The sequence below is a fragment of the Trifolium pratense genome, linkage group LG4 (assembly GCF_020283565.1).
Source record: "Trifolium pratense cultivar HEN17-A07 linkage group LG4, ARS_RC_1.1, whole genome shotgun sequence".
In the NCBI taxonomy this organism is placed as follows: Eukaryota; Viridiplantae; Streptophyta; class Magnoliopsida; order Fabales; family Fabaceae; genus Trifolium; species Trifolium pratense.
In genome coordinates, this window is record NC_060062.1 from 24,420,376 (window position 1) to 24,491,596 (window position 71,221).

The window sequence follows — 71,221 nt, forward strand, 5'->3', positions numbered from 1 at the left end:
CAAAATGACAAAGAGATATGGGATTTTAATGGTGGATATAAGCACCGCCCTCTCTCAAACTAGATTTCCACCGGAGGGAAACCTTTCCCAAATCTAGTAGCTTCAATTTCTCATTTTTTTTTATTAGTATTATCTTCTAAGTAGTATTATTTTAAAAACCCGCCTATTTATACTTTTAGTCGAGGGAATTACATTTGAAATTAATGTGATTAAAATAATGTAAAAGACAGTTGGATTTAGGCCTGAGCATCGGTCGGTTTCGGTCGGGTTCGGGCCGAAAATCACTAAATCGATAAAAACCGCAACCATTTAATTTAGACCCAGTTCCAACCGTCTATATCTTCGGTTTGTTCGGGTTCGGGTCATACGAGTGGCGGGTTGAACGGGTCGGTTATTACGGGTTATATTGAAACTTTGTTTACATCTAAAACTCATCCATTCTCCAAAAATTCCTAATTTTCGAATTGTTTAATACCTCGTACACAATGCAACAAAAGATAGACGAAGTAAATTAAAAAACAAAGAGGGTTTGATGCAGTTACTTTCTTTCAATATGTAGGTCTAAAGACAATAAAATATCAAGTAAAAGAGACGTAGAAATTAAAATAGATCTAGAATATATATATTAGAATATTTTTCCCACCTTCTTCATCACCATATTATTAATTATAAGTTTTGTAAAATATAACATTTTATCTTATATCAAAGATGGATAAAAAATAACAAAGAGAAGAGTATATGAGATTGAGAGGAAGAGAAGGAAAAAAATTAATTTGCATCTAATGGTTGTTCGGTCGGTTTCGGTTATGGAGAGATAGAATTTTAGAGACCCGTATGCAACCGTTCATGCCCGATTTTTCGCAATTTGTTGACCCGAGACCCGACCCGCATCCGACCGAATGCTTCAATATGTTGTCGGTTATATCGATTTCGAGTCGGGTCTCGGGTTCATGCTCACCCCTAGTTGGATTAACAAAAGTCAATTTCTCATTTGTTATTGAAAGATATCTTTTGGTAATAAATTCTACTAGAACTTAGATATCTTTATAATACATTGTTCTGTCAATTGAGATAAACTCACGGGAGGAGCTATCTATATTATCTATTAATGATGTAGAAATTTAATTTTGTATTAAATATTAAAAAAATTCTTTATCTCATTCAACAAACACGTCCCAATTTACCTCTCAAATCTCAATGGCTCCTTCGAAAGCACAATCACCTTGCTAGAAATATAAAAAAATCTTACCTCATTTGTAAATCATGTCCCAATTTACCTCTCAATGGGTATTGAATATTGATGGCCTATTATTCTGACAATCAGCCAAATTGTTACTATAAAAATATAATGTATATTCAAGCTCTTTTGTTCTTATATTTATTTTATTTTATTATCACTATAAATAGTTGTTGATTGAATTTATATTCGACTACAATTAAACTTTGAGTATATCAAGGATGAAAATCAAATCTTTTATCTTCGTGTTATATTTTTGTGCACTAATTCTTATCTCTGTTAGAGCAATTGAGCTATCCAATGATGGGAAACAAAGTATAGCTATATACATATAAATACTCACACAATTGCTTTCTTTTAATATATTTAATAAACGTGTTTTGTTTGATTTGTAGTTGGTGCAACCGAAGAATCCAACACAAAAATTGTGGTAGACGGGGATGCAGGTTTGCAAAAAGGCGGTCACATTGAAGATCATAGACGAGGACATGTTGATGGAGGTTGGGGATTTTGGGGAAGTTGGGGAGGTTGGAAAGGTTGGATAGAATGGACAGGATTTGGAGGAGGACCTAAAGGAAAAGGCGGATCGGTAGGAAATGAAGGAGGAGGAGGAGGAGGAGGAGGAGGAGGAAAGAAAGGCGAACAAAAACCAGGTTGGGAACGAGTACAAAATGAAAGACCTAAATGGGGAGGAGAAGAAGGCCAAAATGGCGAAAATCGAGGGACTAAAGAGCGTCCATGGATACCAAGCACATGGATACCAAACAAATAAATGTGTGTCAATGTATACGAAAGAAAAATTTGTTAAATTTATGAAAATTAAAATAAAAGATGATCAATGAGAAAGATCATCACTTGAGAATGATTCTTACCTTATATACTAAGTCATCCCTTCCCACAATTATTATCATTCTTGTGGTTACATAAAATCCAACATTTCATTATCTTTACCTACAAATACTTTCATTTTGAATAAATAAACTATTTTACATGCACCACAAAAAAAAAATTTGAACCTAACAATCCTTCACTAGAATGAAACTATACTATTTTTTCACAAGGCTCATTAAGAACATATCTTAGTGATCTAATTAAGTCATGTAAACCAAAGAATATCAAATATTTTACCCGCATAAAAGACAATAAATCATAAATATTATTACATTCATCCATAATTATAAGACTATGTTTGATCACACGTACGCCAATGCACAATTTTGATCACTAATATATTTAATTGTCTATTAGTAAAAATTTAATATTTTGAAAATACTCATCAAAACAAATTGAACAAGATCTTATATGCTAATATTTATATTTATATATTATTAAAAAAATACGGTTAAAACAAGGTAAATGAATAGTACATTTTTGTCAAATAAAGTTTTATAATTAGGGACGAATATAGTAATATGGTAGTAGAAAAAAATAATCCAAAGTATAGACATACACCACATGAACTTCATCGATGGTAAATAAATGCAACAACACTTGACGGTAAAAGGTTAAAATAAAAATACACTCATGTTTCGATCCAAGTTTTAATTTGGTTTAACTAAACTCGATGGTTATAATAATTAAAAAATATTCCTTCTCAGTGCTTAATAAAATTGAAATTTTCTAATTGAAAGTTTGATATTTGATCCAAGTTTGATATTTTGTAATTCATTGATTATCAAAGACCCAAAATCATAAATATCTACCTCCATGGCTCCATACTATCAAGAATATCTAAAATCCAACAAATTAATAAAATAAAGAACTACGTACAAAAATAATAGTTGTAACATTTAAAATTCGAACAAATGAAAGCAATGAATTATGTTTTTCCCTATTAATTGGTTTTTTGCACAAATTACTATAGTTGCACGATTCCTATGAGTTTAGCTCGGTTGGTAGAGACACCACACATATATGCTGAAACCGGGGTTCAAACCTCGGACGTTCCACTTATTCATCTTTAAGACGAAATTTCTAGCAACTAAACTACTTGACAAACAAAAGAAGTATAGTTGCACAACTACCACATTTGTTTCTTTCACAATATTCATTAAATCTAGCAACACAATGTAAACATGGTTAAATCATTCGTTTTTTTTTAAAGAGATTATGTAAAAGAAACAAATATTGTGAAGTTATTATCAACAATTTTTATTTTATTTTTGAACGGAAAATATATCATTAATAATTACCAGTCTCTACACAAGACAAACAAAGACAGGGAAAAACAGAATTACAATAATAAATTAAGTTAGAGATCCAATTTCACATTGTAAAAGTAAACATATGTATCGAAACAATATATAATTTTTTGAAGAGATCAAGTAGGAAAGAGAATAATTGAAGTGAAATCTTTACTTTGTATTATATAGTAGATAGTAGAAGATTGAATTAGAAACTAGAAATTAAGAGATAATTCAATCTTGTTTGATGTAATGTCTTTGGGGTGGGGGAAGGGTATTAGCATGTTTTTTTGTTAGTGATTTGGGCTTTGTAATAAGCCCATATACAATGTGAACATGGTGTATAAAAGCGGTTATTGTTTTGAATTTCGTTTGGAGCGCTGCAAAATTATCAAAATATCTCTATTCGCTACTTAAGTAGAGGATATAGTTTGTTACTTTTTTTTTTTTGAATCGCCTAAATTTTATTAATGATCAATTCCTTAAACAAGAAGTATAAGGAATTGCCGGATTAAACAAAGAGAAGCAAAGTGATGAAAACACTTTAACCAATCAAAAAGTACAACAAACACCACCCCAATCCATCCCTTACAATACATCATTTAAAATTCAACAATGACTCATATCGTCCTACTTTAATTTCAACCTAAAACCAGAACAGAATACCGAAACTGAAGATGAGCATAAAAGAAACTCTCCCACCGAAAACACCATTGACGAACCAAACTCTTCCCAACAAAAAGAAAACGCCGACAACTAAACAGACTCCACTTAAGTAACAGACATTTAAAATCTAAATTTTTTTTATGTTAAAAGAGTGTTTTTTCCTCAAATTTCAAGTTGGTAGGATGAAAAAAAAACTTTAGTGAATAAAGTGTTGTGTGCAAAACTCAATTCTCATCTCTTCAACCGTTTTTCTCTTTTTCCTGAATGGCGACCGTTTTTCAGTTAATATTGTTTATCTTTCCCCAGCAACTAATACATGCAAATAATACTATATGTTTTTTATATATTCCTTTTGAATTTAATTTATATGCACCGTCGGTGTAAAGTTATTTTGCACATTCTTCCAATAATATACCGACACATCATGTATGGTAATTAAAAACACATGATGTGTCACATTCATTAAATGATGTGGCAACATGTCATTGGATGAATGTGCAAAATAACTTTACACCGACGGTGCGCAACAATTAAACTCATTTCTTTTTGTGTGAAAGATACAATATTTTTATTTTTTTATTAATATTATGCGAATAGCACAAATGTAAGTTTTGAGCATGGTGCAAGCCAACACTCACCACGCATTATCGTTAAGGGGATATAACATCCAAGGCTCACAAGGAAAGTGCACAACAATCCTATTTTTTTAGCTCTCTCTTTTCTTTTTAGTATTTTGATTTGATTGATAATTCCAACATCTCGATTATTATATTAAAAAAATAATTTTGTGTAACTCAAATGTAATATTTTTTCAGTTAATATATTCTAATTTTTTGTTAAATATAAAATGCAATTTCTATACCAATTAAGTTAAACTCATCGGATAATATATTATACTTTTATTCTAATAGAGATTGACTAAAAACTATATTAGCATGCTAGTAATAGATATTAAGTTATGATTTTTTTTCCTATGTATTATCGAGCGGAAACATATTTTCTACCCTATTTTCTCACACAATTTTGACACTGTTATACATTACGGTCGTCCGATTTAAAATGTATGGTTAAGATTGTTTTAAGTGATTTTATGATTTGCATTGTTTTGGACAGTTCAAATTTTTTTTGGTTACAAGGAGTTGAACCCATGACCTCCTAGTTCCGAAAGCAGTTAGTAACCGCTGGAGCAAAGCAAGTGTTTTAATTCTGAACTGTTCAATTTACAATCAACAATTAAAATTTAAAATTGTATGAAAACAGTGTGAAACGCTACAACAACAAATCTACATCTTTATCAAGCGCAATTGTAAAAGCGAATCTCTTATGGCAATTAAGATTTATGTATGGAATTGATTTCACAACATATGTTTTTTCTAATTATGTACGAAATTGTTACGAGACAAACCAGAATATAAAACTCAAGTGGTTAATGTGTTCCTTCTGGAATGAATCGTTCATTAGAACCCAAGTTTGATTCCTAGTAAAAACAATTTTTTGCCACACTTTACTTATCTTGCGGTCAAACTCTATATTATCATAATCTAATCTTTCTCTGAGAACTAGAGGGTAAACACCAAAAAATTTGTTAAGAGACTTAATTATCTACCACTTTTTGTTGTTGTTGGTGTCAGTGGCGTTGTCAGGAATCTGAACTAGGGGGTTCAAACTTTTTTTTCAGCCCCAGTATCCGATCTACTAAACCGCCTAATTTGCAGGTTCAAACTTTTAAAATTTAATTAATAATTATAATTATAATATATATATTTAAAAAATTACATAGCACTAAAAAACTTACAATATATATATATATATATATATATATATATATATATATATATATAATTCACTGTTTGATTGAAAGTTTATGTCATATAGATTATCTATATTCGATTTCACAAAATTCTATAATCGTTTCATATGTTATTGAGACCAATCAAGATTAATGATATTTAATAAAAACGCATAAATCGTTAATCTTGATTGGTCTCAATAACATATGAAAAGCATAAACTGATAATCTTGATCGGTTTCAATAACATATGAAACACATAAAATGTTCAACGGTTGATGTAACAACGGGCAAAATCATTGCTAACGTCAAAAGTTGGTAAACTAATGGATAAAAAATATGTCTTTTAGTTTCAACCAATTTTTTTTGAAAGATCACTTACTCTCTTTAAAGATGCAAATTCAATACTCCTACGCATATAAACGATGTAAGTTTCAAGTTAATTATCAAGCATCACAAATCTAGTTGAACAAAATTCACTTGAATAAAACTTTACAAATTCAATCAACTTTGTCTTGTCAATGGGTTAGTTAAAACTTGTTTGAGTTTAATTGGGCCAGTGGTGCAATAAATAAAAATGTGGGGGTTCAAACTATAAATTATATAGGATTATATGTCTATCTTTATGTATAACTGCATAGACTAATCCCTCAAGTCTTGTAGGAAATTATACCACTTTAGCCACCACCACATTTGTATGATGTTATTTATTTTTATTTTTTTGTTTTGTTTTATAGATGAAGTGACAAATATAACTAAAATTCACACATAACTGTGAGATTACAAATTCAATCCGGTTGAAGATGTACAATCTAAAAATATCAACATTTATTTTTTCTAAATGCAAATTAAACATTTATCTTATTTTATGAAAATAAGTAAAAACAATTCTTGGAATTATTTTTTGAAGAAATATGATTAAATGTATTTGTCAAAATATAAAAGAAACATGATTAAATAAGGTTGATATTGATAATTCTTTTCAATAATTAGAATTTTTTCTTATAATTTGAGGTATAGGAAGTATTTTTTGTTACCATGATATATGAATGACACAAACGTCATAAGTGATGACTAATCTTCATCGAATAATATGTGAGATACAAGATGACTTCTTCCTTTCCAACCAAATATTTTTCATATGCGAGTCAGAAATCGAACCCATAACTATCTGTTTAAGGTTCTAAAATTCTTACTATTTGGATAAATTTATTTTTGGTTTTAGAGGGAGTATAACATCTCTTAAAATAATATTATTTGCTTAAATATCTATATAAATATCTAAATTATTATAATACAGGAGTATGATGATTAACTGTATATTAACAATTAAATTTTAAATTATTGACGACTAAATTTTAAAATTATAAACTAGTTTAGAGACTCGTGCATTTGCACCGGTCCATTGACTTTATTATAATTATATTAAGTTAACAAATTTATTTAGAATAAAATATTTAAAATATTGTTAAAATATAAGTGCAACTATCATTTCCTTTCCTGTAAAATTTATTAAATCAATAAATTTGTTTTAGTAAAACTATTGCCCGTGTATATTTTTAAATAAATTATATTTAATCTATTCTAATTATTCGATTTTTTTTTTGTTTTTTTTATAAAATAATTTATTTGATGTTATCGTATTTGATAGATTATTAGTAGATGTTAAAATCTTATATTTCATAGAAAAAAATGTTAGAATCTTATAATTACTTTTAATATATTTTTTACAAGAACTTTTAATATATAGTTGGTAGCTTAGTAGTAGATGCTCCTATTTATATGCCTATTAATATTGATTTTACTCTTTCTATAACTTTTTTTATAGACTAAAGTATAATCTTTTTATTGATTTGTTCCTATTTTTATGCATAGATTCATAATTTTTTAAATTTTTTTTTTGAACATATCTATAATTTATTTTATTTCTATTTTTAAGCATATCATCTTTTTATTGTATTATCTTTATATTCTTTTTTTTTTGTTGTTGTTATCTTATATTCTTTCAATATTTTTTTATATATATTTTTTTAGTAGAATTACAATAAATGATACCAAATTTGCAATCTGATTAATCATATTAAGGATAAATCAGTAAATTTGGTGGTAATCAATTTTATTATATTAAAGATATATTATATTAAATTAGAAGTATATTAGTAAAATGCTAATCTATAATTTGAACATATCTATAATTTATTTTATTTCTATTTTTAAGCATATCATCTTTTTATTGTATTATCTTTATATTCTTTTTGTTGTTGTTGTTGTCATCTTATATTATTTCAATATTTTTTTATATATATTTTTTTAGTAAAATTACAATAAATGATACAAAATTTGCAATATGATTAATCATATTTTATTTTTCATGTTAACTGTGATTTTGTAAATGCATTACTTTTTCTTGTCAAAAGAAAATCATTACTTTTTATTAATTTATTTATAGAAGAACTTTTATTAAATTTTATAGTCATGATTGTTGAGGCAAAATCCTAATTTGATATTTTAAAGATAACAAACATCTTAATTATATTTTAAGTGAATTCTGATCTTTTTGTGATCTAACAAATGCTCTTGAGTGATTAATATAGACAGGAACAAAGGCTCATTCATTATAATCACTACACTTAAATTGATTGAAAACTGCAAGTTTATGAGAATGATCAGAGAACATTCTTCAGTCTGCACTTTTTCTCACGTAAGCACTTAATTGATATCATCTGAACAAGAGACAAATAAGCACTTTTGCAAAGGACTTCATTGAAGAGAATCTCTACATGATATAAGTCATTTAAGGCAAGGATTAAATGATAGCAAAAGAAAGCTTCCTATTTGGTCATGTTTAAGGAATAAACATGAACATGTCTTTGACAATTTATTTCTCAAGCTCACGTGCTTTATTCAGAGATTATTTGAAGACATTTATGGACCAATGAAAAGGAGACAACAAGTTTGAAATGGTACTTCTCAAAGGACTTCATAAAATATATTTCACTATGATCTTGATCTACAATGGAAAAGCTACTTGTACTTTTACAAGTACACATGAAAAGTAAAAGGATAAGAAGACCAGCTATCATCATATGATCATCATGAATATCTTGAGGCCCACGAAATCAAAACAAGCAATGCACATCTCTCTATTTGATCTAGGCCAAGAAACATAAAATACTCTGGGAGAACGATCTAAGAACGTTCCAGAATCAAGCAGACTTTCTGCTCTTGATCGAAAGATTCTCTCCAGCTGTATCCAGCTGTTGCTGTATCTAGCTGTTGTAATTGATCTTCCAAGGCTTCAACGGTGCTTGTTCTTGGAGAACAAGTTCATACAGCTCAAAAATGCTCAACCTCACGCTCCTCATGACATCATCATTCTAAGAATGTTCTCAAGAAGCATCTTCTCTCTCATCAAATATTATTTGAATAATATTTGATCTGATCTTTTAAAGGACTAACGGCTAGTCGTTGGCAACACTCCAACCTGCTTGGAGACCACGAAACAAAGGACAAACAACATCTATAAATAGCACACTTGGGTGCTTTGAAGATTCAAGAGTTTCAACTACAAAAATCAACATCTACACTTGTCTTTTTCGCCCAAGTCATTAAACTCTTTCACTCTCACTCCATCTCTCTAACATCACATACTTGGATCAGTATATCATTGAGTGAACTGAGTGTACTCTTCTATTAGCTTCTCAACTTGATTTTCTCTTCATTGAAAGCTTATGATCCGAACAATTCATTGTAAAAGATTGGCTCAAGTCAATACGTAACTATTGATTGAGTGACACCTTAGTTTGTAGGACTGAGGTAGATATTAAGCTTGCAGGGCTTAAGGTTATTGATCTTGGTTTAGATCAAGGAGGTTTGTAATTTGAGATTACTAGTATCTCAAGATTATAGTGGATACTCACGGAGCGTGAGGGACTGGACGTAACCCATACTATTAGGGGGTGAACCAGTATAATTGTTGTGTGTTGATTCTCTCTTCTCTTATCTTTTATTTTCTACAAACACTAAGCACACAATTCACTTTGAATTTGTTTTACTGCTAACCAAATCGTTCTGAGATCATTCTAACGCTTTCTGTTGAGTTATATTTTTAAAAGGTAAATTTTAATAGGTTCACAATTCAATCCCCCTTTCTTGTGAAAAACTTTGCTACTTCAATGATTATTTTTTTTTTCAAAAGTTTATAGATTGGGTTAGTAGTTATGCAGTCTGACCAATAACCCACTGATCCGACCAATGACCCAGTGACCCGGTACCTTGACCGGGTCAATCACCGGTCCGGATTTTAAAACCATCATTCTGTCACCTAACCCTATTCCAAATTAACTGATATTTATGCAGTTTTTAATTAATTTCCCTTATTCCAATTTGACAGATATTTATGCCGTTTTAAATTAATTTCCCCTATTCCAATTTGACTGATATATATGCCATTATTTTTAATTAAATTCTTTATATGTTCCTCTCCAAAAAAATCCTTCCTAGTTCAATGTTTCCCTCACAAAAAAATGCATGAACAAGTTCTCAAATCCAAACCAAAAGGGGTAAGAACACTTTTCATTAGACAACAGAACAAAACCTGTTCCCTTTAAAATCAGTTTCAAGTTTCAAATTATTTTCATCTTTCTCTTATTTTCTCTCTTTGCTGCGAAATTTTCCTTCAACTTTTCAATCTCGCTATACCCTTTTCAATGGAATCCTTGATTTCTCTCAAGGGTCACTTTCATGTCTTCCCTTCATTCTCTTCCAAACCCAGAACCACAATTCCTCCGACCCAAGTGAATACTTATAGAAAAAACTCTTTTTTCACTTTTTCTGTTCGAGCTCAGGTGAATTTTTTGTTTCAAATTTTCTATCTTTTTGTGCTTTTTTTATTGTTTCTTGTTGTACATTTATCTGGGTCTGTCTTTTTTTCTTTTGGGGGTGTTTGGTTTAGTTAATTTTTAACTGACATGTGCTCAATCGGATTGTTGTAGATGATTTTGTTTATCATGTTTTTGTGATTATTTAGTGTTTTGATTAAGGTAAACCCTTATTGAGGTTTAGCGGCAATTGTTACATCCAGTGAATTTATTTGATTTTTAACTGATATATGTGTTCATTTGTTCTATTGGAGTCTGTTCTGATGTGTTTGTTTTGTTTAGTTATGATGAACTCTTTTGATTTTTAACATGTTTTTGAGATTATTTGGTGTTTTGATTAAGGTGGAGCATAATTAAGGTTCATCTGCAATAACCATATCTAGTTAGTTTAGTTGAATTTTAACTGATATATGTTTTCAATTGGAGTGTGTGTTGATGCATATTATTTTTGTGGTTTATATTCGGCGAGCCCTTTTCGATTTTTATCATGTTTTTTATGATTATTTGGTGGTTTGATTAAGGTGGAACGTAGTGAAAGTTCAGCTACAATAGTCGTGTCTAGTGAATTTAGTTGATTTTTAACTGATATATCATATATGTTTTCAATCGGAGTGTATGTTGATGCAATTATAAGAAGCACTTTTCGATCTTTATCATGTTTTGGTATTATATGTGTGTTGATGCATTTTTTGTGTGTGTGTGTAATTATGACGAACCCTTTTAAATTTTCATCATGTTTTTTGTGATAATTGTGTGTTTTTGATTAGGTGGAGCCTAATGAAGGTTCAGCTTCAATTGCCACGTCTAGCGAATCCGTGGTTGATGCTCTCAAAGTTAAGGAATGGGAAGTAGGAATGTTTCATAATGAGGTTGCTGCTACGCAAGGTATAAGAATAAGGAGAAGACCACCAACTGGACCACCTATTCATTACGTAGGACCTTTTGAATTCCGGTTGGAGAATGAAGGCAATACGCCTCGTAATATCTTGGAAGAGATTGTATGGAACAAGGACATAGAAGTCAGACATGTATTATACTTGATTTGCTTTGTGCTTCTATTAAGTTTTTCTCGATGTGATTATTATAATGTTTTTCATCAAATTCATAGCTTTTTATAATGTGAACTATTTGGTTTTCAGCTTAAAGAAAGAAAACCCATTGGTATGATTAGGAAGGACCTTGAAAAGGCACCTCCCGTTAGGGACTTTATTGGGGCTCTTAGAGCTGCTAATGAACGAACTGGTTTGCCGGGATTGATTGCTGAAGTGAAGAAGGCTTCACCAAGTAGAGGCATCTTGAGAGAAAATTTTGATCCGGTAAGTTTGTTTTGTTTTCCACAATGATTGTTAAGGATAGAACTGTTATCTTTCTACTTTATTTGTTATAACTTATAATTCTGATGTTATTGCTGATATCATGTGGAAAATGTTTGTGTCGTCTCCAACTGACTGTGTTCCATTTAACGGATTCTCTCTTACAGGTTGAAATTGCTCAATCTTATGAGAAAGGTGGAGCAGCATGTCTAAGTGTTCTGACAGATGAAAAATATTTTAAGGTAAACTAAACTAAAACAATAAATTCGTCAATAGCACCTTACAAATTGAGTGCTGCTAAACGATAACTAAGTATAACTTGATTTCGGTCTTGGTTTTCTTTTCCAGGGAAGCTTTGAAAATCTTGAGTTAATAAGAAATTCTGGAGTGAAGGTTTGTTTAGTGAATTTTATTAATCCTTGATATAAGATTTATTCTACTGTCGTATGCTTTATGCAAGACATGCTGATGACACTAGGAAAAAATATGCAGTGTCCTTTGTTGTGCAAAGAATTCATCGTTGATGCTTGGCAACTATACTATGCTCGAAGTAAAGGCGCAGATGCAGTCCTTCTAATTGCCGCTGTTTTACCTGATCTTGACATTAAATACATGACCAAGATCTGCAAATTACTTGGACTGACCGCTCTTGTTGAGGTAAAGATCATTGCTTCTTGATTTGTTTTCTAAAATGTGAATGACATCCGGCATGAAGATAACATTTTAAAGGTTTCTGATACTCGAAGTTAAAATTTTTTTTTTTTTTATTTCTGAACCTAGTTGAGTTTATTCTATTTTACTGTTTTAGTGTAAACTATACTAAATTAACTTCAATTTAAACCTTGAATTGTTATAACTGATTTGGCCATTGCGATACCTGCATGGTAGCAACTAGCAAGTACTCATTTAAGATATAAAATTGTATGGCATGTTTCTTATCTTTGCTGAATCTTTACTTGATGATGGCTAAGTGATTTATTTATATCTTTTCTTTTGGAAATTTTATGTTGTTTTAACCTAGGTGCACGATGAGAGGGAATTTGACCGTGTTCTTGGAATAGAGGGGGTTGAGCTTATTGGCATCAACAACCGTAATCTCGGTATGCTTTATTACTCTTCTGTTTCCTCATTGTAGTTATCTATTAGTATTGTGAATATGGAAAATAAAACTCACATAGAATACATATTTTCTACTTTTTTGTGGCGATGTTTGAATATTAGACTTAAGGAACTGAGTCGTCAATTGTGGCTTTTCATTTTTTGGGTTTGCAGAAACATTTGAGTTAGATATCAGCACCACAAAGAAACTTCTTGAAGGAGAGCGAGGCAAAATAATCCGTGAGAGAAACATAGTTGTACGTGTTTAAAGAAATGTTGTACCGTTTTTAACTTGAATGAAATTTTACTTTAAACTGACGATTATTTATATGGTTTCGTTTAGATGGTTGGGGAATCTGGTTTGTTCACTCCTGAAGATATTGCTTATGTACAAGAAGCCGGAGTTAAAGCTGTAAGTATTGAAAATTTCATCAAATTTGAATTTATTTCATATAGTACTTGTTAGTATAAAGATTTTTTATGCTGTGAATCAATCATAATCGTCAGATCTTTTAAAAGGTTTGACTGTAATCATAATTACTTCTAAAGTCATACGTATAATTGATTCTGAGTTGTCGATAGCGTACAACTATTATGTTTTAACATCGATTGTGTATTGAAACTAAACTATTTTTAAATTTTCCGCAGGTTTTGGTGGGAGAGTCTATTGTGAAACAAAGTGATCCAGGAAAGGGAATTAGCAATCTCTTTGGCAAAGATATATCTGTTTAAGTTGACAGATTAATTAAATAATAGATAAAATCAAGGTTCTTCATTTTGTGCCTTTTGTATTTTCTTGTACTACTTTATCAAAATCTTGGCAGCAGAAAACATGTACCAACATATATTTTTCTTTTGACAGTTTTTTGTTAAAGATTATAATAAGATTCTTCATTTGATGCCTTTTGCAATTGCTTGTACTAAATTATCAAAATTTTGTCAGCAGCAAAATATATACAATAATATATTATGCATGTTTTGTATATACTTTACAATAAAATTATATCATTTTGAGAAATGGATTATTTAGCTACAGCTTTTCTGTATCGGCTAACTTTGTATTGAATCTCATTGATTCGTTTTATTTTGTCGATGATGCATTCTGATAAACTTGTCTCTATTTACCAAAATGGTCCTTTTGCTCAGTTGCGGATATTTTGTTTAAGTTATGCCAAAATGTTCGTCATACCTCGATTCTTTGGCAACCTAAAAAAATGAGTAGCATTCTCTTCGAGTGTTCCGGCAACAATGCAGTGACCAAGATTCAATGCATGTTTTGCTTACCTGTTTTTCTCACAGTATCATTTATTCGGTTACTGATAAACTTTTTTGAACCTAAAAAAGAACACCAGGATTCACATCACCCTAAACTACTACAATTGGTCTTAACCTCCTCCTACCGCCGACCATATTAACCGTCCAATCCAAGCTAACTACATCCATGCTTGTTGAGTTTATCTAATGATGTAAGCACGTGTGAGGCTATTTGATAGAATTTATAGAAACAACCTATATATTTTCAGAAGTTGTTTTTAACTTATTTCTATAAGTTCTCTAGAATATCTTATGAAAACAACTAATCACTTATACAAAACCACTTTTAATTTCTCTTATCTTTTATTATTAAAATATACACAAGCACTTATAAGAGAAGTGTTTATGCTATTAGCACTTAATTAAATTATTTATCCAACAAACATGTGAGACTTAGACCTAACTAGTTGATCATATCTCACAACAAATACTAAGATAGAGAAGTTTCAAAGCCAAAAGTGCATAAGATGCATCTACAAAATGGCAATACATATCATAAGTCATGTTTCTTTTTCATAAAAATAGCAAAATGTCCTTAAACTTGAGAAATTGAGCAAATACATATTGCATGAGATATATTGCACACATGAATTAATGCTTCTAGGTACTTTTTTTTTCTACTCCAAATCATTTAATTTTCTCTTTCTATCCATCAGCCTACCTGACTTCCTCCGCCGGTTCCTCCGATTCCTTCATCTCCTTGTCCTCCAGGTCTTCCGTCTTCTCCTCCACGCAGTCCATATCCATCACCATGTCTTCCTTCCTGGTCTTCATCGTGTGCACCTCTTCCCCGGCCACCGTCCGTCTCTACCCAAATTTTTGTTTTGGATTCTTCATTTGCACCAGCTACAAATCAAACAAAAACATGTTTAATGAATATAATAAACGAAGAATGCAATTGTGAGAACAATTTATATATATACATTGTTTTTCATCTTTGAACGGCTCAATTGCCACAACTGAGATAAGAATTAATGTACAAAAAAAGAACAAGAAGATAAAAAGAACAGTTTTCATAATTGATCTATTAAGTGTTTAATTGTAGTCAAATATGAATTCAATAAGGAGCTATATTTTTATAGTGATCACGGGACAAGATAAATACAATATAATATATATTGTATAGTAACAATTTTAACCCTTAATATAACACTCACTCTCATATTAGATGGAATCAATAGATCCCCTAACTTTAAAAATAGATCCCAAACAAGGTTTTAAATTGCGGACCGCATCACCTGATGCGGCCGCAATATTGCGGATGCGGTAGGCACTGCAACCGCATCGGACCGCAATTGCGGTGTGAACTCAAATCACACGTGATGCCGCAACGCAACCGCAACGCAACAACATTTCACCGCAACACAACGGAGTTTTGACTGCAACGGCCGCAACGGTTCAATCCAATATTCTTTTTCGTAAAAATTCAGAGAATCTCACCTTTATTTTTTCCTTTATGTCCTTTCATTTTAGAGTTTCTGTCTTCTTATGTCTCGATGACTTAAAAATGAATTAAAATTTATATAGAATTATAAGTAAAAGATATATAAGGAATTACAATAATTATAGTATTTTTTCTGTGTTTGTGCGGATAAAAAATTATTTCACGTCGCAACGGCCGCAATTGCATCGCAGTGTCCGCATTAGCCGCAATCGCAATACCTGCAACCGCATCCACGACCGCAATCGCAATACCTGCAACCGCATCCACGACCGCAACCGCAATTTAAAACCTTGATCCCAAATAATGTTAGAGAGAGTGTTCCCAACATTTGTCTTTGGTACTGCAACAACTATCCATTGATAAGGTTTTGCACAACAACTCATTAATCACCTCAATACATTTTTTATTTTTGAACAACAAAAACAATATCTTAGGACTTTCATATATGCATTTACTTGGAATTTGTTAGAACTTTCGTATTTCCATTTAAATATGATAATATAAGTGCTACTCCCTCCGTCCCAAAACTTTAGTCATTTTGGAGTTTTGCACGGAGATTAAGAAAAGATAAAAAATGATAAGTAAGGTCATTCTTACCCTTACTTTATTAAGAAAGAAAAAATATATTTGATTAATATTTTAACTTTAGTAAGGGTACAAATGGTAAAGTATCACTAAATGTGCATTGGTTTCATAAAAGGACTAAAGTTTTGGGACAAAACTAAAATGGTAAAAAAACTAAAGATTTGAGACGGAGGAGTATAATCTAAGGATATTGGTTAAAGACACTTTAACTTCAGGAAAACAATAGCCGATTGAGATTAGTTGAGAGATGAGAACACAAAGTGTGTCTCATAAATTCTTTGATTAAGATTAGTTACCGTTAAATGGCGAAGAAATTTTATACCTATTACATAGTAAAAAAAATTCACTATTGTATAATTATTATCAAAATGAATCTTAAGTGTGCTACCAATGATGTTAACATTGCATAATTCGGCTATGAAATTCAGTAACGTGAATCATGATTTTATACCTGAACTTCTTAAACCCTTAGTGATCCAACCAGTTGAATTATCCACTCCATTCTTCACTCTGTGAATCGTGATACCATAGCTAGAAGTACAATTTATAATATCATTTAATGCCGTATATGATATTTTTAATATGCATATGACTTTGAGTAGCTTGAAACAAAGTTTACCGATTGAATCACATGAACTTAATATGCATATACCCTTTGAACTCATTGATACATTGTCAACCATAAACTTAATCACATAATGAAATCAATGTCATTCTCATGTTGCTCTAGAAATATACAAGATACAGTACTCTTGTAAAATTCACTACACAGTTTTTTTTTTTTTTTTTTTTTTTTTTTTTTTTTTTTTAAATAGTCTAGTGGCTAAAATTTCACATTTTAAAATTTAAAGTGAGTTAGTGGGAACACAGGTTCCGAACTCTGATCCCTGCATATATAACATGAATCATGCAATATCTTTGTGAGAATTGAATCCAAGATCATCCTTATCATTTCTTTCTATAACTCTGCCAATCTTATATCCCCTTCCTTGCATGCTCTTATATATGGGTTTTTGGAGTTGATCGGCATGTTTATGGAGATATCGGGCCTGTTTGTTTTAATTTTTTTTTTTAAAATGATTTTTGTAGTGTATTTTTGTTAAAAGAATAATGACAAAGAATATTTTTATAGAAGTTTTAAATGAAAAATTGATTTAAATAACTTATCTTAAAATATGGTTTTTTCTCAAGAAATTACCAAACTTATGTACAGTTCCATATACACAGTTTTTACTGTGCTAGATACATGAGGGAAGTTATTTTTATTTAAAAACAATTTTCTTTTTCTTTTTTTAATTAAAAAATATAAATAACTACTTGTTTGTGAGAGGAACATGAAAAATAACATCTAAAGAAATGTATATAAGTTTTGTCCTAGATTCATCATTTTGTTACAAATTTTTTTAAATCATAATTGTTTGTCGCATATAGTTCTGTCACTTATTTTAGTTGTATTGGTAGTATTTTGTTTTGGTGTATTTCTTGTAGTTATCGGTGACGTTGGCATATTTCTTTTGCTTTTTAACTTTTTGTGTAATGAACATAATATATTTTTCAATAGCATATTTTTTAATGTTTCTTTATTTGCATTAAAAACAATAGCATGAACATACTTATTGCATTTTCAAGTACCGTAATTTAATCACTGTGGAGTAATATAACAAAATTAATGATTTAAATTAAAAAAGCAAGATGAACAAAAGAATATGACATAAAAACCGGGGTACATTTTATCCATTTATAAAGGATAATTTAAGCAATTCGATCTAATTAAATCAGTGAAAGACAATGTTTCATCCTATATTAAAGACTATGCTTAAAGTTAAAGATAGAATTCAAGATTTTCTCATACATACTTCATCATGAGATACAATACACACATGAATGCATTTGATTTTCATGGAAGTTCCCTAGACCCTCTCTTTTCGCCACCATCTCCTCCGAGTAATTTTTTCCCTAGTCCTTCTTCTCCTCCAATTCCTCCATTTTTCCCATTTGTCCAATACCTACATCTCCTCCTCGACCAGATCCTCCGTTTTCTCCTTTTCCCCAACCTCCTTCGGTTCCTCCTTCACCGTTTTCTCCATCGTCTTTCCTGCCACGTAGTTCATTTTGTCTTTCTCCTCCAGTTCCTCTTTTTCCGGTCCAACCTTGCCGATATCCATCACCATGTCTTCCTTCTTGGTTCTCACTATGTGGACGTCCTCCCCAACCAACGTCCCTCTTTACCCCAATTTTTGTATTGGATTCTTCGGTTGTACCAACTGCAAATCAAACAAACATGTTTATTAAATATAATAAAAGAAAAACTTAATTATAGTTTTAGTCTCTATATTTTCACTCGTTCACGAAATTGGATATTAAATTAACAAAAGTCATGAAATTACAAGTAAACTCATTAAAAACTTCAGTTTCAATTTTCGATAAGTAAAAAAACATCAGTTTCAATTTTAGAAAATATTTATTTTTGAAATTTAATTAACAAAATGTAAATAATTAATCTATTTGGATGAATCTACATCATCAAGTTGTATGTAATTTTAAAATATTAAATCACCATTTTTAAGTATAAAAATCGGATGGATATGGACTAAAACTTGGTGATTTTAAAATGGAGGGACCAATTTCGTGAGTGAAAATAGAGGGACCATACTGTAATTAAACCTAAAGAAGAAAACAATGGTGAAAACAATTTATATATTACTCTGTTTTCCATTTTTGGATGGTTCAATGGCCACAATTGAGATAAGAATTAGTGCACAAAGAAAGAACACAAAGATAAAAGTCTTGATTTTCATAATTGATATACTAAGTGTTTAACTGTCGACTATGAATCAATTAGGAGCTATTTATATTGATCATGGGACAATATAAATATAAGAAGCACACAAAGAACTTGATTAGAAGACATATGTATAGTAACAATTTTGTCTAATTGTGAGAACAATGGGCCATCAACACCTATTGAGCGGCAAATTGGGACTTGTACGTTTGTCAACCGAGGTTAGCAAATTTTTTAGATTATTACTAGCAAGGTAATTGTGTTTTCGCAAAAGTTACTTTTGTTTTTGTGTATATTTATTTAAGTGTTAATCACTTTGTTTTTGCATAATACACACGAGAGATAGAAACATGTGTCATTTGAAGAGAAAGAGCGACTATTAAAATGTACTATGTGTTGTTGTATATACTGAAAAGCTACCGAAAATGCTTTGACATATATGATTATAGAAACCTTCGTGAAAAATTAAGAAATGACTTTTCCATATTCTTAGGTACCGTTTATAGTCTTATTAAATATATTAATTTTTATTTTTGCATCAAAAAAAATATACTAATTTTTATTTTTAGTTCGTTTGAAAAAATTCTTTAAATTTTAGTCCTCTAAATTTTCTATTTAATTTTTTTGATTAATTAAAAAAATAATTATAACATTAAGTTTTATTCTTATCTATATATATAATTCCTAAATAGTTGTGGAACCACTAATCTAACCATAATCCACGTCATCCACTTACATCTAATTAAATAACTCAATAATGTCACATCACTTTCTTATATTATATCATTTTAATCTCTATGTACTCTTCATATACCAATAACATTTATATAGATGACTTTTCAAGTTTTTTTTTTTGTAAATAACCTTCTTCACATTGTCTACTAAAATTTGATTAAGATTTTAGGTGGACATTTTTTTTTCTATTTTCTTTACAGTGCAACATAGTAACATTGTTTTTTTTTTTGGTACAAAGTAACATTGTTTTTTACTGTGCAACATAGTGACATAGTTACATTTAGGTCCATTCTTTAATCAATAATCGTTTATTTTTATTTAGCTAAACAAAGTATAGTATATAATTATTTAAAGCAATGATGATGAAGAAAATACTAATGTAACTTCAAATGTGGTGCATAGAGAAGTTTTTCGAAATGTATAAACACATATTTTATATCAATATATTATATTTAGATTATAATAATAATAATTATTTTTATTGTTGTTTTTATTATTTTGATAATACTTATTGTTTTAACTTATACAAATAACTTTTTCACATTATAATATAAAATAATGATCAATATTTTTTATTATATTTAATGGTTACAAATTTATCCGTTTTTTTAATATATTAATCAATGGCAAATATTATTCACGTATTTTTTATATATCAATGATAATTGTGTTTGTGTTACATGTTTTTATTTATTTCACTACTACAAAAATGAGTTTTAATAGCGCCCTTTTAATAGCGCTCGTTTAAAAAACGCTATAAAAACTTAAACTGTAGCATTTATAATAGCAGTTTTATGAAACACGCTATTAAAACCTTCAATTAGCGAACACTATAATAACGTTTTGTAAAAAACCGCTATTAAAGCCTAACACACAAAGCATTATGACAGCGCTTTTTTAAAACACGCTATTAAAGCATAAAACGCGCGCTTGAAATTAATTAAAAAGGATGGTGGGTGAGTATCGAACCCTTGACCCCTTGAACCTTTTATTTTTATTTTTTAATAAAAAAAATTAAAAATAGAAACAGAAGTTATCAAAAAAACAAAATAAAAACTAAGAAATTAAACATTGAAGTATTGAACCCACGATGCAAACATTCTGAATTCATAGTTTCTTCAAACCCAATCTCGCAATCATAATTTCTTCAAACCCAATCGATTCCCAGCAAATCAAACAACCCTAGAAACGAAATTGTTCCTCTTCTCCCATCAAACTCAAAGCAATCGAACTCAGTGCAACCGTTTCCCAGAGAAATTCAACTCAGAACAATCGTTTTCCATAAATCGTTCCTCTCCTCCGATTGATTTTCTGCGATCAGTTTCCTTCTCACATCGTTACGAACCCTAATATCCAAGAACCCATAAATCACTGTGAACCCTACCCCATAAATCCTGTTTTCTCCACCATATTGTGAACCCAGAACCCAGCAATTTAACCGTCCGAAGTGGTACTCGAGCTCGTTCCTTGCCTTGCTCATCACAACTCGTTCGGTCGCCCTTATCACAGCTCGTTCATTGACGGTGCTCATCACAACTCAAACCTCCGTCATGAAGGTAGGCTTAGGAATGGTTGAGAAAAATTAATTTACAAAATTGATTTAAGTTAGAAGACAAAGTTGTTTTGGGTGTTGTTCAAAATGTTTTTGTCTGTTAGCTTATGGTTTTTGTTTGTTAGGACTTATTTAATATTTATAAGTTCAAAATTAATTTAAGTTAGAAGACAAAACTGTTTTTTGGTGTTGGCTATTCAGCTATGATTTTTTCAACCTTAGTAGATTGAAAAGATTAAATGGTAAATGATGATATATGTATCATGTCCATTATGTAGTAAGGCGTTAACTTAAATGTATAACATGTAGGTTAAAGAGTGTATAATTACTAATATCATAGTATTTGGTGTCACTGATGTTAATTTGTTGCCATTAGTTTGATATGATATCTGACTTTGTTGCTATGATCAGTGTTATGGACATGATTATTATGAAATGACAACCTTTGTATGAACTCTCTCCTATTGATATGTTTTAACTCTTAACATTTTGGTTGTCTTGTAGTCTGAACGTGCATGTAAACAAGTCAGTCATAGGCCATAGCCCTTAAATTTGATAGAAAAGAGATCGATTTGGAAAATTGGGAAGAAATTGATTCATAAATTGCAATCGAAGAACAAGTCATCCAGCATGATGCCTTTGGCTGTTAGCTATGTTTTTAGGTGTTTATGATCAACTCATATCTACTCACCCTAATGACTTCTGTGGATACTTAGCTAAGGTCAGTTATACAGTTGTTATTAGTTTTTGCTACTTATTTGCCTTTATTTTGGTTTATTTCTAGTAGCATTCGTATCTTTGATCTGTGTCTGCAAGGAAGGAGCAGGTTGCTTCGGTTCTAAATTTTGGTACGGTTGCTATGCTCATTGGTCATCGCAAAGCTTGTTTTGAGCTTCTGTTTGACAGAGTAGGTAGTCTCTCTTCTACTACTATCTGTTTGCTATTTGGCTAGTGGTGTTCAATTTATTTAAATTAATAATTCTATTTATTTAAGTTAGTAATGTATGCCATGTTAGATTGAGGAATAGACTTTGTTATGTAGCATGTTAAAATTGGAAATATATACGACAACCCAAAAGTTGTCATTGTGGAAATTAATAATTCTATAATTGAATGTATGTCGGATTATCCATTACACTTGGAGTTACTAAAGCTGGAGAAGGTGAGGATGGTAGAATAAAATTGTGATTGTTGAAAATGATTGTTTTGATTGCTTCATGCAATATTTAAACTTTTATTTTTGGTCTTATTTTATTAATGATGTAGTATCTGACCTTGTGAAACATCTATTTTAGTATAGTTGTGCTATAGTTACTCAATTGGAAAGGGACAAAGCATGCTAGTTTCAAAATTTTGGATTATTGAAAATTGGGGAAAAAAATCAAAAAGAGAGAAAATTTGTTTGATCGTTAGCTTCGACCATTGAGACATGGTATGCAACATCGTCTTGGGTTTGGTTGAGTATAAGCTAATTGTTTGGATTTTCCTGTAGAACTATTTATGCATATAGTTAGTTTGATGCACTCCCTTATTTTTCTTTCATTTGATTTTGATTATCAATATACCTTCTATTATTTCTCTATATAGCTGCTATGAAAAACATGTTCCTAAAATTGCAGGTCCCTTGGATTATATCTAGAGCAGTACATGGCAACATACAAATTAATCAAGCTGTTAATAAATACTTGTGTTTGCACATAAATAGGTACTCATGATAGTTTTCAAATTAGATGTTATTGAAAAGAGTTACAAGCTTGTCTTATAGCTTTCAAAGAATTATCTTGATGTGGTGAATGTCAAATGACATTTGATGTAATTCTTTATGGGTAGTTCAATGACAATTTCTTAGAGGTATGTTAACATTGTTTTACATTTTGTGCTTTGGCAGATAATAATGAGCCAATGATTTTTCTTCAATTGTAACCCTTAGGGAGTCAAGAATCAAATTGCAGCCAGCAGGTATCTCTTTCTCTCTTTCACTTGAGTACTTCGCTGGTATTAAAAATAATTTAACACTTGAATTGAATACTGTGAATTGAATAACTTTCAGGTTAAGATGCTCTACACCTAGAGAGAAGATTAAATCAAATAGTAGATAAAGATCTAATGGGAGAGCGACTTAGTTAAATGGGAAGAAATGGTCCAAGTTGCACTCATGTGTAGACATTTTAGGGGACTTCATTCATTATGTAGAATTGCATATACTTGGTTATATTGTAGTGCACATAACTTATTTCTTATGTGTTGATTTATTTTATGATTAATAAAATTTGTTTAGTTTTTTTTACCTTATCCAAGTATAGCATAATTATGAAAAATATGCCTTTGAGCTCTCTCTGTTTAGAAAGAAAAAAAAATAGCATAATTTAAAACGATATGGACAAAAAAGGGATTATTATTTTTTTTTTTGTTGAAAAAGACTTATAATAGCGCTTTTGAGCACGACCGCTATTATAAGTTGTTTGCTTGAAGGATTATAATAGCGCTTTACACGCGGGCGCTATTAAATAACTGACTTATAATAGCGTTTTCAGAATAAAGCGCTATAGAAACCTGTTTCCATAGTCCTTGTAGGTCGCGCAAGTTTACATATGAAAGCGCTTTTTTCAAAAACAGCTATTAAAGGTTAATATTTGATAGCGTTTTAAAATGCTATTATAGGCACCCGTACCTATAATAGCGGTATCAGTGATAGCGTTTTAAAGTGCTATTAAAAGCCAAAATAAGCGCTATTAAAGGCCCTTTTTTGTTGTAGTGTTTATTAGTAACAAATACTTGTCCCAGGCATAAGTTATTGGCTTATGCACACCATGCATAAATACCTCAGATTGCTTAGCGCGCCCCCCAGTTTGCTTAATGCTCCCCTCATATTGTTTAACACACCTCCAGATTGCTTATCGCCCCCCCAGTTTACTTAGCGCGCCCCTCAAATTGCTTAGCGCGCCCCCAAATGGCTAAGCGCGCCCCCCATCCCCAACATAAATAACAAACAAAACCATTCCACAAGCAGAATGGTTTTGGATTACAACCACTCCCGTCCAATAGCTGAGGAAATCTTCCTCTTGAACTGCGGAGTCAGGCCAAGATCACACCATTCAGGTCAACAGATTGTTAGAATCAGAGATACACAAATAGAAAAAGAGAAAGACGACTAGGGTTTCAATAGAATACGAATAGCTTAACATTACAAAAGAGTTACTAGATAATCACTACAACAAAAAGGGGCCTTTAATAGCACTTGTTTTGACTTTTAATAGCGCTTTAAAACGCTATTACTGATACCGCTATTATAGGTCTGGTACCTATAATAGCGCTTTAAAATGCTATCATTTGTCCATATTTAACAGCGCTTATTAAGAAAACCGCTGTCGTATGTTGTTTTCGACTTACAAGGAAACAGATTTAATAGCGCTTTATTTTAAAAATGCTATTATAGGTCATATATTTAATAGCGCCCGTGCATAGAGCGCTATTATAGGCTTCAAATATACTTGCTTTAATAGCGCCCGCAGCTACCTATAATAACGCTTTCTTGAATAATCGCTATTAAAGGTCTTTTTTTTTAGAAAAAAAAAATCCATTTTTTTATTAGGCTATACTTGAATAAAAAAAAAGAGCCAACAATTTTCATTGATTAGAATCAAACACCACATAAGACATTCAAATTGTGTACCATACAAAAGTATTGGCTACAAAATATGCTACTCAAATCTAATTACAAGTTACTAATGTATAATACAATGGATATCTTCAAATCCAAATACAATTTGCATTTAAACTAATCAATATATGAATTACAGAGCATTAAATACATTGCAAAGCATTGATAAGCAATGAGATGCAAAAATCATAAAACTAGCTAAATATAAAAGACACCATTGATACGCCAAAATTCACGTCCTTGATCTTTCAAATAAAGAGTAGAAGTAAAAGCACCATTGATCCCTCTCTGCATACAATAATGTTTGCAACTGTTGTCTTGTCAACACCACCATTGTTGGCATATACCCATTTGTTTTCATGTCTGCATATAGTTATAATCAAAGGTTCATACTCACTTTATTGTTTGAAGCACTCCAAAGAAAAACACAAGTGCCCAGTCCCACTGCTAGAATATTTTGTGAAGACCAGTCCACAAGATTCAAGTAAAAGTCATCTTGAAGTGAAGGGGTATCCAGAACCTGCAAAAAACACTTGTTCAATTTTAGCAATCAATATTCATAAATCAGTATTAGTTCTCTAAGTACTTTTTTCATTGTATCAAAGACAAACACCGTTAAATACTTAAACTTGCAAAGGTTTTAGAGCTTGAAAGGTGAACAATGCACAAACAATTTTAATTCTAGAGTTCAAAAAATCAACTTTATTTAAAAAGAACAAAGGACTCAAACTGGTCAACTTTATTTATTTGAAAACTCTATTCGAAGTTGCTCATAAGGCTTGCATTGTACTAGCACGACTCGGGTCTAAATCAAAATCACAAAACTAATTTGTAAAATATGATTGTCATGAATGGAAATTGAGGGCATACAAAAAGGGGAATGCAACGGTCATCGAACTAACCTTTGTGTTGGTGAAGTGATCGTGCGGTGGGGATGAGGTGATGCAATGGTGATGGTGAAGAGAGCTTATGCGTTCGGTGACAGAGAATAAGAGAGAACTTCAATTAAATACCTTCAAATCAGGTAATATCAGAACCATCCAACAAAGTCAAACATTGCCAAAGTCCAATTTCTATCCTCTTTTATCTAAACCCAAGCATAACAGTGGATTCCATCAAATATGTATGTTATAGTTAGAGACCAAAGCCATAAATGAACTCCATTGTTGAACACACATACACAAAAACAATCATATAGAAATTCCATTATTGAATATGTATATCCAATTACATCATGCAAAATGTGAGTTAAGCATACCTGCAATGACAAATAGAACTTCCACAAGTAATATGTTGACCTACCAAACAAAGAAATAACATTTTTTCAATCTTCAGAATATGGTTGAACAATATTTTCAATCTGAGAATTAAACTCAAAGCTACAAACAGATCAAAATAGGAAAGTATCTAACCAAATTGGTACATCTAATGAAGTAAAGGTTCATATATCAGTTATCTTGAAAATTAAATAAATATTCACAAGTCATGAAAGCTTTCTTGTTATACCCGTCAATGCAGGAAAGATTACAAAAAAGATCTATTTAACTTACATATTAATTGCTTTAGTACCATCCAAATATGTATTGTTTTAATAATGTTGTATGGTTTGAATAAGTTCTTGGGACTGTGCTGCTACCTTCCATTGGCCTCTTCTTTCACAAGATTCAAGGCACTCAAAATTTCAAATGATGCCGCAACATACCCTCACTACAAGAAATTTGAGCTATATCACTACCACTGAAATCCTCCATCCTTTGTTGTGACCTATATTATGCAATACAAGACCTCTTTTAGAAAACTATGGCTATAATTTTTTATAAACATTCTTTATATATACAATAATAAAGTAGAAAAAGGTTAGACAATTTTCATAGCTATTCTTATACTAAATTGAGGTTTTGTATCTGTGTTTGTGATAGATACAAAGTATACAAATGAGACATCGCATTTTAAAGCTGAATTATCCAACACGAGAGATCCACACGCACCCTTTAGTTCCTGTAACTCAAAATCCAACACACACCCATGTTAATTCATCCAAAAAGGTACATGACTAAACCAGAAAAGAACAAAAAAAATCATTTTGAAAGTAAAAACCGGAAGAAAAAAAAAAACCATATAGGATAGAATTTTGATCTTTAATCAGCAGAGTTCGAAAGAGCTTCAGATTATGAACAGAGAATCTGAGTTAGAAAGACTGAAATTGTGCAGAGTTAACACCACCAAACATTTATGTAGGAAAATACCACCAAACATACTATTTCAAATGAACCGATTCAAAGAATATTCTGATTCCATCTCAAAGAAACAATTCAATAAAACCAACTCAACAACACCACATCTAGAAACCACTCCTACAAAAAGCAAACACGCCACAGTCTGAAGCAGGGACAACCGCACCAGAAGCAGATTAACATAATGACCGCATCTATAACCATCTACTGTCACTTTCTTCACATCTTTGACTTGTATTAAGAAGATCATTCTTCCTTCTATTATATAGAAATTTGACTAATCCTATCAAAGTATCCTATAATATTTCAATTATCCAACATATATCAGCATAATCACAAAAACTTACCAAGGCCATTAATTTTCTATGTTTAAGAATGTTGAGATTTTAGAAATATAAGTAGTACATCATAAGAATTCTGTCACTCTTCATCACTAAATGCAACTTGCAGCTTCAAATGCAAGTATCCTCCCCCAAGTGAAAACATGTCTTCCCAACCTGATATGTGCTCCTGCCAGTTAATTACTGCATCATGTTAGAAACATTTAATCTTTGATCAACTTTAGAAAAAATATCTAAACCTTTATATCAAATGACATCTTATCAATCAAAATATAACCTGGACGTGATATTTCATTTCCTTCAGCATCCTGAATTTGGAAAAAGGAAAAAAAACATAAATTACCATAAAACTTTAAGAACATGCGTATACTTTAATTTGTGCAACAAAAATTAGTAGAATTGAATTTGCGCATAACATGTGGAAAAAAAGAACAGCATAATTCCAAAATCAGACAATTTTAATCAATTTGATAGAAATAAAAATAACAGAAAAAAGTGTTGTTGATTGAGTAAGACCGACTAACCTAACCACTTATGACAAGATGGAGGTTCAACTGCGATGAACGATGGCGGAACCATGAATTTCTGGGTAAACGAGTTTGAAACGATGGACAATGATGAACGATGGGGAAAGATGGTTTTACGGTTTTAGCGAGTTCTCTAGGTTCGATTGATTTTTAATTTAGGGTTTAAATGGGATTCTGGGTTCAATCGATTGAGATTTAATGGGGTTTAGGGTTTTAATGAGTTTATGGGTGAGTGAGAACGAAGTGAAGAACGGTGAGTGAGAACAGTTTGAAGAAGGTCGTTGGGTTTGAGTGAGATTGAACTAAGGTACAAAGGAGAGAAGAGTAGAAATTGAACAAAGGAAACTGTAAGTTTATCTATGTTTTTTGTTTTTATTATTCAGCAACCAAAGGGTCAAAGGTTCGACACCCACCCCACTACAAATTTTAATTTATTTATTTTCCTTACTATAGCGCTCATGTAAAACGCGCTGTCATAGAGTTACGCATTTATAGATTTAATAGCGCTTTTCTTAAAAGCGCTATTGTAGCACTCCTGGGTTCAAGGTTTTAAAAGCGTTTATTCTAAAAAGCGATATTAAAAGGCTCCGTGTTTAATTTTTAATAGCGCTTTTCTAATAAGCGCTATTAAATAGGCGCTATTAAAGCTCATTTTTGTAGTAGTGAATATATATAAAACCTAATGGACTCTAAACTAACAGGCCCAATAACATAACCTATTATTTTATTAACTAACACATACTCTCAAACTCATTATGCATCAACAAGAAGCATTATGAGTTTGTCAAACAAAATACGAAAATAAAATAAACTAACAAATAAAATAAACTTCTAACATCACCCCTCAAGCTAAAGCTTACTAAGCTTAAAGCTTGTTACAAATTAGCCCTGACAATAAATCAACCCAATTAAGATCATGACCAACGGAGAGCAGCAATTCACAGTCAACAGAGAAACCATCAAAGAGAAGAGCAACCAGAAGTGCATCCAAACAGAAGAATCAATAGGGGGAAGTGCAATACAATAAGAAGAGAAGTGCAATAGGGAGAAGTGCAATGCAATCAGAAGAGAAGTGCAATTGGGGGAGAAGTGCAATACAATCAGAAGAGAAGTGCAATATGGAGAAGTGCAATGCAATCAGAAGAGCAATGGGGGAGAAGTGCAATGCAATCAGAAGAGAAGTGCAATAGGGAGAAGTGCAATATAATCAGAACAGAAGTGCAATAGGGAGAAGTGCAATGCAATCAGAAGAGAAGTGCAATTGGGGGAGAAGTGCAATACAATCAGAGAGAACTGCAATACAATCAGAAGAAGTGCAATAGGGAGAAGTGCAATCAGAAGAAGTCATGGAAAAGTGCAATACAATCAATCAAAAGAAACCAAATTGTGAGCACCGACTCAACAAACAACCAAATTGTGAGCATTTTGACTCACCAAATGTGAGCACTCACTCACCAAACAAATCAATCTAAACGGAATCAAACCAAAACCAACTAAACCCAAATCAAATCAAATTGAACCAACTAGATCAATCTGTAACTTGCAAGTGCACACATGGTTAATACCAATCATTGAACATAAAAACCAACAATAAGCAACAAATCACTTGTGTTTATAACCTAGTACGTGTGAGCAAAGCGAACGCTACCATCTACAAAGATATTTTGCAATCTTCCCAATCCAACAAAACAATAGAGACAATGAAAGCAAATCAAAAGATGATCATACCAATTGCAATATTGAAATCGGATAAGCGAGGCACCGTTCCAAACAAAATATTCCCAAGTTGAAATTGAAAGAAAAACGAACAATATTTCCAATTTCACTATAGCACACAAAGAGGAGACACGATCCACCATAAAAAGCTATCACCTTGAAACACAAATTGCCACAACATACTTATGATGATGCTTGCAAAAATCAAAGAAACTGCAACACTATTTTCCAGCCGATTCTTTCAAAACAGCACGAGAACGATCCAACAAAATAATTCAAAATACCCAACACTAGCAATCAAACACACGATCTAAAGAGGATCGAAACAAGCTCTCGATACCATATTAGAATCAGAGATACATAAATAGAAAAAGAGAAAGACGGCTAGGGTTTCAATAGAATACCAATAGCTTAACATTACAAAAGAGTTACTAGAGAATATATATAAAACCTAATGAACTCTAAACTAACAGACCCAATAACATAACCTATTATTTTATTATCTAACAAGATATCCACCTCTTACTGATTTGAGCGTCAGAGCATCTGCAGATACAAAATCCCCTTCTACTCACCGGAACGGAAGAGGACCATCAATAGTCATTTATTTATTTATTTTCTAAATTAATCATCCAAACAAACAAGAGAATTTAAATTCTCTCAAAATATTCATCTATCCAAAGACACTCTTAATGTATTACTCTCTATTAGTGGCAATCTAGTTTCTAAAGTCTATTGTTGCATAAAAAAATGTCTATAGTGTTGTTTTTGCGCGCTGATTTCTTTTTGCTGTCCAAATACACTTTAATGTATTACTTATCTATGCACAATACATACTTCGAAATAATTGATATCTATTTTCAATATATATATATATATATATATATATATATATATATATATATATATTTTATAAACACTAAATCAAGTGATTAAACTATGAACCAAATAATTAAAAAATTTAAATATTTATCACCTGTACCGCATATTATTGGTATATATATTTTATTTGTCATTGAAAAATTGTCTGAACATGCCCATTATCATTGTGAGTAGATTTTTTTGGTTACCATTGTGAGCACTAGCGGACCAAGGGGTGGGCTGAGCTGGACCGCGGCCCACTCCCACCCCAAAAAAATATTTTTTTTTGATATTAATTTAAATATATTATTAATGATTTTAAATCACTCGGCAGATATATTTGTACAAATTTTAGTTTAAATATTAATTTAGAATTTATTATTGATGATTATAACTTATAAGTAACTCGTTGCACATATTAGTTCAAATATTAGTGTAAATATTAGTTCATGATTAATTGAATTTATAGTATTAGATAAAATTAGCAATTGAATTAACATATATAAATATGAAATCACATTAAAAAAATATATTTAATTAATATTTAATTTTTTAAGTTCCATATTTTCACATTTGTTGCAATTTTATTCCTATCTCAATTTTTTTTTCTTTTTTGCCATAAAAATAGCGAATTTTAATGCCAAAAAAATGTGAATTTTGGTCTCAAATTTGATATTTCATCTTTGGAGACAATAAATCACTTTTATGGCCAAAAATCACAATTTTTAGAGTAAAAATATAGATTGTTGGTACCAAAATTGTAACCTATGAAAATAGAGGGACCAAAAAATTCAATTCGAAAATAGATCGACTATTTGTCGGCCCACCCACAATATTTTTTCCGGTTCCACCACTGATTGTGAGTAGTTTAATCCTAATTGAGTTATATACCATGTCAGTTATTATTATAATTATTGAAAGTAAAGCAATCAGCTGAGCAAAATAATATGATACGAAATTGTGGTACTTCTTATCCAATTACATGTGATAATAACATAAGACATCTTAATTTAAGGGACATAGAGTAAAATATATATTGACCCGTCCTAAAATATAAATATTAGTCAATGAAAGTGAATACATTTGATCTAAATTTTAAATCAAATACATCAAATTTATTTGACTCATTTTTACTTATATTTTAAAACGAATGAAGTATGATTTAATTATACGGCAAGGGATACAATACACTAAAGCATGAATGCATCTGGTTTTCATGGATCTTCCTCCGGCTCTCCATTTTCGACACCTTCTCCTCCGGGTCCTCCGTTTTCTTCGTCTCCCCAACCCGGTGCTTCATTTTCACTTCCATTCCAATCTCCTTCGTGTTCGTCTCCGCTTTCTCCTCCATGTTCTTTGTCTTCTTCTCCTCCCCCACCTCCCCAACCTCCCCAAGTTCCCGAACCTACCCAATCTCCATGTCCTCCACCATTTCCATCTACTCCAACTTTTGTTTTGAATTCTTCGGTTGCATCAACTGAAATTAAACAAACACGTTTATTAAATATAACAAAAAGATGAACGCAATTATGTGGATAATTTATCTATTTACATTGTTTTCCAAATTTGGATGGCCTTATTGCCACAACAGAGACAAGAATTATTGCACAAAGAAAAAACACGAAGATAAAAGACTTGATTTTCATATTTGATCAACCAAGATTTTAATTCTAGTAAATTATTTGATCAACCAATATATACACATATATTGTGATGGGTCATCGACACCACCTAATGAGTAAATTGGGCTCTTTGATGTTTTGATAAAGCCACTCCCATTTGCAGTGGTCATGTATCTAGCTCTTCGTTGTTTCCATTAATTAGTTAATTAATATATACATATAATAATATAGTATACTAATACTAATTTTTTTTTGACTAATGATAAATTTATAACCTCTCATATAATTAACTAGAGCGCGACCGTGAGATGATATGTATTAGTAAGTTATATGAAATTAATAGAATAATATTTGTTTCGGATTGGCCAAAGTTTAATACAAGCGGTTCAAGTGGTTAAGTTCAGTTCATTTTCACTTCTCCGGGTGGCTTCTCATGTAAGCTAAAGTGATACACGTTAGATTCCATTTCCCTCCGACATCAAATACACTTTTCACAACTCGAGATTATTTGGATTGTTTCCACTTTCATCTAATTAATATTACTTGCATCTTCTCTACCAAAAAAAAAAAAAATTACTTGTCATCCAAAACCGAACCAAACCGCAAATGAATTTGGATCGGATTGGATCGGATTTTTTTTATTTGTCATTCAAAACCGAACCAAACCGCAAATGAATTTATTTTTGGATCGGATGAGTTTTTACCTCAAAACCGATCCCAACCGAACCACGAGCACCCCTACTTGCATCTTTCTCAATATAATATATTCCACTTGACGGAGGTACTTTTGTAAAACATTTTTTTTCCTATATATTTCACATTTATACCGTTTTCATAATCTGTGTAAAAATGGTCAGTCACTCGTTATGAAACAAAGAAAATAAAATACTATGACAATTAAAAACACACTTGATTTGATCATCAATAATCAATAATCAATAATAATATTAATAGCTAATGGCCATCATGAAAATGTACCTAGGAATGTCAATGACTCTTGATGTGATCATCAATATTATTACCCTCCCAAGGATGTCTCCAGCTATCTATCATCCTCAAACCAAATAAGCACAAATTAGTATTAATTAAATATCTACAACTATCTAAAATTAAAACAAGTGACCGCATTATCAAATTTCCAAACGTGTAACTTCACATTATCCTTCTACTCTAAAGGATTTTGTCAGAATAACAGAAAGATGATAAAGACTTGTATGATTAGAATCATTTAGATATATATTTTTTTTTTATATTTTTTTTTTGGTTACTGACGCTATATTTAGTCACTCTCACATATTTAAGAAAAATAGAAAAAGAAAAGAATTAAATAACATATATTTTTTAAATAATTAAATAATATATATTTTAATGTATATAAGATTAAATATTATGTCCAAAAATTTGTAAATTTTTCTAGAAAGATCATCTAAGAAAGAACAAATTGCAAAATATTCTACTAAACTCATTGCAAAATATTTTTCAATTGAGTGGGCGAGGCCCAAAAGAACAACGCCAACGGTTTATAATTTAAAAAAAACAGCAAAAATTTATTTACTGCTTAAAAATTGACATAGCATGTAGATAGCAAAATATTTATGGCTACACTCTGCTTGAAAATTCTTATATAAGAATTTTTCCTTTAAAAGCTACTACAAATGCAATTAAGAGGTCGTTTATTATAGCTTATTTTAGAAAAAAAAATTACTTTTTCTCTAAAAATAATCACTTTTAATTGTTTTGCATTTATTTGTTACAAATTTTTAAAATAATCAGAAGCTAAAAATAATCAGAAAACAGCTAAAAATGAGAGAAAATAAATGTTAAAAGAAGAAAGTTATTTGTAATTAAAAAAATCACTTTTATAAGTTTTGTATCCAAACAAACTAAAGATTATTTTATTTAAAAAAAGTGATTTTTATTATAATAAACAAACACAAATTAATTCAACTTTTCTAAAAATCTCAAAAAACGAATCTCTAAATTATTTGCATCAAAATCATTATTTTTTTAATCTGTAACAAACGGACCCTAAATGGTATTATGTGTGTGCGCTCAAATAATTTATATTTTGGAATTGTGTCCACAACTTGTTGTGGTAAGTGTGAGGTGAGTTAAGTTCAACATTGCTTATAAAAGTGGAGGTTGAACACTTTATAATTAGTGATATGACCCATAAATCTAACTCTTTAAGGTTTTGGGTAAAAGTTTGGTGTTCAACTCATTTATAGAGTTGTTCTTAAGCCCAGTGTGGATGACCCACTTGTTGACATCACATTAGTTTCTAAGAAGCTTTGTCAAAGCGCGTCGCGTTAGTTGGCCCACACAGTCGCCAAGAAGTTTTGACGCCATTTGTTGGCGGTTTTGGCCGCAAGGAAGTTTAAAATTTTGTCATAAACTTTTTGGCAGCTTTAGCCGCCAAGAAGTTAATTTCAATTTTCTTTCCTGCTTGTTGGCGGCTTTAGCAGCTAAGAAATTTAACGAGGAGCAATTTGTTGGCGGATTTTGGCCGTTAGCTAGCTGCCAACAAATTTAATACTTCTTGACCGCTGTTGCTTCTTCTCGAGGGTTTTTGGCCCCCAACAATTTTTTGTTTTCTTGTAATGAGTGGACAAGTGTAAAAAGATTGTTCAAGGCATTTGATCCAATCGATCTAATAGGTTTGTAGATCTTGTTCAGTTCTGTTAGTGGTAAGAAGATTGCTCAAGACCTTTAACCCAATGGATCTGAAAGATTTGCAGACCTGTTATGTTGTGCCTCTAGGGCATCCCTACCATAGATGGTTTCTCTCCCGACCCCCCTCATTTCTTTTCTACCCCCTGAATTTCCGTTTTTGCCCTTGGGGGTACTTCGGTTTATACGAACCGAATTTTTTTGTCATGCTAAAAAATTTCGGTTTATATAAACCGAAATATTGTGTTCCAAAATTTTTTCCAGCTTTCCTGCATAAATTCTGCATGAGACCCTCAACTTCCACAATTTATTTGAAATACTAAACGATGTCCTATTTGAGTAAATGACCACTCGTTGGAAAGATTAGGGTGTCAAGAATACAAATATAATTTTTGTTTTGAGGGTTAACTATCCAATTGGTTCAGTTTGACGAAATAATGGGTACTGGTACAGAAACAGAGCATAAATTTTTCTCAAACTTGTAGGTAGATTTTCTCATACTATACTTAATTAAATTTAACAATTCCGGTGTCAATATTGTAGTAAATTTTGTCTTCTTTACACTGGATAAAAAATTATTAGCATACGACTTATATTCAGAGAGCTATGATAAATTTACCACAGGTATCTCTACAACATTTTGCAGAAACTTTTCTCAAACTTGTAGGTAGATTTTTTCATGCTATACTTAATGAAATTTAATAATTCCGGTTTCAATCTTGTAGTAAATTTTGTCTTCTTTACACTGGATCAAAAATCATTAGCATACGACCTATATTCAGAGAGATATAATAAATTTACCACAGGTAGCTCTACACGAATTTTCACATAAATTTTCCTTCTTTTGGGGGGGTATATGTTATTTCGGTTTATATAAACCGAATTTTTTTTCCATGTTTAAAAACTTCGGTTTATATAAACCGAAGTTTGTTGGCAAAAAAATTTCATACTGCAAGGGGCAAAATGAGATTTTTGGGGGGTAGAAAAAAAATGAGGGGGGTTGGGAGAGAAAACTTCCCTACCATATAGTTTGTCTAACGTTGGACTTTATAGGATGGCCATGTCTTTAGTATTCAAATGGGCCATCGGTCCACTCCAGAACAAAAACTTATTTTAATATATATGGTTAGAAATTTTTAGCTTAATAAAGCAATAATGTATTAAAAATTAGTCAACAGATTAAAAAAATAGTTAATATTATTAAAACAATTATGGTATACACATTATTAGCATTTAAATATTTTTCATTATGATATCTCGGAGGAGACTCACTTTGCCTATAAATAATTAGACATTGTTTAACATATCACTCAATATTAGATATCCATTTTATTTTTCTTTGCAACATAAGCTTCGTTATAATGAAAAGTTTTCTGAAGATGTTTGTGAAGTTTGTGGTGTTAATTGCTGCTGTTGGAAGTGCTCTCGTTGACAATGTACAAGGTATACCACCTTGTTGCCCAAATCCTAATTTAGAATGTCAACCAATTCATTGTCGTGTTCCCCCGTGTTGCAAGCCACCATCCTTCCAGTGATACTAAGCTTTAAAACATTTCAATTCTTCTATATTAACAAACCAATCATCATCATTTTGTAATTGAGAAAATTTTATATCCTACATAATAATTATGTAATAATTATATGAATAAGATTGATTAATTTAAATTATAGTTTCTTGTTCTCTATTAATTATCTATGCATTTTATAAGAGTTAAGTATTTTTGTGAATATATATTCATATCTTGATTATAATAGAACTGTTTATCGAGTAGGTCTTATAGGTTAATCGATTATATGAGTAAATAAATGATAAATTATAAGGTATTAATCGATCTTTAAAGTGGCAATTAATACTGATAATTTTACAACGGTTTCCATTAGGATTTGAATTTTCATCCCTTGAAGTAACAAGGCCAAACTTTTAACACCAGGATAAACTAGTTATCATACCCGTGCGATCAATAACTGTACATTAAATATATTATTTTTTTTTTGGCTAATAAATAAAATAATTCATATCCGTACGCAGAAACCAAAAGGCTTAATTACACATTTGGTCCCTTACGTTTATTTTAGGTTTCAATTTAGTCTCTTACGTTTAAAAAGTATCAATTTGGTCCCTTACGTTTATTTTAGGTTTCATTTTAGTCCTTTCCGTCAATTTTGTCACATTGCCAATTTGCATATGTGGACAGACACGTGGCACTTGTACACACTGACACGTGTACTGTTGAAATGGTGCTAGTGACAAAACTAACAGAAATGACTAACTTGAAACCTAAAATAAATGTAAGGGATCAAATTGATACTTTTTAAATATAAGAGACCAAATTGAAACCTAAAATAAACGTAAGAGACCAAATGTGTAGTTAAACCAAACCAAAAATATTTAGGCTATTATATTATTGACATTGTGTAATGCATTTCCACCAACTCATGTAAACTTGGAAGTACAAACAATTCTACAAATTTCAATTTTTTTTATAAACTACATTTAAAGTGGTATTTATAAGGTTGTCGTCATCATCAACGACTAAAATCTTCAAACCATTTCTCGATGTGACTCTCGACACATCAACGTATATTAATGTTGCCGTCTTTGAGTCATTTAATGTTGGTCAATGAGAATGAACCAAGTCAAGTTGCCACCCAAAGATGCAATAAATATATTAAAAATTGTGATTAATTCTGTCTTTTAAACTTTATTGAAAAACTTTAGTCAAAAAAAAAAACTTTATTGAAAAACAAGGTTAACATTTTGAATTCATAATTTAATCACAATTAAAGCACATGTTTTAGTGGTTGAAAGACTTCATTGTAAACAAATGATGCCGGTTTGATTCCTATGCTAAACAAATTTCTATTTTTAATATAAAGCTATGTTCTACATTGTCGATCAATTATAATGATCCGTTGATCATAAATGATTGAATTTGATAAAAAATTGTCTTTTTTTTACGGTGATAAAAAATTGTCTTCTTGACAAAAAAAAATGTCTTAAAAATCGCACATATGGTTTCCTTGTTTTAGATTTGATCTAATTAGAAGATTTTTTTTTTCTTCATATAAAATAATCATGTACTTTTATATCATTTTGTATTTAGAATAGTTAAATTCGCCAAACACTATAATTTTATTATACTAATTTTTCAGCTATAATCTATAAGTTATCGGTTATAAACTAACTTATCAGCTAATTTATAGCTTAATTTTACTGAACAGAGTTTTAGCACTAACATGGTTATGGAGATACCAACTATCTTCATTTAGTTATTGTGGTTCCTTGATGGTCCTGGACCTTATTTTGGTTGTGTTCATAGCATTTGTTTCAATGTATTTCTATCTTTTATCATCGATGTTGATGTTGATATACTTATTGTGGTTCCTTGATTTACTTATTTTGAGTTATATATACATATTATATTAATGTTTTATATTTAAAACAGCCATTTGAACAAGTAATACTCCATATTGAATGGGATACAAAACACACATACATGCATGTGTCTGGTTTTCATAAATGTTCCTTAAAATATTCACTTTCAATACCTCCTCCACCTTCTTCTCCAGATTTCACCCCCTACTGAAACTACTCGTTGTCCTTGTCGGATTTCTCCTCCGGGCGATCCTTTGTTTTTTACTCCTTCCGAACTTCCGTTGTTTCCTCCTCCATTGTTTTTTCTCTTTGTTGGTAATCCTCCTGCCCAACCTCCCTGTTTCCAACCTCCATTTCGCCAACCTCCCATATCTAAATCACCATATTTTCTTCTCCGGTTTACACCACGTCCATCTCCGCCCCATCCTTCGTCCTTATCTACAACAACTTTTGTTTTGGATTCTACATTTACACCATCTACATTTCAAATAAACAAAATATATTAAATATAATAACAATAAATAGCATTTGTGTGAATAATTTGTCTATATACCTTGTTCCCCGTATTTAGAAGGTCTTATTGTCACAATAGAGACGAGAATTATTGCACAAAAAATGAACATGAAGATAAAAGACTCGATTTTCATCCTAAATATATCCCAAGTTTAATTGAATTCAAATATGAACTCATAGGAGTTATATAATTTATAGTGATCATGGGACAAGATAAATATAAGAATTACAAAAATAGCTTGATTATATAAACTATATCATATAAATTATGTGGTGTATTATAAAGGCCAACACCACTATCATACGCAAACGTTCCATCATGCTTTGATAATGGCACTTATTCGCAGTGGTCATGTATCAATTTTGTTGTTTTAATATTCATGTTTAGTGTACAATATAATAAAAATGAAATTTTGTTACAATGAGTTACTTATAGTAGAAGTAACCCTCATTATAAATTAGCTACACAAGCATACATATATACATTTAATAACTTATCTATGGTTGTTACAATAAGCTGTTCAATGGCGGGAAATGATATATAAAGCATTAACTTGTATTACAAGTTACTGCTCTATCGGTTAAGCATTTTAATTAACATATGTTTCCTCGGATAGATATATTGTGGAGCACACTAGCTATCAAACATACTTTGTCACATGTGGAAAATAGTCGTAAGTAATCTCGCGTGCTAGGGAATGTGTTGGTTCATTGCAATTGTTTGAATTGGAAAACAACTCTGTCTTAGAAGAATCAATCATTAACATCTTCATATGACATTATTTGTGTTGTAACTGAAAAATATGACACTGTTTGTAAATATGAAATATCAAAACTTTTTATTCAATTGCCTCACAACATAAGTTAAAATTCAATTACAAAGAATTCATATTAGAAAAAAAGAAAGAAGGTAAAGAACAATTAAAAAAAATCTTGTGAAACTGTCATGTTTCAAACTAGGATGTGCACCAGCACCAAGATGTTCATGGTGTCTAGAGAATCCAAAAACACAGAAATCTGCATCACATGCTACAAATAGTGAAATGTCATTAATAATTTCACCTAAACCTTTAAGACTGTGGTTTTGTTTTCTCATAACATCCTCATGAAATCCATTAACCAACATGGGACTGTAAACTCGCATTAAATCTTCAATATACTCCCCCTCGAGTGAGGGAACATAACACCACACCTTCTCGCAATACCTTAAATTAATAGGTAAAATCATAAACAAGCTGTCCTCGTATATTATCTTCACGAAACTCATTATTAACCACACAAATATCTGAACTTGCACTTCAATTCCCAATACATACTATAGTACCTTCGTACGAACAACATAACTTACAAAATCAAACTCCAACACATACCCAACCAAAAAGCTCACATAACATAAGAATGGCAGCACATTGATGCACAAGCTGAGGCATACGCATTAGGATTAAATTCATGTCTTTTTATCATTTCGCTTTCCCAAGGGGAATGATATTCGGATGAATCCAAACATCTTCCTCTGAGCTACAGACTGCTTTTGATCGCTCCCGTCATTCTCATGTTCAGTTGGAAGAGTTTGATTTTCCTTCAATGATCGAAGCATTTGACTCAACGCTACCTTGGTTTCCGCATGCTCTTCCATCTCTTTTGTTATAGTATATTCGTCAGTAACCTGCTTTCTGCTAAGTAGATCTCTCATTGAAACTGAGGACCTTACGGCAGGCTTGGAAGCTTGACGATTTTGAACTACATTGAACTTGTTTCGCTTAATTGAGTTGTGCATAGCCCGACCCTTTACATTGTTTTCAGGAATCCATCTTCTTAGAGCCTCTTCAGCAGCACGTTGCTTTCTGTTTGCATTTTCAATACCGTTTAAAGCTTCTGTTAAAATTTGTTTGCTACGCTGAACTTCATCGGTTGCTTCCTCTAATTTTTTCAGAATAGTTAGCTTAGAAGCACTTGCTTCATTGATTTTGAAATTGGCATGTATTATTTTCTTCAAGATAGACTCTTCATGCATTTGAAATTCGGGATTTAGAGTAGAGTACATCTCTAATGCAGAAGTCACTTTCTGATGTTCTCGTGTAGAAAATCGCGATGAAATATCAACACCAGAAAGAGCCTTGATTTCAGCAAGAGCTACCGCTTCGGCTGCCATTGCGGCTTCTTCCATCTTTTTAGCTGCAAACCACCTCATCTCAGCATTCTTAATACTAAACTCATTCTCTCCATACTCAATCCCTTGCTTCGAAACTTCTGTGGATCTTGATTCAACCATTCCATTGTACTGTTCAACATCTAACTTGAAATCCCTCGCAACATTTTGTGGAATGTCAAAAGTAAAATCCTTTTCTACAGGAGATTCTGGTGGCTTTGAGGTTTCTTTTTTAGCCACATTTTGAGCCGAGATAGCTGCAAACTTTGAATGTAGATTCTCTCGTGTCCTCTCGAGAAAAAGTCTCTCCTTCTTCATCTTTTTATTCAAAGTTTCGACAGAAGATTGTATTGTCCCGAGATCAGTTATAGTTTTACCAAGGTTCCTCTTAGCTTCTTTTAATTCGGTTAAGAACATATCAGGCGATGAAGCAGCGCAGGGGATTGGACTTTGCAATATTGGTTCTCGATGGTTGACATTGTTTTCATAATTTTTAACAGGGGCTTTAATCTGTTCACATGAATTCACATCTTGAGTTGCACAACATTTCAGTGCTTCGGATTGTAGTTGCTGCTTTAGTTTCTCGAGAATCGTTTTAGCAGATCCTAGTTCTTCAAGCACATCAAGTGTTTCCAGTTCTTTCATTATCAAATCCTTTTCCAACTTCGCTGCTTGTTCCTCGATTTTCTTTATGTCGAAGTCTTCAATACTGGTCTGCAAATGATAATCTTCAACATCAGACAGTGAATTACAAAGGAAAATACTGTTCTGCTATGTACTCTACTACATGTATGATATCTTTTGCAAGTCAGATATTATTATAGTTGTGAAATCGAAACTAAACCAGATAAATATAAAGAGGCACAACGGCCAGAAGTTCATTAAATAAGATTGCATTTCATTGTGAGTGATGCTTAGACTAAGACTGTACTGCACATAGCTCCATTATATGATAATGATACAAGATCATGGACAAAATTAGTGGTTTAATCTCTCCGGCTCATATGCATCTCCTTGTCTCGTGGCTTCGTGGTCAAGTTCAGTTCTCAGAATCTAACCGTCAATGTTTTATGTGTAAATAGTAAATGATAAAAAATGGCATCAGATAAGTTTTTATATACTAACCATGTAAAACAACTTCTTTTACACATACATATAATCAAATCATACAATAAAAACACTATGTTATGTTAGCTCATAAAGTATCTCCGCAAATATCTATGTGGTGAAATGTAATTTGATGCATGCAGCGTTGTCAAATTGGGATATAACGCTGCTATATCAATATAGCACAGAAGATTTTGAGGAATCTGGTATGAAAACTACAAAGCCATCTTAAAAGTTCACTATTAGGGCAATTGCAGCCACCATTCAAGTAGCTGCTAGGTAACTTATTTCAACAACTATGTGGTTTCTTCTATTTGCAAGCAACACTATATTCAATTTCACATAGCAGATTTTTGGCATTCCTATATTTTCCGCAATCCACTACCGATAACACTTGATGCATGCATAATTTTTCTTTTTTACATCAATGAATGTGGGAGGTGTTGTCACTATAATCCTAAATGCGTCAAAATTGCAAACACGTCTCTAGTGCTTCTTTTGTTAGTATCTTTTTGAGTTTCTAGACAAAGTAACAAATACAACTGAAACTTACATACTGCGAGGTCCCGGATTCGAACCCAGGTGAAGACGCCCAACCTAGTAATATATTGACATTGTCAATTGAGCTAGCTATGACTTATGAACCTTTTGTTAGTAATTTTATGATAGACTAAATTCACCAACGAAAAACACATTTGAGGAATAAATTGACAACCTTAAACAGATTTGACAATCAAAATGACAAATAAAAATTACACTAACATATAATATTTGCAATTTCTATACATTCAGGGATCAATGTGATCACGAATTATTATGGGACCTTAAATCTTAATAGCATATATAAACAAAATGACACACACTAGAAAACAAATTATTATTAAATAACAACTAAAAAAAAAGAAAACTTACATAAGCTTCACCAAGCCTATAGAGAGGTAACCAAGGTCCACTTCCACCAAAACGGGTAACCGCTTCCTTAACAGACTCAAACGGCATTGACGTATCAACTTCAGCTCTCGAACTAACTCTTCTTATTCCATGACCCGACCCGGTTCCGTTTTCCAATGAATCTTCTTCTTCCATCATCACCTTCTCCGCCATAGAATTCAGAGAAGAATCTAGAACTACTACTACTACTACTAATGTTACATGAAGATTTGAGCTTTAACTTTTGTAATGCATTCATTTATTATGGTGTGTGTGTGTGAGTGTGATGATTGTTTGGAGGGACCGAGTTTTGAACTGAGTTGAAAAAGGGAGAGTGAGTTAGGGAATCGGGTGAAAGGGGAAAAGAGAAAAGGGGAAAGCGGTTATAAAGGATGATGCTTTAGCTTTTTGAGGTTGTTGTTTGGTTGGTGGAAGGAAAAGTCAAAGAAATTGGTGGAATAATGTTGTGAAATGTAACCAATGAAAATAAGCCATGTCATTGATTTTGAGGAAGTGAAGGTAAGCTTGGTTTTCATGTCTGTGTGATTAGCCTAGATTTGGACCGTGATTTGCGGTTTAGTATGTTTTTATCATGTGTTGAAAGTCATCAGCTTCCAAAAAGACCGATTTCGGGAAAATTTGAGTTTGATTTTTGAGTGGAACAATTTTTTTGTCAGATTTTACTTATTTCGAATTCTAGACTATTAGGAACCAAAAAGTTTTGTAGTTTAATTAAAATTTTGAATTTGATTTTGATATTTAGTAGTCTTAAAACTCTTAGGGTCCGTTTGATTCGCTAAAAAATAAGGACTGGACAGGACAACTGTAGTTGTACTGTGTTTGATTGCAAAACTGTTTCAGGAACTGGACAAACTGGGAAGCAATGGACAGGACAAAAACAGAATTTTTTGTACCTCACTAAACCACAGCACAACTTTTTGTCCGCAGTACAAGTTGTCTAAAATGCCAAAATACCATTTTATTAACAAAATATCGTATAAGACAAAAAAATGTTCAATATCCCAAAAGTTTGTTCTGTGCTGTTCTGTCATGTGTTGTGCCGTTCTGTCTTGTACTATTCTGTCCAGTACTTACCCTTTAACAAATCAAACACACCCTTATATTTATTAATTGTTAGTTGGTTTTATGGTGATTGACGTTGAACTTGGTAGGAATGACAACGATTCGATCCCTTGTAAGTGCGATTGGGAGGGGCTGGAATCAGATTAGGCGGTCCAGTGAGCCGGATATTGACGATGAAAAAAAAAAGAACTCTTTGAGAGAGTTTGTCACATATTTGAGTCCAATAAAACTCAGAGATTAATATCTGCAATTGCGCACAGATGATATTTGATTTGCGCCAAAAAAAAGAAACAACACCGTATTAAACAATTTTAGTAATGGGTTATGCTAGAGAATAACTTTTCACATCATTAAAACATTGAATGCACAATTTATGAGATAAAACTTCTATATTTGTATCCTTAACTAGTGCCCCGGGGGCACTGTTTAGCAACACCAACTATTTAACAATCAATCTAGGGGTAGTCAATAGAAACACCAACTATAATCGTACTTGAAAATCATTTGATATGTTATTGAGACCCATCAAAATTTACGTTATCTAATAAACCGTTAATATTGATATCTCTCAATAACATATCAAATAGTTTTCAATTTTTCTATGGATGATCTATATGATATAAACTTTCAATCCAACGGTGGATTTTATAAAATTCGTATATTCGTTATAATATTATTCATGACTGGTCCACCATGAACCACTTGATGAAGTGATTCATATTAGAATTTACCCCTTAAACTAATAGTTCAAAGATTGTTGTCGCATAAATGCTTAACCACCATAGGGATTCTAGGAATAACTTTCCAAATAAAGTTGTTTATTTTTTGAAGAATAATAAAGTTGTTTATTGTCTTCTACGAAATTATATATTTCCTTGTTCATATTTAAATTATATAATTGATATTTATTTTATTGTTTACATATAATAATATTATTGTTTTTAATTAAAAATATTATTACCTTATAAAGACATATTAATATATATATATATAATAGGAAATTTTATGCACATATAAAGCGCCATAATTGATGAATAAGATGGAAAATATTTTTTAAGTTTTATGAGACAAAAAATAATAAATGATTTTTTCAGAGAATAAAAGTATTTCAATATCTATGATTAAAAAAAAAGTATTTCAATATCTTACCGTTTATGTTTATAGGTATAAAATAAAATTATAACTTACCAATAATGTTTAATAGACTAGTAGACTATATATATTGTACCTTTTGTTCAAATTTTTATCAAGCAAACTTTTAGTTTTTATAATTTTGACTTACTTCTGAAAAATGTCTTCTAAACTAGCCTTGCTCATCCAAGGCCTCTTTATTGTCGTTGTTTTGATCTCTTCTTTAGGGGAAGCTAGGAAATTGGGTAAGATTTTCCCAAACTTTAAAAAGAGTTGTTTTTCATTTTGTTTTTATTTTCACGGATAATAATTTAACATGAAATAATAGTTATAATATCTACTCATATTGACATTTTATTTGCAATTTGTGATCATATCATGCACCTAAACATTACATATGGATATATGTTATATTTAAACGGTAACTAACAAAATTTGTGAAAATTGTGTTCATTAGCATAAATTACTATTTTAGAGATAAATTTGATGGAGGATATCCATAATTTGAGTTTTATTTTTCATGGTTTTTGCAGTTGAGGTTGCTACAAAGTCAACTAATGTGGACGGTGCAAGTATTGATTGTTTTATACCTGGTATTCCATGCATACCAGGAATCCCATTCCCAAATATACCAGGTATACCATCAATTCCAGGCTTACCCATACCGGTAATTCCAGGAATACCCATACCAACAATTCCAGGTATACCAACAATACCTGGATGGCCTTGGACACCAAGTCCACCTTCAACTCCTAAAACACTTAATCCAACTTATGAATCACCCAGCTCAACTACGATATCGCCAAGTTCAACTCTTGAATGACAAAGTTCACATTATGAATTACTTAGTTCGCCTACTGGATTACCAACTTCACCTTATAAATCGCCAAGTTCTCGTTCACTTTGCGCAACCTACAATAATGTGTGGCTAATGTTTATTTGCAAGAAAATAATGTTTTTTGTTTAATGAAAGCAAAAAATAATGTTGATTGTCTCATTATATGATACTTATTTGAACATATTTTTTTAATGAATGCCTTTGTCCAAAGTTGTGAAGGACATGCTTATTAAAGTTGTGTTGTTGGCTATTCCCTCTTGTGTTTTGAACATATTTCTGCTATCTTTCTCATTGGGGGATGAAATAAAAAAAAATTACGATATTTTTGGTGAGACATAATGAAAACCGGGGTAAGGGGATGTTTATTGGCTCTCCTCTAACAAATTGTCAATGCAAAAACAAGACGGTGATATGAGTTTTAAATGCAATATTTTCAATGAAAAATAATGTTGTGGAATTGTAAGTTCTTATTTTCCCTGCTTAGCTCATTTGGTGAAAACATCACATATTTGAGTCTAATAAAACTCAGAGATTAATATATGCATTGCGCACAGATGATATTTGGTTTGCGCCAAAAAAAAGAAACGACACCGTATTAAACAGTTTTAGTAATTTATCAAGGATTTGAATTTTTATTTAGCGGAGTGAGGTTGAAACCCCGAAAAGATAACAAACTATTTAACAATCAATCTAGGGGTAGTCAATAGAAACACCAACTATAATTTAAATAAGGGTAAATAGGGTTTTACCCCCCTGCAAAATAGGTCAGTTTTGCGTTACCCCCCCTGCAATTTTTTTTTTTGTGATTACCCCCCTGTAAAATGAAGATTCCATCATTTACCCCCCTCAGTCGATAACATGGATGTTGACTGGACAAAATTGATGACGTGGCACATACAAGTGGAATGAATTCATTTTATATTTATTTTTTTATTGTCAATTCATTAATGATTGTATAATTATTATTTTTTTAATTAAAAAAAAAACTGAAAAAAAAAGAAGAAAAAAACGATAGTAATTGGGGTTGAAGGTTCATCTTCTTCAATATTGCTATAATTTCATCCTTCTCTCCAAAAAAAATCAAAAACAACATAAACCTGTCATCTTGAACGAAACCAACATAATCCTTCATCGTCACCTTCGCCGAAACCCACAGAAACCTTCATCGTCACCTTTGATTTTTGTTTTCAGATCTGGAAAATATTCATTAAACCTAAAGTTCCGGAAAATATTCCTTGTTAACACAAAAAAGTTCATCAAACTGTAGATCTGAAAAATATTCATTAAACTTAAATTAATAACTCAAACCTTCATCCAAGAATCGAAGAGTTTTGGAAAGTTTAAATTTTTTGTTACTTTGGCTTAGTTTTGTATCGTATAGTTGTGGTTATAGAAGAGAAATAATTTAGGGTTGTTAATAAGATGTGAAATTTGAGAGAAATTTGGGTAAGAAGATTTTGTTGATTGTGTGGGATTTGATTTGTGATTACACCGAGAAGAAGAAGAACAAGAATGTTTATAAATAAATTCTATTAACAATTTTTTTTAATTTCTTTTTCTTTTTGAAAAATTAATAATTATATTAAGTTATTTATCTACGTGGCACAAAAACTTTAATAAAAAATGAATGAAAAGCCACACATGCATCCCACGTCATCAATTTTGTCCAGTCAAGATCCATGTTGTCGACTGAGGGGGGTAAATGATGGAATCTTCATTTTACAGGGGGGTAATCACAAAAAAAAATTTTGCAGGGGGGTAACGCAAAACTGACCTATTTTGCAGGGGGTAAAACCCTATTTACCCTTTAAATAAATAAGAAAAACAGAACATTGCTCATAAATCATCAAGTCCGACTCATGCTCACAACCAATATTAGCAAGTTCATCCGCATACATATTGACTTCGCGAGTGATACACTCAAACTTTCCACTCCAACCCTAGAAGGCGTCGGTGTTGGAATATTTTATGATATTCCAATAATATATTATGTGGGAAAATATCTTTATATAATTATATTAACTATTCATCAATTAAGAGCCTTAATTGATTAAGTGATCAAATAAATTTAAAAGGCTAATTAGAATTCTATTTAGAAATTAATTGGATATGGGCTCACTATATAAGTGGATGTCAGGATGACCCATTTCAGAATAATAGGAACCCTAATTGACCATCAAACTATATATAGGCTATGATCCTCAGTATACCGTGCGCGCGGCATATCGCCTCTTCTCCCCATCTGAAGAGTGCTTAAGGCATAAGGAGTCCTGGTTGAGGATGAAGAACCACAAGCCAACTGGTGTTTGTCATCCGATTATCTTTCTTTGTGTTTCAGGAGTGTTTATCTCATGGATTTGTCATCCAAGTATTCCTAATACTAATCATTGATAAATCAACATGTGAAGTAGATTTTGTTTTATATACATGCTCATATGGTTATTTGGCTTCCGCACTAAAGTAAGATTATAAATTTAATCTTTATTGTTGACCATGTTTTATATGATTAATTAGTAAATTAATTCCAACAGTCGGATCTTTTGAATCAATCTCCAACCTATAACTCCTCCCACACGATCATTATTCAAAGTATTAATCAACTCATTTGTATTTTATTTTGTGTAGTTTCATAATTTTTTTTGTCAAATAATATAGTTTAATGATTTATAAAAACATGTAATATGTTAATGTTCTGCGTAAAAATAATAATAAAAATATTTGCACAATTAGAAGTTTAATTATATTAAACTAATGTTTTATTAAAAGAGAAATTTAATAATTCCGAGAGGATGAGAATGAAATTCAAGCTTCTTTCAAAGGAAGAAATTTTAGTTTTCTCTAATATATTTTGTCCAAGAGAGAAAAGAAGTGTATATTTTAATATATAAAAAAATAATGTAATTTAATTATCTTTTAGAAGAGGAAAACATAATTTATTCTCATAATTTTAATTCTTCGGTCAATTTTTTTAGAGGGAGACACGAACTACTTGAAGTTTAACACATGCATGAGGGTTTTTTTTTTTGACAGAACCATGCATGAGGTTCTTGATTTCACTCCACGAGTATATTTTACATTATTGTGGTGTGAGGGGATCAGCTTACCCAAAAAATTGTTGATACTGTCTTTAGTTAAGAATTAAGATCAATTAATGATGACAAAATAGATCAACTTTTGAAGTCCAGTGACTTGACTCAGATACTTGTTTATCTAATGAGAATTGTTTTGTCATCCTATCACCTTCTCGCGCGCCTTTCTAGTTTCCTATTTCACCCTTCAACTACTTAAGCAGCGAACGTGCCACCGTTGGGGAATTAAGAGGTAGACTTTTAAAACTCTTTTAAAAATCAAACTCAAAAGCAGAAACAAACTTCTTTGCCTAGAACACTTAGAACACATGAATCACTATAAGTTCATATGTTTACCTCTTGAAGCGTCGAGGAGTTTGATCACGAGCGCTACACGAACGACAAAACGTCTCTACTCAGTCCACACGAACAGTCCCTCCATCTACAGTGCAAGCTGTGAATGATCGGAAGCAGAAAGATTGAAAGAACCAGAAATCCTAGTGTTGCTAGGTTTTCTAAATTGTTTTCACGTGAAAAAATAAGTGAGCACAAAACTTCTATTTATAGAACAACTTGTGTGAGCCATACCTTATGGTGTACTGTATTTCTCACTTAATTCTACCGTACCTTAAAATTTTCATGTTAGGAAGGTGTTTTTTATCTTAAATTTTTTATTTTTATAACGTCCGTTACTTAAGTATCGGACAAGAGTATTTTGGTAATTTTGTAGGGCGCGTGAGAAAATTGGTAGATCTTACGAACATCTTTTGATCAAACTTATCATGATTTATCGTTTCATTCACCGAACATAACATTGTCTATCAAGCTTCTTTTCTTCAATCACTTTCACGGTTCTAATAAACGTGTTTGGTAACACAAATAAGCTATAAGCTAGCTTATTATATGAGTTTATAAATTTGTTTCAAAAAATTAGAGGTGTTTGGTAACAAGCTTTTTTTACTAGCTTATAGTTTTTTTACAGATGCTATTTCAAGTAGCGTTTGAGCTTATAGCTTAAAGCTTTTTACACTTTATTCCATTTTTACCATTTAATTTAATAACTACCCACTTGATGAATCCTCATTTGTACATGTTATTTGAGCAATTTTAAGGCGAAATCTAGGTAATAATGTAAGAAACTTGATCACAATCAGTGGATAAAAGGCCAAATTGAAGTTGGAGTGTTGTGCAAGCAAGATTAGAAGTTTTTGGTATAAACTTGTGCCATGGCGCAGGAGTATTACACATGGCGCAATTCAGCTTCTCAAGAGGACCGAATCTCTGTCATCTGCGCCATGGGGCAGAAGGTCTGCGCCATGGTGCAATTCAAGGATCAAAAGTTGGAAAAAAAGTCCGTTGTCTGCGACACGGCGCAATAAGAAGGATTGAAGATAAGTGGGCCTGCGCCGTGGCGCAATTCAAAGTTTCAGAAGCTATTCTTTCCCTGTTGGCTGCGCCATGGCGCAAGAACGTAACTGCTAGATTGCGCAGTGGCGCAAGGGCTGCGCCGTGGCACAGCTGCGTGATATATTTAAGAAAAACAGAGTATGTTGTGTTCTGGTTGGGAATTTTGGAAGAAAAAGTGAATCTCAAGCTGTGGATCTACGATTTTTGACCCGATTTTCATCTGCAATTCTTGCTGGGAAGATGGATTCGAAGAGTTCTTCACCTTCTCTACTGATTTGGATGCTTAGGATGAGTCACTAGACTCCATTGATTGGAAATCTTAGGTGAACTCACTTCAACACTTCAATGTAATTTTGTCCATGGTTGTAATTGAATCAAGTTCTACTTAATTAAACATTCTTTATGCTTAATGCTTCACATTTCTTGGCCATTGATGTGATGATTTTAATGATTAATTTGATATGAGAATAGGAATTGATTATGGAATTAGGAATGTTTGAATGATTGATTATACTTAAGAGATTAGGTATTACCAATTGTGATTATAGAATTCAGTGTTAAAAACCTCAATCAATCACAAATCACCTAAGAGATTAGGAATTTGTGATCAATTGAGAGAATTGAGAACCAAGAGATTGGACTCAATTAGTTGTTAATTCTTTCTTAAGTGGAACTTGATCAATTTCGATTGTGTATGAAGTTACGTTGTTGTATGCGAGTGACGAATCCGAAGGATTTCCAGTCGTTTTCTCTTAATCTTTGATGAATCTTCATCAGTCGCTATTTTTAGAGTCTTTTTAATTAAGTTTTTAATATAATTTTATTAGTTTAGTGTTTACTTTAAAGTCATTTTAAATAAATTGCGGATTTTGATTTATTGAGTCAATTAGATGTTTTTCTCTATTAAAATAATATTTTATGTAGTTTTTATTTTCTTGGTTCAACTAAACAGATTTTATGCTTGAGAACAAATATTATTAATAGGTGTTTTAGTGTAATGTGCTGGTGTAAATAGAAAACAAACCAAAGCTGCCTAATGAAAGAAGAAAACGTGGGCCTAATGTCTTGGCCCAAATCCAAGAAGAAAGAGTTGGAGCTTGGCACATGTACCAGGAGCTGCGGCGGACACAGATTACACACGCACTACAGGACGGAAGTGGAGAGGAAGCACATCACGTAGAGTACAACAACAACAAGAGCATCACGCACGGCAGTAGCAACAAGCAGGATCATCATGTTATCCGGTTTTGTTTTATTTTCTATGTTGTTTATTGTCACAGTTATGTCCAGCTAAATTCTCATGATTGGTCCTTAGGGGATTCTAATTATTATTTCTCTTGAACAATGTGATTATCATTTGATATGATCAATGAATTACGAAGTTAGTTTCTTTGATTATTCCTTGTGCTTAATGCTTTGTATGAATTCGCGACTTATATGATGATTTCAATGATTTATTTTACTATGACGATAGGAATGAATTATCGATCTAGGTATAATTAATCAATTAACTTTCACTTAAGACATTTTGGATTGTTAATTGAGATTAAAGGATTAAAGGTTTTAAACCTCAATTGATCATAGATTACCTAAGACATTAGGGATCGATGATCAAGGGAGAGGATTATGTTACCAAGACATTGGGCATAATTATTTTTGATTTAATCTAATCGTGAAACTAAAGTTGAGTAATTTGTAATCATACATGAAATTACCAAGAAAAATAGTAATCGGATGAACCAACAAGGATCAATTGCTTCTCTTTCATTCAATTTGAATCCCAAGTTATTTCTAAGTTTATAATAAAAATTCAAACCAAGTTAAACTTCCCCCTTTGTATTTTAATTATTAATCCTAAATTAATTTAATTGTTTTGTCGAGATTGAAACAATCCCTGCGGATACGAACTTTATAAATTTTATTACTTGACGACGATTTAGTACACTTGCTAAATTTCTATCAAGTTTTTGGCGCCGTTGCCGGGGATTGTTGATTAATTTTGACAGGCCAATTTATTTTACTTAGGATATATATTTTTCTTTCTTTCCTGTTATTTTCATTTTATTTTTTGTATATATGCAATTTTCTCTTTATGTCTTCTTTAGTTTATTTTGCTACTAAAAATTTTCTCTAAGTTTTGTAGAAATGAAATGGATTGATAATAGATTGGTTGATTGCAAAGAAATAAATATCATTTGTTATCAACTATGTTTACTATCTTATGCACAAGAGAGGTTGGATGCAAAGATTTCGAGATTGAAGGCGAGAAGTGATTTTTGTGGAGCGAATCATCACAATGACTATTGTGAGGAGTATTGCTTGAAGGAAAAAGAGCGCGAAGTGATCAACATTGATTACAACTTTCAACTCAAAAAGATTTTGGATGATTTTTTGAGGTCAAATCAAGGTTCATTTGATGGATTTGAAGTTGAGTGTGCTAATCTTGTTGAAAAGGCAAATGAGTGTGAGAAGTTGGTTGAGATGGAGATTAAACATCATGTTATTGGAGAAGATGAAAAATTGAAAAACAAGAAGAATGACATGAGAAGAGTGAATCAATTTGATCTCTATGTGACATTTGATTCACAACCACTGGAGTTTAAACAAAAAAATCTCTTGCAAAAGAAATCTCATTCTTCTCCAAGGTGGGAGAGTGCTTGTTCCAAAAGCTTAGTTGTTGGAAGATGGGAACATTTGCTTCTCTATGCTAAGTTCATGGAATTCTTAACAAACAAGAGGAAAAAGAAGGATGATGTGTTCTTGCTATCATTTAGGCCACCCTAACAGTGGTTGAGGTGTCAAGCTAATGACATTAAAGAAGCGCTTCTTGGGAGGCAACCCATGATAGGTAACTCGGTCTTTAATTTAATTTTTGCATTTTATTAAGTAATAAAAAGCACTGTTGAATGAATTTGTCACTACTCTATTCTTATCTGTTTGAGTTAATATTTTATGTGTGACTTGATTTTGAGCATTTAACTAGAATGTGCTTGTTAGTTTTTTTTCTCCATCTAAGTAGTAACTGTCAACTTACATTATTGATTGCTCTATGGTTATATTAGTTTGCTGATGATTTTTGTGGAAATGATTTCTGTTTGTTTAACATGATTCTTAATGGCTCTAATTCTTCTCTGTTATCCTAACTGTGAGGTCTTGAGCCTAAACACTTAAATTTCTTTCTTGACTATGTGAGTTCCACATCTCTCCTATTCTCTAGAACTTGCTTGAATTCTCTTGATTGATTGATTGCGATGAATAATGCACCGAGGCACATTTTTGTGAGCTTGAGCCTTTGTAGCCTACCCTTGAATATTATTATCCCTTGTTAGCTCCTTTGAGCCTTACCGAAAGAAAAATGATTTGATTTTACTTCTTTTCGAAAACCACATAATTTTTTACAAAAAAAAAAGAAGATTTTCTTGAAGTTGATCACTTAACTTGTGATTTGAGCACAATGCTCATCATTAAGTTTGGGGTTGCTCTTGGGATTTGCAACCTATTAAGTTTGGGGTGGGGTACTAGAGAACTAAAAGAAAAATATTGTGAAAAAGTGTGAAAAAAAAAATGAAAAGAATGTCCCTCATGAAAGAAAGGAAATGGTGAAAGGAATGAAAAATAAATAAAGAGAATGCAAAATGCATAACACCATGTTAAAAAAAAAAAAAGAAGAAAATAATGTGTTGAGGGACTTCTTTGTGAAAACCAAAGAGAAAACAAAATTTGAGCTATGAGTTCACACATTGTGAATTCATTTGCATGAGGAAAAGGAAAAATATATATATATATATTGTGAAAATTAAGTTCTCTAGTATGAATGTGATGATTTTGGGGATCAATTGATTTGTCCAATTTTGTTTGAAATAGGTGATCTTATAAGCTTTAAGTTTTTCTACCTAGTTTCCCAAAAATATCCACCCTTCAATAAACCTAAGCCACGCTATAACCCGAAAAGTCCTCGAAAGGTGCATATTCATTGTATGTCGATCGATTTTTAGAGTCTTTGCAAGCCTATGGTAGAAAGGTGTAGATTGTGTTGATTGAGTGTATGTCCCTAAACACTTGAGAGGATTTTGGTGAGATTACGTGAAAAGAGAATTGAGCTTGATGGATGAATGTTGGATGAATTGTTTTGAATTTCCGATTGGTTGTTAGTAGATGAAAGTGACCTTAAGCATGATAATTTTTGTAAAATGACATGTTTTGTTCTTATTGATTACGGAGATAGATTAACATGAATGTTTGGTTTGGTGTTTGAGGTTGAGTTGCACTCTTTTGAAAGCATTGTTCCTTGAGGACAAGCAACAGATTAAGTTTGGGGTTGTGATGAATCTTCATCAGTCGCTATTTTTAGAGTCTTTTTAATTAAGTTTTTAATATAATTTTATTAGTTTAGTGTTTACTTTAAAGTCATTTTAAATAAATTGCGGTTTTTGATTTATTGAGTCAATTAGATGTTTTTCTCTATTAAAATAATATTTTATGTAGTTTTTATTTTCTTGGTTCAACTAAACAGATTTTATGCTTGAGAACAAATATTATTAATAGGTGTTTTAGTGTAATGTGCTGGTGTAAATAGAAAACAAACCAAAGCTGCCTAATGAAAGAAGAAAACGTGGGCCTAATGTCTTGGCCCAAATCCAAGAAGAAAGAGTTGGAGCTTGGCACATGTACCAGGAGCTGCGGCGGACACAGATTACATCACGTAGAGTACAACAACAACAAGAGCATCACGCACGGCAGTAGCAACAAGCAGGATCATCATGTTATCCGGTTTTGTTTTATTTTCTATGTTGTTTATTGTCACAGTTATGTCCAGCTAAATTCTCATGATTGGTCCTTAGGGGATTCTAATTATTATTTCTCTTGAACAATGTGATTATCATTTGATATGATCAATGAATTACGAAGTTAGTTTCTTTGATTATTCCTTGTGCTTAATGCTTTGTATGAATTCGCGACTTATATGATGATTTCAATGATTTATTTTACTATGACGATAGGAATGAATTATCGATCTAGGTATAATTAATCAATTAACTTTCACTTAAGACATTTCAGATTGTTAATTGAGATTAAAGGATTAAAGGTTGTAAACCTCAATTGATCATAGATTACCTAAGACATTAGGGATCGATGATCAAGGGAGAGGATTATGTTACCAAGACATTGGGCATAATTATTTTTGATTTAATCTAATCGTGAAACTAAAGTTGAGTAATTTGTAATCATACATGAAATTACCAAGAAAAATAGTAATCGGATGAACCAACAAGGATCAATCGCTTCTCTTTCATTCAATTTGAATCCCAAGTTATTTCTAAGTTTATAATAAAAATTCAAACCAAGTTAAACTTCCCCCTTTGTATTTTAATTATTAATCCTAAATTAATTTAATTGTTTTGTCGAGATTGAAACAATCCCTGCGGATACGAACTTTATAAATTTTATTACTTGACGACGATTTAGTACACTTGCTAAATTTCTATCAATCTTAAACAAAGTTTTGAAAAGTTTTTGCTAAAGAATTCCCCCAAATTATGTGTTTCCAGTTTTCGATGTTTTTAGATATGATTGATATTGCGTGAATTAACACAATCCTCGAAAGAACGATATCTTAATTACTACTTGACGATACTTCGTGCACTTGTGAAAATAATCATCACCACTCTAAACAAGAAACTACCTACTATCAATTATGTCATTTTATATTTATTAACCACTTTAAAAACTAATTTTACCAAACACTTTAATTTCAATTAGCTAGCTTTTCGGCTATTAGTTATAAGCTAATTTTTCAGCTATCAGCTAGCTTATAGCTTATTTTTACCAAATAGACCATAAGTTAGCTTACGATTAAACATTATCATTAATTCTTCCATCCAAACATGATCTCCATATCTATCATCTATAAATGAACTTAATTATGTATTCTAAAAGCTGCCAACCTTGACAACAACTTATCTTCCACACATCCACAATTATGAACCGCGATGAATGTTGGTTATTTAGGCTATGTTTGGATTGATGGGATGTGATCGAGTGGAATGGAATGGAGTGGTATAGAGTCATGGTCCATTGTTTAGATTTGTAAAAAATTAATGGAATGGCATGAAATACAATGGAATCTACTCCATCTCATACCACCATCTCCTCTTATATTTCTTTCCCCCCAATTTGAGGTGTATGCAATGAAATGGATTCTTCAAATTAAACAATTACACTTTTATCCCTATTTCTTTTATTTCATCACCGAACCAGTTCTTCTTCTCTTTTTCTTTCGTTTCTTCTTTGGTTAATTTCCATGACTGTTTTCTATTGTTACAATTTATGCAGGCTTACAAAGTGTTTTGTTCCTATTTCTCTAATGTGTGGGGTATTGTTATTTCTATTCTATCTATTTCATATATGTTGATACAATCATGAGCAATATATAAAGTACTGCATTTTTTTTTTCTATTTTTAATTGAATCATAAATTAACTGGCGACGAGCATCAATGTTTTCTTTTCAAAAAAGAAAATAGAAAACTACATCCCATCCATGCGTTAAACTTAAAGAAGAAAAAAAAAATTAGGAAGTATACAAATCAAAGAGAAAACAAACTTGTAAAAATAACAATTATTTTTTTAATAAGTTTAATGTTTTTAAATAAGTATAAAAATCAATGGTAATTTTGTTCCATTCCATCACTGAATATCCAAATAATAGAACGAAATTTGTGTTCAATTCCGTTCCGCTCCACTACATTCCATTATGTTTCATTCCGCTCCGTTCCGTTCTGTACTACCAATCCAAACATAGCTTAATGTTTATTACAAACTTGCGAAGTTATTATTGGATTAGACCACAAATTAAAATTCATTTAATGTATCAAAATATTTTGAGATGTATGAAAAAAATTACCCTCATTTAATGTCACACTTTTACATTTATATATATATATATATATATATATATATATATATATATATATATATATATATATATATATATATATATATATGAGTTAGGATCCGTTGACACCACCAGGTGTCAAACTTTATTTTGACACCAAATCTAATCCGTTCATTCTTTTTAATCTAATGGTTGTGATCAATTCACTTAAAAAATCATGTGATTGTATCTTAGTGAATTAATTCTCAATTACCTATTTTTTCTCAACCAAATCTCTAATTCATTGTCATAAAAAAAAAAACCTAATTCAGCGTGATCCTCACTCTCTCTTATAAGTCCCAACACATTCTATCTTTATTTTTGGATTGCAAAGTAGCTGTTTTTCATTGTAACGATCTTTATCTTCTTAAATTTGCTACAGAGAGATTGTGAGAATATGTTTATTTATGTGATTGCCGGTATTTAATTTTATGGGAAAGGAAACAGACGGTTCATAGAGATTGAAAACATTAGGAATGTGACAGAGATTGAAAACATTAAAGAAACGCTGGAGATTTCTTTTTCTGGGATGGGGGAGTGTAAAACAAGGAGTACTGATGCTTCTTTGCATTTGGTTATGAATCTGTTGATGGAATGATGAATTACATTTAACAATTGAGGTCTATTATAATTATGACATATGTTGATGCCTCTTCTATACAAACGTATGAATGCATAAGTGAGGATGATTAACTATTAAAAAAACACGAGGAGTATGTACAAAAAAAGAAAAGAAGAGTAATAGAGAGAGTGATGATCACGTTGAATTAGGGTTTTATTTTTTATAGTGAATTAGAGATTTGGTTGAGAAAAATAGGTAATTGGGAATTAATTCACTAAAGATGCAATCACATGATATTTTAAAGTGAATTGATCACAACCATTGCATTAAAAAAATGAACGGATTAGATTTGGTGTCAAAATAAAGTTTGACACCTGGTGTCAATGGATCCTAACTCACATATATATATATATATATATATATATATATATATATATATATATATATATATATATATATATATTGCAGTAAACATTTATATTTTTAAAACCACACTATATATAATAGAGAAAATGAATAAAATAAAAAATGAAGAAGGTCTCAATTCATAGACATGACGGGCCATGTACAAATTATTGTTTTTGGTAAAGTCGATGAAATTTTTTTGGTTGCACCAAGATTTTTTTTGTACTAACCCTCTAGTTCAGAGAAGGGGTCCGGTAATTGACGAAGTCGGAAGCGGTCACGTTAGGAAAAGAACAGGAGAAACCTGCTCTGATATCAACTGCCACATTACGGAAGTAGGAAGGACCAGCAAGCGCTAATCCTATTATGGAACACAGTTTGCAAGTGACAAACCTGTCGGATAAAGTTCTGAAATCCACCAGGAAAAGTTAATAATTTGGAATCGACCAAACCCTAGAGTCCACTAGAAAGAGAAAATCTCTGTAATTTTTATTGAATGAAAAAAGTTTCCTTCAATACTACAATAGTTTAGCTTAAATAGTAGGAAAAAATAAAAATAACAAATCTAGCTAATTAAAAGCTAGTAAAATAAAATAACAAACCTAGCTAAATAAAAATAACAAATCTTGCTAAAAGATATTAAAATAAAAATAACAAATCTGGCTTAATAAAAATAACAAATCTATCAAAAATATAGTAAAATTAAATCTTTACTATTTTCCAAGTGAACCTTTCTTGCGCGCCACTTCATCATCGATACGTGCCGCTATTTTGCCTACATCAGGTTTGTCGCTTGCAAACCTGTGTACCATAATAAAATTAGCGCTGGGTGATCTTTTCCGCTTCCGTATTGCGTCAGTAATCTAGAGTTCCTCCATGAGGTAAGTAAAATCTGACTAATTAAGAATTGTTTCCACCAATAATTGAATTTGGGTTCTTCCGAACAATTCGTAATAAGAGAACTCAGAAACATGAAACCATAGTAGAAAAATCCAAAATATAAGTTTTTGTGTATGATATAAGAGATATCTTCCTTGTTCATGGTAGAAAACATGAGTTCAGAATAATAGACAAGCATTGCCGTTTTTTTTTTAACAAGCATTAATTGCATATTAGACTAGGTGGGTTTTTTTTTTTTTTTTTTTGACAATATATTCACGTGGCTTTTATATCAGTTGTGATATGATTCGACTCATCATCATACTTTTTTTAAGAGTTTAATTGTTGTGCACCGTCGGTGTAAATTATTTTTACATATACATCCAATGACGCGTTGCCACGTCATTTAATGAATGTGACACATCATGTGTTTTTAATGACCATACATGATGTGTCGGTTTTTTATTGGACGCATGTGCAAAATTACTTTACACCGACGGTGCATATAAATTAAATTCTTTTTTTAATTGTTATTGGAAATTTTTTTTTTCTACCCCAACAATTATACCTTCACCCCTACAAATAATAATTTTTTTTCTAAATTTACCCTTTTTATCCTTTGATTTTACCCCTACAAATTTTTCAAACCTAAATACTTAAACAAAAAGAGATCAGGTACGTAAACAATTTATAACAAGATGAGAATTGCTACCGGAAAAGTTTAAGCAAGAATCCATTACCAAAATTTTGCTACTCAAAATTTCAACCAAGATAGATAACTACGAAGGCAATGAGAAAGAATTTCAGTGGTGATTCAGAAATGAAAAACCATGTTACCGATCGATTATTGGAGTTTGAGAAGGATATGAGAAAAGAAGCACAAAATCCTTCTTTTGTTGAAAAATGGGTCGGTTCTAAACGCATAATAATCAAGTTTGTACCGGAAATATTCTCTAAAGTAGTCCGGTTTACAAATTTGAATACACAACAATTTAGAATGTATTTTGCAAATCGAAACACTAATGTATACATACCGGAACATTTGCTGCGGGTGAGTGGAAAAGTTGAAAAGAAGAGAGAAAAAATAAAGTGTAAAAAATTAAATGCAAAAGGATAAAATTGGAATATTGAATAATTTGTAAGGGTGAAGGTATAAATATAATTGTTGGGGTAGAAATTTTTTTTTTTTGTTATTGATACGAGAATAGAGTCCAAGTCCAAAGCCTTCACATTAACAATTAACCCTGTCGGTGCTACTTCAATTTTAGACCCGCAAAATAAATTCAATGTTTAATTTTTTAAAAAAAAAATTAATGGTTAAAAAAATAATTAGGGATGGCAATGGGTAGGGTATGGGTAGGGTACTATAGTACCCATCCCCATACCCGCGGATTGAAAAAATACCCGTACCCATCCCCATACCCGCGTGGGTAACAACCTTTGCCCCCGTCCCCATACCCTATGGGTATCTAGGTCCCCATACCCGTATCCGTTACCCGCATTTTTACTAAAAATAAATTGATCAATTATAAAATATCATATAATTTTAATAGAATTAAAAAAATTTCAAAGATTTTAATATTGACCAATGAATATTATAAACAAAATTATTACTAACCTTATGTTAAAGTTCATATTTATGTTAAATATTCACATTATTTTTATATTATGTTATAAATAAACATTTTTATTAAAAATATGTAATAGTTTAGTAGAGTTGTATTGTTTTAAATTGATTTACATATATTATAATATAATAATATAAATAAAATAAATAAATATATATTATGCCGGTGTGGGGCGGGGTGGGTACTAATTAAGGTACCCGTACCCGCACCCATACCCGTTCATTTTTGCGGGTAATTACCCATACCCGTGCTCGTACCCAAAATGCGGGTTTTTACCCTACCCGTTGTGGGTAATTTTTGCGGGTACCCTCTGGGTATGGGTCAAATTGCCATCCCTAAAAATAATTAGTGAGATTTTTTTGTTGACCACTTACAAATTACAATATCAGTTCTTCTTGGTTTTTATGATTACAGAGCTAAGATAGGAAAAAAACATATATCAAGGACCAACTGGAATTGACAGAATATTACATTATATATGTAGAGGGTCCGAGTTCGAACCTCAGTCATTGCTAGAGCTGTCAAAGGGACCGGCCCGGTCCGGCCTGACCCGGCCTGCAGGGGCCCGGTCAAATAAAGGGGTCGGACCAGCCCGACCCGTTAACTTCATGGCCCGGTCCGCTTAGCCCGGCCCGATAAGCAAAAGCCTACATGGCCCGATGGGCCGGCCCACTAATTTTCATAGTATTTTTTTTTTGAAAAAAAAAAACATATTCTACTAAATTTATGTTATATTTCTCAACAAAATCTTCAAGAAGGTAATTTGTATCCCTATATTTTCTCACATAATCTCCCAAACAACAATATCTTCCTCTTTATCCTCATTAAACAAACAAACAAATCTCTAACAAATAATCTCATTTTAATCCAATAAGTTTTTTGTCATATTATTATTATTACTACAAAAAAAAATTCCAAGTTTTATATCTTTCATTCATCCATTGTAATTTAAGTAAAAACAAAAATATAGAAAGAATATAAAATAAATACAATAAAAAGATGATAGGCTTAAAATAACCATATTCCAAGTTTTATATCCTTCATTGTAATTGCACAAAAAAAATTAAAAAAAATATAAAAAGATGATTTGCTTAAAAATAGGAATAAAACAGATTATAGATAGGAACAAAGCACAAATAATAACAATAAAACAACAAAAAAAATTTTAAAAAAATTATATATGAATTTATGCATAAAAATATGACCAAAATATAACAATAAAAAGATTATAAATTTTTTTTAATTCTTTAAGGGGCCGGCCCAAAAGCTTGTGGGCCGGCCCATGATGACCCATGGAAAAGTCTGACCCGATAAGGTCCGGCCCGATAAGGTCCGGCCCCTTTTTATGAAGCCCGGCCCGTGTAAAAGGATAGGGCTAATGGGTCGGCCCGATAGTCCGACCCTTTTTGACATTCCACTTATTCATTCACCTTAAAGGTGAAATTTTTAACCTCTAAAGTCTAAACTACTTGACCAAATATATATATATATATATATATATATATATATATATATATATATATATATATATATATATATATATATTGAAATATAGTTATAAGACACAAGTTTAAACCAAAAAACAAATTAGGGACCAAATGTTAAACTTAGCCAATTTTTTTTTTTTTTGATAATAATAACTTAGCCAAAAATTTATATCATATAAAATCATTTTTATAAATTTTTACATAAATATAAATTATTTTGGTATGCTATTAAGATGCGTCTTTTGGTCTAAACACTCTGATATTTAGAAATAGATGTCCTATATAAAGGGTGGTCATAAGATTTTTAAGTTTCATTATTTACCAAGTAGGAGTAGTATCACGTTGGATGAAAAAATACATGTTGGACATCATATTCATATATATATATATATATATATATATATATATATATATATATATATATATATATATATATATATATATATAAACTGATTCATATATAATTCAACCATTATGAATTATATGTGAAAAAATGAAATTTAAAATTGATTAAGATTCATTAAACGTTTCATTATTAAATGATTATGAGTTCTATTTCTGGCGGTGATTTAAGGTGTTTTGGCCAGTTATGTGGCGGTCCGACGGTGGTTTCAAGATGTTTGTTTACGGTGGGGTTTTTTGGTTTTTGGTGGTGTTTGTTCACTGCAGTTTCAATTGAGGTGGTGACTTCCGGTGAGGGAGGTGGTGATAATTTATTGTCATTGGCATTTCGATTACCGACTAGATTGCTAGCCTTTTGCCTAATAGAGTTGTTTTTTGGATTTTGATGGGCCGATCACTTTTGCTTCGAGATCGGGAGTTAGTATCCGGGGGCAACTTTTGGGTTGGGGCTGGGGTTGACGTTTTTCTCTGGTGGTCTGGAGACTGTGGGCTCTCTTTGTGTTTACAGGATCAGAAGGTGGACCTCGATTAGACGGTAGTTGATTTGGTGGTTATTTTCGGCGTTCCGCATATATACAACGCATCTCTTATGTAGTTTCTTTTTCACCGACCTTTTTTGTCTTGAACGTAAACCTGGTTAATAATATATTTACTGTTCAAAAAAAAAAAACTAAATTTAATGACCAACAATATATTTGTACTGAGGTTATATTAAACGTTTCATTACTATTTTTACTTCCTTAACCATTGTTCTGAGAACACTGTTTATCATTTTCCTAATCTAATTAAATTAAATATGACACACAGTTGAGACATTTTCACAAGCAATCAATTATGGTCTACAAATTTTCCTTCTCATTGATGAAATTATGGACCACAAATTAAGCTGTTTCATTTATTATTCAGAGTTGGCCCGTAACCAAATTCCTTCTTCTTTTCTCAACTGTTTTTGGTCACCAATGATTTATTATTGATTTTTGAGACAATGATTTATTATTGACGTACTATAGAGGAACCAGAACCAAATTTGTACTAGTACTTTTTTTCCTTTCCTTTGTGTAACAATAAAGTTGAACCAAACTAGTACCCCACTCCCTTAATCCACGGTCCAGATTAATCGAAAAATAATTGGGCAGCTACCCATTAGGCCCAACAATTTTTATATGTAAATTTAATAACTTTCGTACGTAATCGGAGAGATTAATTATTTAAATAATATGAACACAAGCTATTAGGTTTGGTCTAGTGGTGATAGATTTGAGTTGTATGTATGAAGTCCTAGGTTCGATCATTTGTTCCTTTGTAAATCAAAAGTATTATGAACCCAAATAAACGAGATTAACTCCCATGAATTTTAATGTTGACGTATGTCTACACTCAAAAATTAAGTTAGAAAAAACTCATATCATTTCATCTGAATACGTTTGAATCCATCATTTTTATAGTTTTATTTTTATAACCACCAATATTCTGTCTATTGGACATTCTAATCTAGTTTCGGGGTCAGTTCTAATATCAAGTAGTTTCAGTCTCTTTCTGATTGCGCTTGTAGGGATCGAACTGTGGTCTTCCTAACAAATTCAGTATCAATCATCACTAAACCGACTATAAATTTGTCATAATTTTTATAGGTTGATCCTTAACCATACAACAAGCATTAAATTTAGCCACAATTAAATTTGTGGGCTCAAAGACAATCCATCTTAAATTCATCAAACAACCAGTTTATTGATGTAGTTTATACTCTAATAAATTCCCATGTTAAGAAGCCAACTACTCCTAGTACATATCTATAGCATTTGTGTTGATTAAATCATCTGAATTAAAAAACTAGTTGTATTATTACATTGTTAGCAATTACTACTTCTACTTTTCTAAATTTGTCCTTAAGTATAGATATTACTACTATTATTTTTTTAAAATTTATCCTTAAGGAGACATGATTATTTTTTAAAAAAATTCTGTTCTTAAAAGTGAAATTTTAAAGAGAGGTGAAATTTTAAAGAATTCTATAAATGTCTCTAACGTTCGTCTTAAATATATGTGGCCAACCACATAATAAGTGGAGTGCCACATCAATTCTGTCACAATTGAATTAGTTGTATAAATTTTTTGACAAAAAGGCTAATGTAATGTATTACAATTTTTTGTAGGGGACTAAAAACATTTTTTTTTTCCTTAAGGACTAACTAGAGTTACGTGTTTTTTGTGAGGGACCAAAACAAAACTTCACTTTTTTTTAATGAAAAATGCTTCATTTATTATATTTATAAATCAATGTTTTAACTTTTATTCCTCCATTTATTATATTTATAAAATAGTGGTCATAACTCAAAAGGAGTAAGGACCATAAGCAAACAGAAAAGTGTATACTCAAATCATGTCTATACCATAGTTTCATTTTCCTTTGAGTCATATTTTACATCATCAAATTCAAACCAAAAAAAAAAAAAAAAGCAAAAATCAAAATCTTTTCAAACCCGAAAAATGATCAATGATGGTGTCAATCATCTTTCAATTGACAAATCTTTTAGAATAAAGCAAGATGATAAATTCTTCTCAAGGCTAAAGTCCAAGGAAGCTTCTAGTGCCAACACTTCATCAAGAATTATGTATTATGGAGAAACATCAATTGCTATTCCCTTTGTTTGGGAGGCACAACCTGGTACTCCTAAACATCCTTTGTCTGAAACCTCTATACCTCCCCTTACACCCCCACCTTCATATTTTTCCAAAAAATCCAAAACCAACAAAAAAAGAAAACCTAAAATCAATATTTTTTCATGTATTTTTCCAAAGTTGGTAGATTCAAGGAAGACTACTCATCCATCATCTACATCATCTTTGTCAACGTCCTCGTCATCGTCATCATCGTCAACGTATTCGTATTCGATGAGAGACAACAATCATGGAAGTTTCTCTTCCTCATGTTCTTCAACAAATGTTAGAGGTGCAAACAAAGGTAGAGGATGCTATCCTATTGGGAAAATTATCAAGAATGTAAGTGTTGATCATGGAGCAGGCTAATTTGTGAAGGTAATACCTTCAAAAAGAAATTTATTTTCTAAATGGTGTACTAGTAATTTTAAATGTGGTTGTTTGATTTGATGAATATTATGTTTGTTTAAATGTGATGGACATATATATTGATTTCATATGCCATCATCAAGATAAAAAAATGTACATGCTTTATATTAGAATTATCCTCTCCCCTGTATTTTGTCATGTGCCCTTCTTTTGCTTTTTTATTTATTTATTTATTTTATAATATAATCCAAATCATTCACTAATAAATTAAATCTAGTAACTTAGCCTTTTCTTTTTTAATTGGGGAGGTGCAATTTATTTTTTTAATGAATATGACACTAAAAACTATTTTACAACCGTCCTCAAAAAAATTGAAACTCATTAACTTATGGAGAATTAGGGAGACTTTTATTTTTGTTTGTTCTTAATTTTATTTTATTTTTATAAGCAAATTTTTTTATTAAAGGGAGACTTAGGGAGTACAAGGAGTATTCCGACCCAAACATACAAAATCAATTCAGACTCGGCATCATAGTAGGAGGATTCTACCCACCTTCTACTCGGCATCATACAAACATGTCCTTACATAGTTACATATATATAAACTTAAACATCATAACCCCTACACCAAAATTACACTATTAAGCCATTTTCCAAAAAGCACACCCCTACCAAAAAATTCTTTCAGAGCATGCAATGCTATATATTCTGCATTATGAGCCTCACACAACATTTAGTACCAAGCCTGATGCCATTACTCATTTTCAATCACATTTCAACCATAACTACTATCCAAAGTAGAAACCGCAAACCACACGATTACAATAATAATACCCACTGGCACTGCTTAGGGACATCAAATGATTGTTCCACCAAGGACTCTTCATGGTTCAGTTCGGTCAAATAACCGAACCAAACCGTTAAGGTTTATAGAAAAATCGAATCGAAATGCACTTGTAATTATGTTAACCGGTTAACCGAATCGAACCGTTAATTAAGCACAACATAATTGTAGTTATGGTTCAGTTAACCAGTTAATGGAACCGAACTGTTAAGCACAACAGAACTTTACATATGGTTTACTCAAAAGAAATAGAGTTATGCAGTTCGGTTCAAACGGTTTGATTTCGTTATTTACAGTTAATGAACTGTCCTGAATTATTGGTTCGATTCATAAATTAATGGTTCGGTTCAGTTATTTTAGATTCGGTTCGGTTCGGTTTGGCGATTCCAGTTCATAGTTTTAAATGACCAGTCCTAGTTCCACCAATTTGAGAAACTTGGACAATAATTTCGGTTCACCTTACAAATAAACCAAGACCATGAAAATAGATTTATGCAATTCATAACCTTTTGAACATATAGTGCTTTTGCATTCTTTCCATATTATTGAACACACTTTTCGACACCTCCTTAGCAAATCTGCATTGGCAGAAGAGATGATAACAAGATTCTGGACAGGAGCAGAAGACACACCTCTAGCAGATAGATCAACTCCAGTCCGTAGTCGACATATCAATAATTTCCACCCTTACATCTGATTTGGTTATTTTTTTGTTCTTAATTTGTTGGTATGTAGGGGAAAATAACGATTATGTTTATTAGATTAGATAAATGAATAAATATGTGTCAAAGGAGTAATCCAATGGCATTAATAAGTATATATATATATGGGTTAAATTGTATGTCATTTTAAATCGAACTAGATTTGTGCTCTTCTTCTCCTTTATTTTATTGTTTGATTGTTATTGGTTGCTACTAATTTTGCTATACACATCATAGTATTGATGTGAGTTTTAATGTATCCACAACAATAGGATATGTATTTCAAAGAAACTATTAGACTCAATTGATTAATAAGTTTTCTCTAAAACGAATTGTTCGAGGGATTCCAAGTTCGATTCCTGATAGGAATTATTAGGATGTCCAGACACTAGAAGGTCCACGTCCGGATATTATTTTATCTTTGAGAAAATTTAATTTCTTAACTTTATCCAGTTCTAGTGCCGAAGTTCACTTTGATTTATTGTGACAATGGCAGTGTTGTCCACCTATCAGGTAATCCAATTCAACACCAACTCACAAAGATTATAAAATGTGTTGCGCTTGTTTCCATAAGTTTTGCACAAAGATCCGAAAGTCCTTTTAACTTTGTAAATTTAGAGTCGCATCTAACATCTCTAACATAATTCTTAAGTTGATGTCGCACAACTTTAATACTCAACAACTTTAATTCTCTCCAATTTGATCCCTGCCTCAAAATGTTTTGTTAAAAACTGGTTTACTGACTTTCTAAAAAACAGAAAACGAATTTTTCAAAAAATGGCAACGAAACAAATTATTGGCTGAGTCGCGTACTAGGTCGCTTTCTTTAAGACGTTTCGCGGAACTACTCGAAAAGTGCACTGTAGTATATCAACCGCGAAGTCCCCAGGATAAAACAGTCGTTTTCAAATAAATACCGAAGCACTACTGCACTGCAGTGATCGGACATAATTACACCAAATATGAGGAAATCGTGAGGGCCACGTAGGCAAGCAGGGAGCTGGAATCAGAGGAAATCGTGGAGCTGAAATTGCTCAGTCAAAATTCAAACGTGGGCAAAAGAATAGGACCACGTATTTTTGACCGTTAACAGATGTACATCTGTTTCAGACTTGGTCTAAAGCACATTTAATTCAAAATTTTCTTTTTCTTAGTATTAAAAAATTAATATATCACCCAAGCCCAAGCCCGGCCAGGCGGCGGCGCGCGCATGTGATATTCAACATTGTGTGCGGTCTCCCTTTCTTACGAAAGTTGGTTGCCACTTTGTGGTATATAAACACTACCAACAACTGTGATCTTAGCAATGTGGGACTTAAAGAGTCTTTTTTCCAATTCACACTATACATGGTTCTAACACTATGTGTTTACTTCAATACCAAGTTTCCTCCAATTCTCATCATGTTCCAACTTGTTTCCACCCCTGCTTGTTAACATTTCATTTTTAGAATAATGATGATGATGTGTGTGTGACACTAAGATAATACAGTCTATAATTTCACCAACCAAATTCGATATTAACTGTTAAACTGTTAAATAAATTCTCTAAATTAACAAAAAAATTGGGTCAACGAAGCTGTTGAAAAATGGTGTTGGCCAGGTTCTTGCATTTGGTGTACTTCATACAGAAGAAGGTTTTTAGAGCTTTGAACTTTGTAGTATGGAATATTATATTGGGAGAGAATTGAAATTAGGTTCAAATTCAATGAAGCAGGTCACAAGGCTGAAGATAAGGGTCAAGTCAAAGAATAACATATGGTGCCATTTTCTTGCTTGGAGTTTAAGCAATCATTCATACTTTTCACAGAGTTCAATAAAACCCTTAGCTTCCCCTGCATATACACTCTTTCTCTCTGTCACCTTTCTTTTACCACCCACTTTGAGAAGAAAATAAAGTCATTGGTAAACCACAATATTTTCTTCATTTAAATTCAATTAAAGTAGTGATGAAGTACATATTATTAAATCACTGCTAGGTTGGTCTCACATGATTTTAAGCTAGAATGATTCTGGATTTTGTTTTATCAATGAAATTGAAGGGTGTGCTTTCATACTATGTTAAAGTGTGTGCAGCTGCAAATTAAGAAAAATAATATTCCATCTGCATAATATTAAAGAGAAAATTTACTTTGAATAACTATTGTATAAGGTAAGGTCTAGGCCACATACAATCACTGGCGGAGTCAGAAAATTCATAAAGTCTAGACAAAATCTCAGTTTTAAATAAAAAGTTTAAATTTTACCCTAAAGTAACCCCTAAAAATCTCTTATTTATCCTAAACCAACTCTTAAAAATACCAATTTTTTTTTAGAGAGCCTGGGCATGTTCCCGAGCTTGCTGGGTTGTGGAATCGCCTCTGGATACAATAACTATATATTCAATGTATCTAAAAAGTAAACACAATCGACTAAAATTCATAATGAACCTACTATTTTCTTTAGAATACATATTTTTGTTGTAACAATCAGGATTTATGATGCCTAATTAGTGTTGATTAAATCAAGTAACTGGCATATTGTTATGTGTCAAAAGATTTTCTAGCATCCAATCATGGGTAGGATGTCTCAATTGGTATGTCTCTCTCTCTCAATTCTCAATATATCTGTCACATAACAAAGTCATTTTCTGCTAAATATTAGCAACTTATCTTAAAAGGTGTCCAAACCACATTGCTCTGATATATAGCAATATTAAGAGTCCTTTTCAGTTTGCTTGAAATAAAATTTCTAGGCAATTTCTTCATTAACGGACATCTTATATATAATGGAAAAATAATTCTCAGAGGAAATAGTGAAAATGAATTATTGAACCAAATCTAAAACTAACTTCCAATTTTTAAGACTAATCATGATTTAAATTTCGGATTACACTGCAAAAATTTATATATATTCATGTGATCGATGTGATTGAAATTGCAAATTGTGATATTATTATAGAAACTTTCAAAATATTTTACATTATGATGATAATTACAAATGTAGACCGCAACTTAAAACTATGTTACTATTTGACTTCGATAAGAAGAAAGAATCACATGCATGCACAATGGAATCACACGGTTGATTTAAAAAGTCAAACACATTTAAGAACTCACACGTGAGCAAGTAGACCTACATTTGTAGTACAAGTATAATTAACCATAATTCTTGAAATGCTCGAAAACTAGAGATCAGGTTCAATTCAACCACTAGCCAGCATTGAACATATATACATACTTTATACAATGTGACATTTATTTTCTATATATTTCTTTGAATTTCAAATACAGCTGGAGTGTTATTTGTCCTTAACAACCTTTCCTTTTAAGCACACCAAACCAAATTTCTAACCATATATTTTTTCCTATACCCTAACCTTTGGGACTCTTCATCACTTCTCTATCTATTTCTCTCCTACTTTTACATGTTTTAGTGAGCATGCCTGAATGTCCAGAGAAAGGTAAGAAAGCTTTTTCTCTCTCCCAGACAAATTCTTCCATATCATATATTAGATGAATTCATATGGCGTCCGGTTAACGATTCCACCATTCATGCAATCAGCA

At 31.5% G+C, this 71,221-nt stretch overlaps 10 protein-coding genes and 3 long non-coding RNA genes across 15 annotated transcripts in view; 6 read left to right on the forward strand and 7 right to left on the reverse strand.

Annotated features, from left to right (window-relative positions):
* Positions 1-1,391: 1,391 nt before the first annotated feature.
* LOC123923660 (neuropeptide-like protein 32) lies at positions 1,392-2,113 on the forward strand. Its single transcript, XM_045976358.1, has 2 exons — positions 1,392-1,552; positions 1,633-2,113. Exons 1-2 carry the CDS (start codon positions 1,459-1,461, stop codon positions 2,007-2,009), a joined length of 471 nt encoding a protein of 156 aa, XP_045832314.1. The 5' UTR covers positions 1,392-1,458; the 3' UTR covers positions 2,010-2,113.
* An 8,140-nt stretch (positions 2,114-10,253) lies between these two features.
* LOC123921432 (indole-3-glycerol phosphate synthase, chloroplastic-like) lies at positions 10,254-14,077 on the forward strand. 2 transcript variants are annotated; one of them, XM_045973969.1, is made up of 10 exons: positions 10,254-10,722; positions 11,523-11,783; positions 11,895-12,071; positions 12,236-12,310; positions 12,417-12,461; positions 12,561-12,725; positions 13,090-13,168; positions 13,341-13,423; positions 13,510-13,578; positions 13,815-14,077. In XM_045973969.1, exons 1-10 carry the CDS (start codon positions 10,585-10,587, stop codon positions 13,896-13,898), a joined length of 1,176 nt encoding a protein of 391 aa, XP_045829925.1. In that variant the 5' UTR covers positions 10,254-10,584; the 3' UTR covers positions 13,899-14,077. The 2 variants fall into 2 exon arrangements, with proteins under 2 accessions (XP_045829925.1, XP_045829926.1); XM_045973970.1 differs by having other exon boundaries at positions 10,254-10,437.
* Positions 14,078-14,924: 847 nt separating this feature from the next.
* Positions 14,925-15,663, reverse strand: LOC123923565. The gene is made up of 2 exons (XM_045976259.1): positions 15,404-15,663; positions 14,925-15,326 (listed from the first exon to the last, which is right to left on the reverse strand). The coding sequence occupies exons 1-2, from the start codon at positions 15,495-15,497 to the stop codon at positions 15,133-15,135; spliced, it is 288 nt and encodes a 95-aa protein (XP_045832215.1). The 5' UTR covers positions 15,498-15,663; the 3' UTR covers positions 14,925-15,132.
* A 325-nt stretch (positions 15,664-15,988) lies between these two features.
* Positions 15,989-16,223, reverse strand: LOC123923566. Its single transcript, XR_006814423.1, has 2 exons — positions 16,176-16,223; positions 15,989-16,142 (listed from the first exon to the last, which is right to left on the reverse strand). It is a non-coding gene; the product is annotated as an uncharacterized LOC123923566 (long non-coding RNA).
* Positions 16,224-18,459: 2,236 nt separating this feature from the next.
* On the reverse strand, positions 18,460-19,403 carry LOC123923963 (protein FAM98B-like). Its single transcript, XM_045976712.1, has 2 exons — positions 19,214-19,403; positions 18,460-18,773 (listed from the first exon to the last, which is right to left on the reverse strand). The coding sequence occupies exons 1-2, from the start codon at positions 19,305-19,307 to the stop codon at positions 18,466-18,468; spliced, it is 402 nt and encodes a 133-aa protein (XP_045832668.1). The 5' UTR covers positions 19,308-19,403; the 3' UTR covers positions 18,460-18,465.
* A 3,014-nt stretch (positions 19,404-22,417) lies between these two features.
* On the forward strand, positions 22,418-23,792 carry LOC123881980. 2 transcript variants are annotated; one of them, XR_006799654.1, is made up of 4 exons: positions 22,418-22,485; positions 23,198-23,283; positions 23,467-23,537; positions 23,629-23,792. It is a non-coding gene; the product is annotated as an uncharacterized LOC123881980 (long non-coding RNA). The 2 variants fall into 2 exon arrangements; XR_006799653.1 differs by having other exon boundaries at positions 22,428-22,489.
* Positions 23,793-26,297: 2,505 nt separating this feature from the next.
* LOC123923181 lies at positions 26,298-28,666 on the reverse strand. Its single transcript, XR_006814310.1, has 5 exons — positions 28,339-28,666; positions 28,092-28,122; positions 26,790-27,983; positions 26,498-26,537; positions 26,298-26,326 (listed from the first exon to the last, which is right to left on the reverse strand). It is a non-coding gene; the product is annotated as an uncharacterized LOC123923181 (long non-coding RNA).
* A 3,186-nt stretch (positions 28,667-31,852) lies between these two features.
* LOC123923508 (eggshell protein 1-like) lies at positions 31,853-32,668 on the reverse strand. Its single transcript, XM_045976195.1, has 2 exons — positions 32,471-32,668; positions 31,853-32,395 (listed from the first exon to the last, which is right to left on the reverse strand). The coding sequence occupies exons 1-2, from the start codon at positions 32,562-32,564 to the stop codon at positions 32,133-32,135; spliced, it is 357 nt and encodes a 118-aa protein (XP_045832151.1). The 5' UTR covers positions 32,565-32,668; the 3' UTR covers positions 31,853-32,132.
* Positions 32,669-38,465: 5,797 nt separating this feature from the next.
* Positions 38,466-39,308, reverse strand: LOC123924538. Its single transcript, XM_045977465.1, has 2 exons — positions 39,140-39,308; positions 38,466-39,063 (listed from the first exon to the last, which is right to left on the reverse strand). Exons 1-2 carry the CDS (start codon positions 39,231-39,233, stop codon positions 38,753-38,755), a joined length of 405 nt encoding a protein of 134 aa, XP_045833421.1. The 5' UTR covers positions 39,234-39,308; the 3' UTR covers positions 38,466-38,752.
* Positions 39,309-39,919: 611 nt separating this feature from the next.
* Positions 39,920-43,661, reverse strand: LOC123923483 (WEB family protein At2g40480-like). The gene is made up of 2 exons (XM_045976170.1): positions 43,268-43,661; positions 39,920-41,962 (listed from the first exon to the last, which is right to left on the reverse strand). The coding sequence occupies exons 1-2, from the start codon at positions 43,457-43,459 to the stop codon at positions 40,547-40,549; spliced, it is 1,608 nt and encodes a 535-aa protein (XP_045832126.1). The 5' UTR covers positions 43,460-43,661; the 3' UTR covers positions 39,920-40,546.
* Positions 43,662-45,659: 1,998 nt separating this feature from the next.
* LOC123922337 (ESX-1 secretion-associated protein EspE-like) lies at positions 45,660-46,322 on the forward strand. Its single transcript, XM_045975063.1, has 2 exons — positions 45,660-45,744; positions 46,033-46,322. Exons 1-2 carry the CDS (start codon positions 45,660-45,662, stop codon positions 46,320-46,322), a joined length of 375 nt encoding a protein of 124 aa, XP_045831019.1.
* An 18,863-nt stretch (positions 46,323-65,185) lies between these two features.
* On the forward strand, positions 65,186-66,383 carry LOC123882470. The gene has a single exon (XM_045931328.1). It carries the CDS (start codon positions 65,595-65,597, stop codon positions 66,132-66,134), a length of 540 nt encoding a protein of 179 aa, XP_045787284.1. The 5' UTR covers positions 65,186-65,594; the 3' UTR covers positions 66,135-66,383.
* A 4,457-nt stretch (positions 66,384-70,840) lies between these two features.
* LOC123882469 (LOB domain-containing protein 15-like) overlaps positions 70,841-71,221 on the forward strand; it is a 2,292-nt gene continuing 1,911 nt past the window's right edge. Inside the window, exon 1 of the mRNA XM_045931327.1 lies at positions 70,841-71,118. Coding sequence (XP_045787283.1) covers positions 71,105-71,118 — 14 coding nt within the window. The 5' untranslated portion in view covers positions 70,841-71,104. The remainder of the gene's footprint in view (positions 71,119-71,221) is intronic.

Bases quoted from the DNA above. Each gene is read 5' to 3' on its own strand.
- LOC123923660 (XM_045976358.1), top strand. From the start codon at position 1,459: ATGAAAATCAAATCTTTTATCTTCGTGTTATATTTTTGTGCACTAATT. The intron at 1,553-1,632 runs GTATAGCTATAT...TTTGATTTGTAG, and splicing joins ATCCAATGATGGGAAACAAA to TTGGTGCAACCGAAGAATCC.
- LOC123921432 (XM_045973969.1), top strand. From the start codon at position 10,585: ATGGAATCCTTGATTTCTCTCAAGGGTCACTTTCATGTCTTCCCTTCA. The intron at 11,784-11,894 runs GTATTATACTTG...TTTGGTTTTCAG, and splicing joins AGGACATAGAAGTCAGACAT to CTTAAAGAAAGAAAACCCAT. The intron at 13,169-13,340 runs GTATGCTTTATT...TTGGGTTTGCAG, and splicing joins CATCAACAACCGTAATCTCG to AAACATTTGAGTTAGATATC.
- LOC123923565 (XM_045976259.1), bottom strand. From the start codon at position 15,497: ATGAAAACTGTTCTTTTTATCTTCTTGTTCTTTTTTTGTACATTAATT. The intron at 15,327-15,403 runs GTATATATATAA...TTTGATTTGTAG, and splicing joins GTTCAAAGATGAAAAACAAT to CTGGTGCAAATGAAGAATCC.
- LOC123923963 (XM_045976712.1), bottom strand. From the start codon at position 19,307: ATGAAAATCAAGACTTTTATCTTTGTGTTCTTTCTTTGTGCACTAATT. The intron at 18,774-19,213 runs GTAATATATAAA...TTTGATTTGCAG, and splicing joins ATCCAAAAATGGAAAACAGA to TTGGTACAACCGAAGAATCC.
- LOC123923508 (XM_045976195.1), bottom strand. From the start codon at position 32,564: ATGAAAATCAAGTCTTTTATCTTCGTGTTTTTTCTTTGTGCAATAATT. The intron at 32,396-32,470 runs GTAAATAGATAA...GTTTAATTTCAG, and splicing joins ATCCAAATTTGGAAAACAAT to TTGATGCAACCGAAGAATTC.
- LOC123924538 (XM_045977465.1), bottom strand. From the start codon at position 39,233: ATGAAAATCGAGTCTTTTATCTTCATGTTCATTTTTTGTGCAATAATT. The intron at 39,064-39,139 runs GTATATAGACAA...TTTGAAATGTAG, and splicing joins TTCTAAATACGGGGAACAAG to ATGGTGTAAATGTAGAATCC.
- LOC123923483 (XM_045976170.1), bottom strand. From the start codon at position 43,459: ATGGCGGAGAAGGTGATGATGGAAGAAGAAGATTCATTGGAAAACGGA. The intron at 41,963-43,267 runs GTAAGTTTTCTT...TATCATTTGCAG, and splicing joins ATAGGCTTGGTGAAGCTTAT to ACCAGTATTGAAGACTTCGA.
- LOC123922337 (XM_045975063.1), top strand. From the start codon at position 45,660: ATGTCTTCTAAACTAGCCTTGCTCATCCAAGGCCTCTTTATTGTCGTT. The intron at 45,745-46,032 runs GTAAGATTTTCC...TGGTTTTTGCAG, and splicing joins AGGGGAAGCTAGGAAATTGG to TTGAGGTTGCTACAAAGTCA.
- LOC123882470 (XM_045931328.1), top strand. From the start codon at position 65,595: ATGATCAATGATGGTGTCAATCATCTTTCAATTGACAAATCTTTTAGA.